The sequence below is a fragment of the Arachis ipaensis genome, chromosome B8 (genome assembly GCF_059453495.1).
Source record: "Arachis ipaensis isolate K30076 ecotype BB chromosome B8, ASM5945349v1, whole genome shotgun sequence".
NCBI classification, from domain to species: Eukaryota; Viridiplantae; Streptophyta; class Magnoliopsida; order Fabales; family Fabaceae; genus Arachis; species Arachis ipaensis.
The window spans coordinates 6,862,201-6,934,289 of record NC_142443.1 but is presented as its reverse complement, the minus strand read 5'-3'; the positions used below and the strand labels follow the sequence as shown (position 1 = coordinate 6,934,289).

At 34.2% G+C, this 72,089-nt stretch overlaps 6 protein-coding genes across 9 annotated transcripts in view; 3 read left to right on the top strand and 3 right to left on the bottom strand.

Moving 5' to 3' along the window:
- The window catches only part of LOC107612349 (E3 ubiquitin-protein ligase PUB23-like), a 10,612-nt gene extending 2,503 nt beyond the window's left edge, over nt 1–8,109 (bottom strand). The window contains exons 1-3 of one of the 4 annotated variants that reach the window (XM_088495244.1): nt 6,734–8,109; nt 5,449–5,837; nt 4,733–5,373 (exon numbers count right to left, since the gene is read on the bottom strand). In XM_088495244.1, coding sequence (XP_088351370.1) covers nt 4,903–5,373; nt 5,449–5,837; nt 6,734–6,746 — 873 coding nt within the window. In that variant the 5' untranslated portion in view covers nt 6,747–8,109 and the 3' untranslated portion in view covers nt 4,733–4,902. Of the gene's footprint in view, nt 1–4,732; nt 5,374–5,448; nt 5,838–5,918 lie in introns of those variants that run through there. The other 3 variants (XM_088495242.1, XM_088495243.1, XM_016314099.3) reach the window with 3 other exon arrangements.
- Nucleotides 8,110–25,051: 16,942 nt separating this feature from the next.
- LOC107613115 (uncharacterized) lies at nt 25,052–27,976 on the bottom strand. The gene is made up of 7 exons (XM_021108721.2): nt 27,883–27,976; nt 27,671–27,808; nt 26,601–26,665; nt 26,000–26,104; nt 25,645–25,725; nt 25,337–25,417; nt 25,052–25,252 (listed from the first exon to the last, which is right to left on the bottom strand). The coding sequence occupies exons 1-7, from the start codon at nt 27,974–27,976 to the stop codon at nt 25,052–25,054; spliced, it is 765 nt and encodes a 254-aa protein (XP_020964380.1).
- A 10,720-nt stretch (nt 27,977–38,696) lies between these two features.
- Nucleotides 38,697–42,248, top strand: LOC148547092 (uncharacterized). The gene is made up of 4 exons (XM_088495293.1): nt 38,697–40,900; nt 41,075–41,284; nt 41,375–41,483; nt 41,574–42,248. The coding sequence occupies exons 1-4, from the start codon at nt 38,697–38,699 to the stop codon at nt 42,246–42,248; spliced, it is 3,198 nt and encodes a 1,065-aa protein (XP_088351419.1).
- A 289-nt stretch (nt 42,249–42,537) lies between these two features.
- On the top strand, nt 42,538–44,307 carry LOC148547091 (uric acid degradation bifunctional protein TTL-like). The gene is made up of 4 exons (XM_088495292.1): nt 42,538–42,696; nt 42,795–42,896; nt 44,006–44,099; nt 44,198–44,307. Exons 1-4 carry the CDS (start codon nt 42,538–42,540, stop codon nt 44,305–44,307), a joined length of 465 nt encoding a protein of 154 aa, XP_088351418.1.
- A 4,095-nt stretch (nt 44,308–48,402) lies between these two features.
- LOC148547090 (uncharacterized) lies at nt 48,403–50,889 on the top strand. Its single transcript, XM_088495291.1, has 7 exons — nt 48,403–48,769; nt 48,885–49,123; nt 49,201–49,413; nt 50,068–50,160; nt 50,287–50,388; nt 50,497–50,595; nt 50,653–50,889. The coding sequence occupies exons 1-7, from the start codon at nt 48,403–48,405 to the stop codon at nt 50,887–50,889; spliced, it is 1,350 nt and encodes a 449-aa protein (XP_088351417.1).
- A 5,488-nt stretch (nt 50,890–56,377) lies between these two features.
- Nucleotides 56,378–60,726, bottom strand: LOC107613169 (BEL1-like homeodomain protein 1). Its single transcript, XM_088496205.1, has 6 exons — nt 60,399–60,726; nt 60,169–60,197; nt 59,155–60,068; nt 58,123–58,496; nt 57,983–58,043; nt 56,378–57,611 (listed from the first exon to the last, which is right to left on the bottom strand). Exons 3-6 carry the CDS (start codon nt 60,034–60,036, stop codon nt 56,727–56,729), a joined length of 2,202 nt encoding a protein of 733 aa, XP_088352331.1. The 5' UTR covers nt 60,037–60,068; nt 60,169–60,197; nt 60,399–60,726; the 3' UTR covers nt 56,378–56,726.
- Between the last annotated feature and the right edge of the window lie 11,363 nt (nt 60,727–72,089).

Sequence of the window (72,089 nt, the reverse complement as noted above, 5' to 3'; positions counted from 1 at the left end):
CGGCCTCCGCCCAGGAAAATTTCAAGAAGCTATTGCAGTATCCAAGCCAAAGACGTTAGCCGAGTTTCGAGAGAAGGCGAAGGGGCAAATCGATATTGAAGAACTTCGACAAGCTCGGAAGGCTGAAAGGTCGTCGGCTACTAAAGACGACGACAGACCTCGGGACAGTAAGAAGAACTTCAGACCCACCCCCCGCTATGAGACATATACTCAGTTTAATACGAAGAGGGACGATATTATTAAAGAGATTCTGAACTCCAAATTGATTAAACCCCCCCGTAAAGCTGGCAGTTACCCTGAACCGAAGAACATCGACAAAAGCAAGTACTGCACATTCCACCAGAAGTATGGTCACACAACCGACGATTGTGTGATCGCCAAAGACCTGTTAGAACGCTTAGCAAGACAGGGACACCTTGATAAATTCATCTCGGGTCATATGCAGAAGAGAGCTATTCCGACTTCAGATCCATCACCTGCACCACCATCATCATCATCATCGAAGGACAAAGAAAAGGCTCCTGCTCAACCTAGAGGCATAATCAATTGCATCTCAGGCGGTTATGCCGGAGGAGGACAAACAAGTTCGGCTAGAAAACGTACATACAGGGCCATGTTAGCACTTGGAGCTACCACGAGCAATCCTCAGCCAATGCCAGACGTGCCAGAGATGACCTTCTGCCAGAACGACTTTAGTTGCCAGGACACCAACTTGGATGACCCCGTTGTCATCTCTATCCAATTGGGCGACTTAATAGTTCGGAAAGTGCTGCTAGACCCAGGCAGCAGCGCCGATGTGTTATTCTTTACTACATTTGAAAAAATGAAGCTAAGTACTAACATTTTACAACCATCTGCAGGAGACTTGGTCGGATTTTCAGGAGAACGAGTTCCAGTTATGGGTTCAGTGTGGTTACAAACCACACTTGGTGAGCAGCCTTTATCTAAAACACATGATATCCAGTACCTTGTTGTTGACTGTTTTAGTCCCTACAACCTTATCTTAGGAAGACCTTTTTTAAACAGATTTGCTGCAATTGTATCCACTGTTCATCTGTGTGTCAAGTTCCCTGTGCAGGATAATATTGTCGCCACAATCCATGGAGACCTACAAGAAGCCCGATATTGTTATAATACAAGCCTAAAGCCTATCAAGAGAAGTTGCGAGCGGCGTGTAAACTCCATCAGTGCCGAACAGCCAACGCTGGCCGAGCTTGATCCCAGAGCCGATTTTCAAGATCGTCCATCACCAAACGAGGAGCTAACAAAGCTTATATTAACAGATGACCCGACAAAGTTTACTTTCATAGGATCCTCCATAAAAGACAAGGAAAGGGAAAAGCTCGTCCATTTTCTGCGGGAAAACACTGATCTATTTGCTTGGACATCAGGAGACATGCCAGGCATTGACCCATCTGTCATTACTCATAAATTGGCATTAAGCCCGGCCGCCCGACCAATATCCCAGAAAAAACGAAATCTTGGAAATGAGAAGAGGCTCGCATCTATGACCGAAGCCAAAAAGCTCATTGATGCAAATTTCATCCGAGAAATCAGGTTTACAACCTGGCTGGCCAACGTCGTCATGGTAAAGAAAAATAACGGTAAATGGCGCATGTGCGTCGACTTTACAGATCTTAATAAAGCATGTCCTAAGGACGCCTACCCTTTGCCGTCTATTGATACTTTAGTTGATAACTCTTGTGGTTATGGTACCTTGAGTTTCATGGATGCATACTCTGGTTATAACCAGATCTTTATGCATCCATCAGACCAAGAAAAAACAGCCTTCATTACTGAATATGGTAATTATTGCTATAATGTCATGCCTTTTGGCTTAAAGAATGCAGGTGCAACATACCAAAGACTGATGAACAAAGTCTTCGAACAACAAATAGGTCGGAACATTGAAGTATATGTGGACGACATGGTCGCCAAGACGAAGGTCGGCCACTCCCATATTGAAGACCTTGCTGAAATTTTTGGCCAAATCCGAGCTTATAACATGAGGCTCAATCCGGAGAAATGTGCCTTTGGTGTTCGAGGAGGAAAATTCCTCGGCTTCATCCTTACTAGCCGAGGAATTGAGGCTAATCCTGAGAAGTGTCAAGCAATCCTTGATATGAATAGTCCCACAAACATCAAGGAGGTTCAGCGATTAACAGGGCGGTTAGCAGCACTATCCAGATTCCTACCATGTTTAGCATCCAAGTCCTTCAGCTTTTTCCAATGTTTAAAGAAAAATACGACTTTCCAATGGGATGAAAACTGTGAAATGGCCTTTAACAGTCTAAAGCAATTTCTTTCTGAACCCCCTGTTTTACAGAAACCCAAGGTTGGCGAGCCGTTATATTTATATTTGTCAGTTACTGATATGGCAATTAGTTCCGTCCTTGTTGCAGAAACTAAGAGTGCTCAACGGCCGGTGTATTTCGTGAGTAAATCATTGCAGAATGCCGAGCTTCGCTATCCGAGATTAGAGAAGCTCGCCTATGCACTAGTTTTTTCGGCAAGACGACTACGCCCATATTTTCAGAGCCACACTATCAATGTTAGAACTTCTCAACCATTGCGACAAATACTCGCCAAGCCCGAGCTTGCAGGACGGTTGATAAAATGGTCCATTGAACTCTCCGAGTTTGACATCCATTATCAACCACGAGGATCTATCAAGTCACAGTACTTAGCAGATTTCGTGGCCGAATTCACAGGATCAAGCTCGGATACGAATATTGCAGACTGGACATTATTTGTTGATGGGGCTTCAAACCCTCATGGGTCTGGAGCAGGAATACTTTTGGAAAACACGGAAGGAGTTGTTATTGAACATTCTCTTCGATTCTCATTCAAGGCTAGCAACAATCAAGCCGAGTATGAAGCCCTAGTCGCCGGGCTCAGGTTAGCAATTGAACTACATATTGACAATTTGCAAGTTTATTGCGATTCTCTTTTAGTTGTTCAACAAGTAAAACAGAGTTTTCAAACTAAAGACCCAATTTTGTCAAAATATTTAGCAATTGTCAAAGACCTCATGCATCGTTTTTCAAAAGTTGAAATTAACCATATAGCGAGAGATCAAAATCACAGGGCCGACATATTATCCAAACTAGCTACCACTCAGTCACACACTGCCTCACTTTTACAATCCACCCTCCATGAGCCGAGCATAAATATACTTAATATCTATCATATAGACGATGAAGATAGTTGGCAAGACCCATATATTCAGTATCTTAGAAGTGGAGAGCTTCCAAAAGGCCTCCAGAACCTAAAAACGTTCAAAAGACAGGCATCTTTCTTTACATTACTGAATAACAAATTGTATAGGCGAGGCTATTCTCGACCATTGTTAAAATGCTTAGACAGGTCAGAGGCCGACCTGGCCTTAGCTGAGGTACATGAAGGTATTTGCGGAATGCATTCAGGAGCAAGGAGCCTAGCACAAAAAATTCTTCGTGCCGGTTTTTACTGGCCGACCATATGGAAGGACAGTCAGCAAAAGGTCCGAACGTGCGACCATTGCCAAAAACATGCCCCGATTATTAACATCCCTGCCGAGGATTTGCATCACTCAACGGTAAGCTGGCCATTTAATCAATGGGGGATGGATATTTTAGGACCTTTCCCTACAGCTCCAAGACAGGTAAAATATTTAATTGTTGCAATTGACTATTTTTCTAAATGGATTGAGGCTCAGCCACTTGCTAAAATTACATCGGCTCAAATGATATCATTTGTCTGGAAAAACATAATTTGCAGATTTGGTATACCTCGTCACATCTTAACTGATAATGGTCGCCAGTTTACCGACCATAATTTTAAGACTTTTTTACAGAATTTAAAGATAAAGCAGCATTTCTCCTCAGTAGAACATCCTCAATCCAATGGCCAGGCTGAAGCTGCAAACAAGGTCCTCCTTCAAGCTTTAAGGAAAAAGCTCGACGATGCTAAAGGACTATGGGCCGAGCTTGTCCCAGAGATTTTGTGGGGTTATAATACATCAACACACTCCGCAACTAAAGAAACACCATTTCGTTTGGTATACGGATCGGAAGCGATGATACCCATTGAGATATCACAGAGCTCCTTAAGGACACAAGCCGAGGATTATGACCATGCTCGACGAGCCGAGCTCGATTTACTAGAGGAAGTGCGAGCCGTAGCGGCTGTGCGCCATAAAGCCTTACAACAGCGAATAGGTCAGCGCCACAATAAAAGGGTGAAGCCAAGATCCTTCCACGTCGGAGACTTAGTATTGAGGAAAACCGAAGCAGCACGAAGGCCACCCACTCATGGAAAACTCGCAGCGACATGGGAAGGCCCCTACCGTGTTCACCAAGTGCTCGGAAAAGGAGCATATCGATTGGAACAATTAGATAGCACGGTACTACCTAACACTTGGAATATTCAATCCTTGAAACAATACTATAGTTAGCAATGCAGAATGCTGGCACTCTTTTTCCTACCTTGAGATTTTTCCTAAAAGTTAGGTTTTGCTCAAGGAGGTTTTAACGAGGCTAGCTTACCAAATTCAAGATGTAAAGGTACTGCGTCAGAACAATATTTATCTTCTTGTTACGACTTACTTTGTTTATGAAAATCTTATGTTACATACTTATCCATTCACAAACGGTATCTTATCAACACAAAAGTCGCATTAGACTCAAGTGCGCAAAATCAATAGCTGACAATCTTTCAGCACCTAATAATGATCAAACCCCATATGACGGTATCAGCTAAGCAAAATCTATGACAATAAACTATTCAAATATATTGTCAGCAAACAAAATAACAGTCACTAAAGGGGCCATACACACTTTAATCAAAGCACACAGTGTTCATGAGAGTATTAGCATCCCTCAACACATCACAAAATATAAAACTAATTACTTCAAACATTTCTTAATCGGCTAAATTATTATTACCCTCTTCCTCCACAACTTCTTCATCATCAACCAACTGACCATCCCGAACCACCTTGCTCGGATCCAAAGCGGTAAAATCCTCTTCAGGATGTAAGAACTTCGCTTGAATAACGGCACGTTCAAAACCCTCGGCAAAAGCATCAAGGATCTCAGCTTCATGATTAGACTCCATATGTTTCAATTTTGCTGTAACCTCAATAATCTGGTCGCTCATTGTAGACAGTTCATTTACCTTTTTTCCTAGAGACTCTACTGCCCTTTCATGATCCTCTTTCACAAGTTTCAGCTTTTCTTTTGACACTGACAGCTCCTCTTTAAGCTCGGTAAGAACAATTTCCTTTGACTTCAATTGCTCCTTCAGCTCAATTATCTCTAAACTATTACCCAGCATCATCTTATGCCTTTTTTCCTGACTTCGCCCGATGCTAACTAGTCGAAAACCTAGAACCTGCCCAATACCAGAAAATCAGTTAGAAGTTTTCAAAAAATATATACATATATCATTACATGAAACAAAACCGACCTGCATGAATTGATCTATCCCAACATCCCCAACTTCCTCAATGCGAGCAACGTCGGGAGCAGATTGAACAATCTCATCCGCCAAGACATTGAAAGGGAACTTTTTATCCCACACAGACGAGCCATCACCCTCTTCTTCGAAAGAATGCAGCTTTTCTTGTTTAACAGTAAAATTCGATAACTCACTCAACGGTACCGCTTTTTCCCCTTCCTCCAGATTAATCACCTCAGATTTTCTCTTCTTAAAAACAATACCCTTTTTCTTCTGTGCCGGTTGGTTAACCTCAACCTCACCCTCTACCTTCTCGGCGTTTGAAGAAGACCCTTCAAAATTTTTCATTTTAAACCGGGCCCTCATGCTCGAAGCCGAAACTCCAGGAAACCTCCCGCCTACAAAAGAAACACAACCTTATTGAGAACAATTAAACAATATAAGCAAACCCAACTTACGTAGCGCAAACAGTGCCTCACCAAGGTATTGCACAACAGATGCTTTATCCTCTTCCCAAGGAAGCAAATCCGACACCGATACTAAACCACCTCGGTCAACCATTTCCATCAAAAAACTTATAATACATTCATTCCGAGGTGTTATTAGTTCAGGCCCTAGGATATGATTGGGTTGACAACACCAGTACAGGGGAAACTTCTCCCCAAGATGTTCATCTAAATAGAATGGAAATTCTTCATCTACTGGCTTTACCTTGAAGAACATTTCCTTAAAATCTTTGAAAGAAGATTTATATAGTTTGAAAACAGAAAATCCAGGAGTACTATTCAAGTTAATCCAGAGACCTTTCCATACACCCTTTGCTTGAAACAGGGAGAAAAAAAGTTCCAAATCAGGTTTAATCTCCAAAAACTCCATTAGGATTTGAAAACATTTAATGAACGCCCATCCGTTAGGATGAACTTGAGAAGGTGCGCAATTCATTTGGGTTAACAAATTGCATTCAAACTTAGTAAAAGGAAGTTTTACAGATAATTCCTCAAGCACACAGCTATACATATAAAAGTTTTCAAAACCTTTACTTCTATGAAAAATTCGATCCGTACGGTTGCATGGCAACAACTCAATATGAAAACCAGGTCTGACCATCTTAGACATATTCAGACCCTCGAAACTCTCTCTGTCAAAGAACAGAGAAGCCCTTATCTTCACATCATCATCTACCCATTCATACAAATCATCATCCTCTACTTTAGGAAAAGCTTTCACCTTTTTGTCACTCATTTTTCTTTACAGAAATTAGGAAAGAAGCAAATAAGAAAATGCAGTTACTTACCTCTTCTACTCATTGTTTTTGAAGGAAGATGAAGTGTAAACAGCAAACTGTAAGCGGAACCTGAAAAGAAAATTTCCTTTTCCCATTCATTTAATGAAACCCTTTCAATTCCAAGCCGTAATCATGGCCATCAATCCAAGACCCACTTCCAACGGTTCCAAGCCTACTTAGGAACTTGAGCCTTGCATTGAAAACTGTTGACATTCATTTATACCATCATAGCAGTTACTTTTTTAACTAATATTAATTGACGTTACAAAGTAATGAGTCAAGTTGAACTGGGGGCTCCATCCCTGCGCCGAGCTATAATTCGGCCATTTAATTTCAAAAGCTCAACCTGCCTCATTTAAAACACAGGCTAAGCTTGGGGGCTGTGATACAACCGTTATACGTCGGTTACGAATTATAGCTCGGCGAATCCCTTTTTAATCGGCACATTAACTTTGCCGACTTTATGGCATTAAACCACTATGATCGGTTACACAGAAACGGTCAATAAACGGCCATCATCTCCGAGTTATAAAGGAAACAGCTGAAATTGAAAAGGTAGATCATCGTTCTAAGCTAAAATAACTCTTCAAATAATTCTCTTTAGCTGACTTGAGCGTCGGAGTGCTTTTTGCAGGTGCTCCCCCCCTTGTTTCACTTGGTGGTCGAGGCATATTGAAGTTCTCCAACAAGGTCGGACGTTCAACCCTCCAAGGAGACATATAGCTCGGCCACAACCAGGCAGGAACAACAGGTTATGGCTGTTTTTGGTTGATTTTCTTTGGTTATAAACATTTTCGATATTGGAATAAATGGTTTCATAGTACCTTGTTTGAAAGTGGTTGTGATGAATTGTACCATGGCCTTGGGTACTCGTTGTTGAGCCATGAAGTTGCGGTTCCTCTGGCTCTGAGTGGCTAGATCATGCATCTTGTTCAATGAGGTTTGAAAGGTGCGAGGAGCATCAAGATCTGTGAGGAGTTTGTGAAGTTGGGAGTTGTCGAGAGGGGACCTGGGGGTGGGAATCCGATCGACGCCGTTGGATTCGTTGGCTGAACACCAGGCTTGGATGAACCTCCGGAGGGTGTGGTTTGGAGTCAAGAAATGAGAGTCCGTCGGCAATGGTTGCTTTGTAACAGGACACATACAATCCTTCTTATTAGATTTCTGCTGCAGCCATTCTTCTATGCTTTCTCTGTCGTATGTTATCCCTGTTACGGTTGTCACCGGGTCCTTCATTATCTCAAGCGAGATGGGACACAGCAACAACTCAGGAACTTCGATTTCCGCCATTCTTGATTCAGATTATTAGGAACACACGTAAAGCATGACGAAGATATGTTTCTCGAATCAAGAGAAAAACAAAGAAAATATGTGTTTGCTTACTTGGGTAAGAGAAAGTGGCTATTATATATAAATATATCAATTAAGGTATTATTAAAAACGATTATGCTATGCGAATACTAAAATCAGAAATTAAAGTTAATTATTAGTATAAAATATATCTTAGAATATAAATATATATTAAAAATAAATTAAATTATATTGGTGATTGATTTTAATGAGTAATTTTGATATACGAATAATATTTTTATATTAAAAATATATATAATTTTATGTATCTATTATATAAAATAAAAATGTGAGTTTTAGTACTTTGATTTAATGGTAAAAAAGTTTTGGTGCATAAATATACTTCTTAAAATACTATTTAATTATCACGTATAATTATCAAAAGAATTAGATTTTTGCATTATCATATTAACCAAATAATTAAAATCTACTACTTAAATGAATAATTATGTAAATTATTTTATATTATTAGTATATTAAAATTAAATTTTTAATAAAAATATATTTTATTATTTATAAACTTAAATTCAAGGTTTCTTAATTAAAATTTTAAATACTTACCAATTAAATTAACTTTATATTATACACATTCAATATATATATCACAAGAGATAATTTACTTTTTATTTTAGAGAGGGTATGATAGAATTCACCAAAATATTATTTTTACATTAAAATTAACTATTAAAATCAGTCACCAATATATTTGTATATAAATATATGTGTGATTTAATTTATTTTTAATATATATTTATATTCTAATATGTATTTTATATTAATGACTAGCCTTAATGACTAATTTTAGTATATAACATAATCCTAAAAAATAATAATAAAGTCTACAAATATTTTAGATCTTCAGTCTTAGTGAATATTCTTTACCAAATAATAACACTGGCTAATCTTTGAGGAAAAGAAGAAAGAAATCTCAAATAAATTTTCATTATATAGAATGAATCTCTTTTATTAAGAAGAAAATTTATTTATTAATTTCAATAAAACAAAAAATTAAATAGAAATATATAATGGAAAGAAAATTGATTCACACTATAAAATAACAGGCCTTCTACATATATAAGTTTTTTTGGCTTATAAGTTATACAAGTTGTTCAAAGTCCAAGAAAAAAATACGCACACCACTCTTTTAGAATCAAGCGTCCAACGCACGCGCCTTAATCATCCTTCCACAATACGTTCACTCTTCTTCTTCTTCCTCAATCAAAATGCAAACCGTCAAGATTCAAGGGACATTCGAAACAAATTACAATTCTACAGAAACGTTCCAACTCCTCGCGAAGAGTAGAAGAAATCAAGAAGAAAAGATACAAATCTCCATCAAAAATCACCAGAAAAAAATGAAGAAACATTATTCAAGATACTGTTTTACTGTTCTTCTAGGTTTTTCTTCTAGATTGTCTCTGCCATGTGCCTCATCTATAACCAGCAAAACATTAAAAGATTTCAAGAAATATACTGTCTCCCTCAGTTTTGGGTGTATTTCTTAAATCATTTTGGTGTATTTCTGTAATTTTTTGAGTGTATTTCTGTAACCGTTTGGGTGTATTTCTGTAACCGTTTGAGTGTATTTCTGAAGTTCCATTATCTTCAAAACGATTTCAAAACTTGATTTCAGAAACCATGAAAATAAAAAAAAAAACGAAGCAAAGAGAGAACGCACTAAGGAGATCCAACAAATTTGGCAAGAAACTCGAAAAAACAAACGAAATCTTTTGAAAAATGAAAGTTATATATTTACGCGTTAATTGATTTGAATTTATTTAAGAGTCTGTTAAAGAGGCACTTAACATAAACAATAAATTTAGTAGATTTCATCTTCTTTAAACTTATAAAACTTGTAAACACATAACATTTGTATGTAAAGATTTTCTGATAAAATAAATAAGCATGTGATAAATATAATAAATCATGTAGTTATTACCACTTTACGAGTCATAAAGGCTCAAAGTTTGTCAACGGTGTGTTGTTTGGTCAAACATAACTACTACCGCAGTTTGAAGTGCGTATCTAGATGCATGAATTTCTAGATGCACACTGCACTCTCTGCCACATGTCATAATATTAGTGGTCACTTATCTAAGACGACGGCTGCTACCGCACCTGATGCATGTATTGCGTTGGATAGAATTATTTGCATATACTATAGTCCACAAATATATATTTAATACATGTTATTTTTGTTTTGGAGTATGGAGAGTATTGTTTTTTGACTTTGATTTTATCCTCGGTAGTCTAAAATTTTTTTCAGTCAAGCCTAACATACTTTAGTTATAAGTTTAATTACTCTGCAAGATTTTATAGTTTTATCGAATTTTTAATTAAATTTTTATATTTTTTTAATTGAGTCTGTATATATTTATTTTTTTTAATTTAGTCCTTGTTAACGTTAAACGTTAAAAAAATGTTAGTAAATTATGAAATTATTTGTATACCCCTAGGGACCTAATTGAAAAGAAAAAAAGTATAGGAACCTAATTAAAAATTCAGAAAAATTATAAATATTCAATAAAAGATATTCCTATAATCTCTTTTATTTTATCACTATCATTCTTTTTCTTATTTATATACAAATTGTACCAAAAATACCTTCTCTTTATTTTTTTAACTTTCAAAATATCTTATCTTAAGAATATAAAAAAAAATAAACGGAAATAGTAATAATAAGTATAATATAAAATTTAATTTCCATCACTCAAGTATTTATTATGACCAACATAATGAAAGAACTTGCATATGATATATAGTAACAAGAACCATTGATAGAATAATAACTAAAATTGTTCACAAAAACTGAGTTCTATATAATTCCTCAAACAAGAGAATCAATTTGACTAACAAAAACTCAAAAACAAGTATATTGAAGAAATGAATTTTCCTTATGGTAACAAGAACCATTAGAAAGAAATCCCTAAAGACTGCTTGCTCTAGCATAAATAGATATTCCATCTCCCTTGGATATGATCTTTGCCATTGCAACTGATGTCAAGTGACGCACAGGCCATCGAGCACCAAAAGTGAGCAGGGAATACAATGCATTCTCACAACGTCTTTGTCACAACAAAATATTTTCCTAGAAAATATGATAAATTGTAACATCAGAAAACACACTAAAAATTTTTTTGGAAACACAAATTAACAATAACAAATAATATCAAATGAATAGCACCAAACCTTAATTAAAAGCAAATTCTCAAAAGGTCTTTTGCTAATACAGTCACCGATTTTTCACATAAACTAAGACCATCAGCTATTCTAGAAAAGACATTTGCTACATTAGTTCTGGCTTTATTACCATATTTAACAGCTATTTCTTTTGCTTTATGAAGCTCCAAAACTAAACTCAATGCAAGAATAAAAAATTTTACATATTTGGTATTCTGTCTTTAGATTTAAAATATTAGCACCACTGCTTTGAAGAAACTGCAAAATATATGCAACAGATCCACTATTAAACTCATACTAGAGAATTGATGCAGGAATACCAGTCAGTGTAGCAATGAGTTTAAAATAATTATTATGGACTTAACAAAACTAATATATAACTCAAACTAAAATATGTTGCTTCCAATATTAAGAGTTCTTTTTTATTTGTCTTATTTATTTATTTACTTTTTATGAAAGAAGAATACATCAAATGAAGAATAATACAAGCAGTAACACACATTGTTCATTGCTACAAAAATTTTGCCTCTTTCCTACTCCACAAAACCAGCAAACATGGTTAAAAAAAACTAATTGAAATTTGCATAGCAGACCCAATAAAGGGATCAATGAGTAATCCACTAATCCTAGTTCAAATTGGGGGCGCAAAGCATCACATAACATGATATGAAATCAGATATTAAGGCATGAAGTAACAAAAAAGATTTATCATGAGAAGCTTCACGTCTTCAATGGTTAGCGTTACTTCAAGATTTGTCATAAACTTGCCACCATGATGTATGTCTATGGTGAAATATGAGTCCCCATCACTACAGGTATTAAAAACAGAAACATAATCCATTTAAAAAAAACATCATCACAGCCACAACAATCAACATTCAAGAATAAACACAATTTATCATTAGCAAAATTAATTTATATTTCAATTCCTCCTTTAACAAAATCTATGCACAGAGATATCCATATTGTAAACCCTAAATCAACCATTATCAAAACAATCCAAAAATCAATCCCAGAAATAGATATTCAACCAATGTCATTTTTATAAAAAAATAAAATAAAATTAGCATACACATCAACTTTTAAAACTAACAAAAGAAGCTTTTTTTTCCTGACCTGTTTTCAGAGAGAACGTTCGAGTACAGGGAGATGGAGCAGACGCACAATGCGGGGACGGGAGGCCAGGCGCTACGAAGCTCCGATCGATACGGCGCAACGACGGTGATGGGCTTCACCGCGATGGACGGCGACGGAAAACGCGCTGACCACCTTCGAACGGAACAGAGTAGAACAGAACGGTTCACAGGGAAGGTGGCAACGGACGGCAAACCACCAAGCGTTCCTTGCAGAAGGCCCCAGCGACGGATGTTGACGACGGTCCGAAACAGGGGAAGCAGAGGACGACTTAATCGCGTTCTTCACAGAGAATCTTAGGGTTTTTTTTTTTACTTATGATAAACTGTAAGGGGTGATTTGGGTATTTTGGAACAATGCATGTTTCTTCAGCTAGCCACTCTAACCAAATTTAAAGAATATTCGTTTTTTATAAAAAATATTCTGTTAACTTTAACGTTATACACACGGCAGGGATTTAATTGAAAAAAATTTTATGTATAGAGACCCAATTGAAAAGAAAAAAAAGTATAGAAACCTAATTAAAAATTCGGTAAAACTATACGGATCTGTAGAGTAATTAAACCTTATTTATAAATAAAAACAAATATCTATGGACATGTTTAAGATATGCATTAACTATATTATTTAAAATCATAATTTCTATATATCGCTTAATAAGCACTAGGATCGATATAGATTGTGAAGAGTTTGGCTACTGTGCAGAAGAACTTAAATTTAAGTTTCATTGTCAATTTGTCATCATGTAGGGAAAAAATCTATTTATTTAGATTATCTGTTAACTTTCGAAACACAAAAGAAACAGAGCAAGCAAAACAAACTAAGTTTCAAACTAAATGATGCTCAAGTAGCTATGAATACTCAATAATGAGTATTTTTTTTAAATGAAAAGGTTATTTGTAATAATTTATAATGGAGGAGACATATTCTTACACTAGTATAAGTCAAATTCAATAAGTTTTTATTAAAACTTTTTAACAAAATTAACTGTTAAATTGAAAGTTTATAATTAATATAATATAATTTTAATTTGTTGAATAAAAAATATCATATATATACATTAAAAATTAACCACTAAATTAGTCAAGGATAAAGCTAGAGCTTTTACTTAGAAGAGCCTTGCATGAAAAATATAATTTGAGACGAGAAAAAAATAAAATTAGGAAGCTAAACTATAAAATAAAAAAAATTTTATATAAAAATATTCAGTTTAGGAAGACCATTTCCCTCTTCCCATATATAACATGTTTTGTGTCTAAAATTAGTCATACATACATACATATATATATATATATATATATATATATATATATATATATATATATATATATATATTTTTAGATCCTTAACAACCTCCTTAAGACATTCCTCAGGAAAATCCTTAATTATGTGTTATTCCCATGCAATAGCAAAAATAACATTTGTAATTTGTAAATTCAAAAATTTTATATAACAACAATAATATATAATTGCAGCATATATACAGTAATATTACTATTGTAATGTAATCAAAATTGTCTCATTTCCCCCCTTTTATTATGTGTATTTTGGAATACATTTCTCTAATTAGATGTGTATTATGTAACTAAACTAATAGATCAGTGCAAAGAACAAACGGTAGTCGAGATTTAAAATTGGTGTGCAGAATTTTCAAAGATGTCTACTGTATGTGATGTTGATGAGTTTGAATTCAAACTTTGGATAGAAAAATAGGACATATTTTCTTTATCCATTCCCTAGATATGATAGTCAAAAAGAATTCTTGGACGCTAATATGATATTTGGTGAACTGTGTTAAATAAGGGAAAATTACTCTAAAGGACCGTTAGAAAGACTTAATTATTAAAAAGGACCTTTAATACTAAAATTATTAAAAAAAATCAATTTTTTTTATAATATTTAAAATGAAGAACTAAATCTTTTTATAAGAAGATAAATATATTCTTAACTATTTTTTTATTTATTTTGTATAATCTTTAATATATGCTATTTGATTTACAATGTTATATAGATATTTATGAGTATTCATTTGGAATTAATTAATTAATTAATTTAAAAAGAATTACTCTAACAGATTGTTAGGGAAATTTAATTATTAAAATATTGATTCTTAATTATTTTTTTTATTTTTTATATTTTTTATATTAAAATTTTTTTTTCTAAAATTTTGGTAATTTTTATTATTTATTTATTTATTACTTTTATGATCTTTATTTTGTCTTTTTTTCTCGTTAGGTAAAGATCATAAAAATAAATAAATAAATAAAAATAAATAATTAATTATTACTAAAATTTTAAGAGAAATAAAATTTATCAATATAAAAATTATAAAAATAAATAAAAAATAATTAAAGATATATTTATCTCTTTTTAAAAAGATTTGATTCGTTTTCTTAAATATTATAAAAAGATTTGATTTGTTATCTTAAATATTATAAAAAGATTTAGTCCTTCTTAATAATTTTAGTATTAAAGGTCTTTTTTAATAATTAAATCTTTCTAACGGTCCTTTAGAATAATTTTTCCTAAATTTAAACAACAGATAAATATTTAAGATTTACATATATATGATACGATATATATTTTATTTAAAAAAATATTCATGTAAGTATTGAATTGAGTATAATTCATTTAAATATATCATGATCATACAAAATTATTTTCTGCCATTAAAATTCCAAATTCGTAATTAATATATAAGCATACTGTTGACTTTTTTTTTTTCTTTTTGAGGGAAAAATTCTCTCGTTTTTTTTGTAGCATGGGATCCTAATTAATTAAATCTCACATCATATTTTTGCTTTTGGTTTTCACAAATCTCACATCATATTAATGATAACGAAGAGTAAGCAGTTATTGGGGTCTTTCTAATTGGGCTCAGTGGCTAAGAAAAGAATTAGAAGAAGGTATCATTTAAAAAAAAAAAAAAAGACTGAAAGTGGTTTAATTGAATGAATGATTATCCATATGATATGTAACATAGAAATGTTGTATGCAGATTCAGTAGTGTTATATGTCACATATTCACACTGATTTATTAGTTTCAATTTAATGGTTGTTACTTCTAGATACTATGCACTCTTGTAAATTCAACAAGCATGCATGCTTAAATCACAATCATTTTTCTCATACTTAAAAATCACAAGTGAGTAGTACATAGATAGATGATTTTTTTTTACATCGTAATAATCAACATCAGCAGAAACATATGCTCTAATAACACATTTATAGTCTTCTGCTATTCAGTGAAATGTTAATGCAAACCATTAAGGTTGTTGTCACACAGGGGACCCTCGGTTCCATTAAAATATTCTTCTACTAATTAGTGAAATGCAACAATATTGTATTATTAACAAAATAGAGAGATCACATTACCAAGCAAGTAAACCAGAGTTAGTTAACCAAAACAGAATTGGTTATAACAGGTGTAAAAAGTAGTTATAGAAGCAACTGATTTTCCCTCTCTTTTAGATAGCAAGGTATACCTTATTTACCTATATATATAAGAGAGACTTGTAAAATACATGATAACAAGATATTCAATACAAGATACACATTTCTGCAATCATTCTTTACTCTTAGCTTTCTGGTTTAGTGTGATCTTCATGCTTTTGTGTTCCATTCTATCAGATACCTTAAAGTCTCAGCATTCTTAATCTATATTGTTAGAAAGGGTAAGAGAGGGCAATATAGAAAAAGAAGTTGTGTGTATTCAAGTTGTATATAATGATATAATATAGAAATGTATTTATAGGTGTTAAGAGAATCAAAATAATAAAGACGTAATATCCCATAATAAATATTTAGATATGCTAAATAATTTTAACATCAACTTATTTAAAATAACGAAATAAAAAAAATGCATAAACTGATAGAACGATGCAGACGGAACTGCCGGAAGGAAGCACAGACGGAACTGTCGGAAGGAAGCACAGTCGAAATTGATGCAGGAGCATCTATTAGGTTAGTAGAAATATTAGTTAAAGTAGTAAAGTTTAGTTATGTTATTATAATATGCATATGAATTAGTCCCACATCGCGTAATACTCAAAGGCTCCCCCTCTCCTACTAGTATAAATATGCATATGTACCCCTTTTATTTAAGAGTTGAAGTTGATTTGAATATGAAATAAGTTGTGTGCTTATTTTCCTCTAAACTCTTTGAGAGTAAGAGGTGCATCCTTGGCTTAGCCAACCAAGGTGAGTTCTTAGCTACTTTCACCATAGTGGGGTTGTTAATCTCGCCAAGATTGGTGGTCTAAGTGACGTTCCGGCGTCAGTTTGGTATCAGAGCAAGGTCGGTGGCCTAAGCGACGTTTCGGCGTCAGTTTGGTATCAGAGCAAGGTCGGTCCTCCACTTGCTCCAATAAGGTTCTCTCGTTGTTGGTACGAGTCGTCATCAGTACGGATTATCTGTTGCGAAGTACGGATTATCTTCGTTCATTTCTATCATTATTATCATTGTGTATCCTCATCTCATTATCATTATTGTGTATCCTCATCATCATCACAACATCAACATCTAAGCACCAGTCTCATTGCATAGTAGTAAAAGATGGCTCCGAAGTATAGAACTATTCAAGAAATTGAAGTGGAGGAATTACGCCGTCAAGTTAAGGAGTTGCAAGAGCAACTTGCAAAATATGAAGCTGCTCAACATAATCATGGAAACTAGACTAAAGACAATCCTTCTAGTGAAGAGGATAATGCAAATCCATTTCATTATTCTTCTTCATCTGAAGATTTGTCCACACGAAGAGCACGGCACAATACGACTCATAAAGTTAAAGACTTAGGAATCAAAATTGATTTCATCGACTAGCTTTGCATAGTAAAAAGAGCATTTGAGTTAAAAGACATCCAAATGACAAGCATGTGAAGCTTGTGGTAATCAAGTTAAAGAAGCACGCATTAGTATGGTGGGAGAATCTCAAGCGTCGGCGAGAAAGAGAAGGACGGAGCAAGATCAAGACATGGGATAAAATGCACCGTGAACTAAGGAAAAAGTTCCTTCCAGAGTACTACAGGCAAGAAGTTTTCATCAAATTTCACAATTTGAAACAAAAATCATTGACCGTAGAGGAATACACTATGGAGTTTGAAGAGCTTCTTATGAAGTGTGACATTTAAGAGCCTGAAGAACAAACTGTTGCTCGCTACCTTGGAGGGCTTAATGAGGACATTGCAAACATTGTTCAACTACAACCATTATGGACGTTGGATGATGTTACAAGACTAGCGTTGAAGGTTGAAAGGCAAATAACACAGAAGAAGAACAATCGCTTCCCAAAAGAGAGGGGGTGGTTAATCTTCCAAAGCAGAAATGGACTCCTCAACAATCCTCTAAGGTAAGTCCTTTAAAAAGTCCACAAGCCAATAAGGAGCACAACTCTTCTCGCTCTACTGAATCCAACAGAAGGTGTTTCAAGTGCCAAGAATTTGGGCATATTACTGCTGATTATCCAAATCGAAGAGTTATCACTCTAATTGAAGAAGAAAACCATGAAGAGCCAAGTGAAGCGTTCGAAAAGCAGGATGATATTGACTATGATGCTGAAGAGAAGGTTCCAGCGGATTGTGGTGAAGCTTTGGTGGTTCGCCACATTTTGAACACTGCCATGCTAACGGAAGATGAAGGATGGCTCCGCCATAACATTTTTCACACAAGGTGCACTGCCTAAGGAAAGGTGTGCAAGGTTATCATTGACTACAGAAGTTGTGAGAATGTTGTTGCGACTTATATGGTGGAGAAGCTGAAGATTCCAACAGAGGAACATCCTCACCCTTATAAGTTGCAGTGGCTGAGAAAAGGGAATGAGGTCAAAGTGACAAGGTGATGTTACGTTCAATTCTCAATTGGGATTAAATATACAGACGAGGTATGGTGTGATGTCATCCCAATAGACGCATGTCACTTATTACTAGGACGTCTGTGGCAATAAGGTCAGACCTTAACAAAACTCATCGAAAGTTCAACGTCATGTGTTTTTTACTGATTTATGAAGAGAACAAGGAGACTTTGTCTGTGCATAAGGATGACAAGCCTTTGATTGAAGAATTTTCTGATGTGGTCCCTGAGGAGATCCCTAACGAGTTACCACCAATACTATATATTCAACATGCCATTAATTTTGTCCTTGGTTCGGTGATCCCAAACAAGCCAGCATATCATATGAGTCCTAAGGAGCATGACGAGTTGCAACGCCAAGTAAAACATCTCCTAGACAAAGGCCTAGTTAGAGAAAGTGCTAGTCCTTGCGCCGTTCCTACTCTGCTAGTTCCAAAGAAAGATGGTTCATGGCGTATGTGTATTGATAGTCGTGTTGTAAATAAGATCACCATCAAGTACAGGTTCCCTATTCTCCGACTTGATGATCTACTGGATCAATTACATGGTGCTGTTATCTTCTCTAAGATTGATTTAAGAAGTGGCTATCATCAAATCCGTATGAGGCCTGGTGATGAATGAAAGACAGCTTTCAAGACATGAGATGAATTGTACAAATGGACGGTTATGCCATTTGGCCTCTCTAATGCATCAAGCACCTTTATGCGCTTGATGAACCAAGTATTCCGATCCTTCATTGGGAAGTTTGTTGTTGTTTACTTTGATGACATCTTAATATATAGTAAGGATCATGATGAACATCTAGTCCACCTACATCAAGTATTTGTGGTACTTCGAGAGCGAAAACTATATGCTAATCTCAAGAAGTGTGACTTCTTGACGAATAGAGTCATATTTCTGGGATATATTGTGACAAGTCAAGGCATTGAGGTGGATCATAGCAAAATCGATGCTATTGTTAATTGGCCTACTCCAAAGACGTTGCATGATATAAGGAGCTTCCATGGATTAGCCTCGTTCTATCGGCGATTCATCAAGAATTTTAGCTCCATTGCTGCTCCACTTACTGAATGTCTTAAGCATGATACCTTTACATGGAACACTAAGGCGCAACAGAGTTTTGAGGCATTGAAGGAAAGGATTTCTACAAATACTGTACTTGCACTTCCAAACTTTGATTCCATGTTTGAGGTCGATTGTGACGCTTCAAATGTTGGCATTGATGCTGTACTTTCTCAAGAAGGATGACCAATTGCTTTCTTCAGTGAAAAGCTTAATGACGCTAAAATGAAGTATTCCATTTATGACAAGGAGTTTTATGCGATTGTACGAGCATTAAACTATTGGAGCCATTATCTATTGCCTAAGGAGTTCATCTTGTATATTGATCACAAGGCTCTTAAGCATATTAACTCCCAACAAAAGTTGAATCGACGTCATGCAACTTGGAGTGAGTTTCTACAATCTTTTCCATTTCTCCTTAAGCACAAATCTGGGACTCAAAATAAGGTTGCTGATGCCTTAAGCCGACGACACACTCTCCTTTCCACTCTACAAATTAATGTTGTTGGTTTTGAGGTTGTAAGGGAGTTATATGAGGGAGATCAATATTTTTGAGAAATTTGGACGTGCTGCTTACAACAACCCTATCGACAATTCTTCATTCAATAAGGTTATGTTTTCAAGGGCAATCAGTTGTGCATGCCCCGTTGTTCACTACACCAATCAATTATCTGGGAGACCCATAATGGAGGATTAGTAGGACACTTTGGAAGGGACAAAATGTTGGCTCTCCTAAAAGAGAAATTCTATTGGCCAAAACTTGAGCGGGATGTCATTCGACACATTTAGAGATACCACCACATTTGTCACAGTGCTAAAAGTGAGAATCAAAACACTGATTTGTACAAGCCGTTGCTTGTTCTGAAGGCCCCATGGGAAGATGTTAGCATGGACTTTGTTGTGGGATTACCTAGGACACAGAGGCAAAAGGATTCTATTATGGCAGTGGTTGACTGATTCTCGAAGATGGCTCATTTTGTACCTTGTCATAAGACAAATGATGCCTCCTACATATCAGATTTGTACTTTAAAGAGGTTGTGCACTTGCATGGTATCCCTCAAACAATCACTTCAGATCGAGACGTGAAGTTCATGAGTCACTTCTGGAGGACTTTAAGGAGAAAAATGAGAACTCACCTACAATTTAGTTCTGTTAGTCATCCGCAAATAGATGGTCAAACAGAAGTGGTCAACAAAAGCCTGGAAAATTTGCTACAAAGTTTTGTGAGCAAACACCCTCACCAGTGGGACCTTGTGTTGCCACAAGCTGAGTTCTCCTACAACAATTCCATTAGTCAAACAACAGGGAGGTGTCCATTCGAGGTGGTATATAGCAAGCAACCCCTGAGTCTTTAATTTTAGACCTTCCGACGTTACCAACTCCTCGAGAGTATAGTGCAAATGCTGATGAACGTGCTGAACAAATCAAGAAACTCTACGAAGATGTACGACAGAAGATATTGCGTCAGACTACTCGGTATGAGGCCCAAGCCAACAAACATAGGAGACCAAATATTTTCAATGTTGGAGATTTGGTATGGATTCATCTGAGAAAGGAACGATTTCCTAAGTCTCGTGGAAAATTATCTCCTCGAGCGGATGGACCATTCAGAGTCTTGGAGCGCATTAATGATAATGCTTACAAGATTGAGCTTCCAAGAGACACTACACCAAATTAGATGAATAACTACACTTATTTTATGACCCTTACTTAAACAGTCGTTATTAAATAAAATGGTGACACTTATTTATATAATTTTTTTAGCGTTACTAAAAATTTAAGTGTCCTAGTAATAAGAAACATAGCAATTTATTCTTTTGATTCTTTTTCTTCTTATTTTCTATTTTCCAAAACCCTAACTGATTCAATTGGTCATGTAGCAATTGGAGTTGAGATTAGACGAGAAGAGATGAGAAGGTAACAATGGTGTTCGTGCTCTTTGCGGTTCGTGTTCTTCGTGGTTCAGCTTTCTTCGTCGTTCAGTCCTACTACTGCAGAGATGAGATGAAAGATGGCGTTCGCAGATTTGAATCTGAATCTCTAGGAAGTTAGCATTTGTCATTCGCCACCTCTGAGCTAGTCTCCGATCTGCTCTCTTTTTCTCTTTTGTGCCTCTCTCCGCCATTGCTCTGTTTTTGCTTCAAATCTGCTCTCGCCGCCGCTGCTCTGCTCTCTGCTCCGATCCTCCAGTCTCCGTCACTGCCTCTGAACTCTCCTGCCTTCGATCAGTTCTCTCCACTGATATGCTCTCGTTTAGTTTCTGTACCTCTCTCAAGATCTTATTTTCTGATTAATCGATTATTGATGACTTGATGTGTTAACATATATGGATGTAAATTCTCTCCACTTTTACTAGATTAGCTTTGATATTGCCTCTTTATGAGATGTAAATTCAATGTGTGATTAAATTCAACAGGAGCTCTTTAATCTCTGGCCTCTTTTCGGTAACCATTTCTTCTCTTTCAACCATAATATTCAACATGTTCGATGAAATGCTTCAACCAAAGTTGTTTGATTTTTTTTTTCTTTGCCTTCTCTTATTTCTATTGCTATTACAGTACAAGTTTGACATTAAAAATGCTCTTATCATTAGGTTTTATTATAGTCTCCGCTTTGATGTTTTACTTTTGTTCATATTATATTGTGAATTAGCTCTTCAATTGAGTATTTAACAATGCTTTTAGTTGGCTCTGAGTTTATATTGTGGATTAGTCATAGGTAGAATTTGTGGTTTCAATCTAATCTTGTAACCAACTTCAGAGTTGCAGCTCTGGTTTTGTGCAATGCAAAATTTATCATAATATATGATGTTCTTCTTTGAGTTAGCTTTTGTGTGTGTTTCTTGTTTCAAGAACAAAGGCACAGCTTTTTCCATGTGTCTAATATATCTTTGGTCATTTCATATGATTTGTGATTGCACTACTTTTGCTTTTTATGATAAATTAAAACTCTCTCAACTGCATGCTATGTCTTATTTTATATATAAGTTGCCAACTCACATTTCTACTTAAGCAAAACTACATAGCTATTTAAGGCCAAATACTTGATGCCATTCTCTATTCTTTGAAGAAAGAATTCTACAGGGAATAAACCTTGTATCATCAAATTTCTGGAATGGTTTGTGCTTTAGCAACAGTTGCCTTAATGGCTTGCGAATCTCGGCAATGTGAAAGAAAGAACTTCATTTTTTGGCCAAATCTTCTCCTTGTGGTGCTTTCATTGATTTTATGTCTGCTTGCTTTGCTATGTTGTTCCTGATATTTCATTACGCTGCCTGTTTTCCCACTTGACTTCTTACTACTGCTACGAGTTGCTAGTAATGAGCCTAAAGAACTAGATTGATTTCTGATCAAAGACTGACTTGAAAATGCTTGTGGTCGAAGTTGACCATTGGAAATAAGAAAAACACCCTAGTTTCCTTCTCTAAACACATGCTGCAAGCAGTAAAGAGAGTGATTGCTCGAATTGAAATTGGAATTTAGCCATTCCACACTTTGCTTGAGCAGATTCATACCATCTTTCGTTTCAATTTGATTGCTTCTTTTTCCCCGGAAAACCCGTGAGCGTGTTCCGTTATTATTCCAGTTTGAAACCCCAATTTCTTTCTTTTACCATGGAACCTGGAAGATTTGATCCAACTTACTCCTCAGAGTTATTGAAGTACTTTCCCTTCAACCTGCGCCCTGCTTCTTTTTTTCTTCAATTTATTTTATTTTTTGGGAACCTAGTTTGATTCAGATTTTTATGTTGAAATAGGCATATGGATAAGCAGAATGAGATCCTTATGGAAGCCTACAGATCAATGCTCCATGAATCGCAAAAACTTCAGGTTCTTTGCTTGGCACTACCCCTGAATTTTCCTGTCTCTAATTTAATTTGTTTTTTTTACTATTTTAGCTATTCTCTTTGAAATAGAAATTACATTCTTTATTTAGATAGTCCTAGTTTGAGGTCCTAGTTTGATGCATTTTTCAATAACAAATAACAAATGTGATGTTTGTAAGAGAGAAAGTACTTTCTGGTTTATATTGGGACTGTGATATTGATTTCTGGTGGCATGTATCAATAAATTTTTGAATAATGATTTATTTTTCTGTGTGACATGTTTGTATTAATTCATCGACATTAATTCATCACTAAGTTATGGAGTTCTAATTAATATGTCGAAGAAGAAATGCTTATGCACAAGCTCTATGAAGTTATGTCAGCTCATGGTCTAACTAAAAAGGTATCTTGATCACTCATCTCATCTTGTTTACAGTTTAGGTCTAGGGTTTGATCATTTGAATCCCATAAGGACCTAACTTTGATTCTCACCACTTCCATAAAAACCATTTTGATAGATTATCTATAAGTACATAAAACACTTGTAGTTTGCTCTAATTCTGGTAGGATGATTGGTGTCATATCTATCTAAATGAGTGAATGTTTTCATTTTTTATTGTTCTGAATTAGTATCTTGTGTTGTGCACTTATGCTTGAAGAATGCAGGTTAGATCATCTTATTTTTCTTTTTGGTATTTTTGGGAGCTTTGATTTATTTTAAGTGCCAATAGACTTATATTTTTCATATTTTAAAATCTCAGTCACCTTAAAGATTAATATCAGGGAAGGTTAAGGAGTTCAGTGGAGAACATACTTTCTTTCTTGCTATTCTTCAAGTCCAGAACAAAAGTTTAGGTACTAAAAATTAGGTTATGAAAGTAAACAGAGACCTTATGGGATTCATTTATGGCAATGATCAATCATTTTAATTCTATATATGATCACATGACTTTAATGTGTAAAAATAATATGATATCTTGTTACAAGTCTTAACTTCTAACCGAAGAAGAAAACTATTATTGATGAGTATTAATTTGAATTATTTCTTAATATGTGAAGGAAAGAAGCTGTATCACATCACATGGGTTTTTCAGTTTTTAATCCTCCTTCTTGTAAACATGGGTACACTACAAAAAATTTTGGTAAAAAACGGCGGTTTTTTGGGTATTTACGGCAGTTTGAACCGCCATTATTACCAAGAATGGCGGTTTTGTAAAACGATGTAATTCTGGGCGCCATTCTGGTTATTACAGCGGTTTTTTAAAAACCGCCATAATTTCCTGGGTTAAAACAACGGTTTTTGAATAGGTTAAAACGGCGGTTCAAACCGCCGTTATTTTCAGGGATTAAAATGGCAGTTTTTAGATAGGTTAAAACGGCAGTTTTCAATAGGTTAAAACGGCGGTTTTTGATAGGTTAAAATGGCGGTTCAACCGCTGTTATTTCCAGGGTTAAAACGGCAGTTTTTCATAGGTTAAAATGGCAGTTTGAATCGCCATTATTACCTTGACAGAATAACATTTTGGTTGATTAAAACGGCATTTTTAAACCGCCATTTTTACCCTGACAGTGGCGTTTTAGTTAGTTAAAATGACATTTTGAACCGCCGTTTTACCCTGACAGTGACATTTTTTATCGTTTAAAAAACCAGTTTTTACCGACGTTTTTATCGCGTTAAATAAATAATTTTGTGATTAAAATTTTACAATAACAAAAAATCATAATCCATAAATGAAATATTATAACTCATAAACAAAATATTAATATAATATATAATTTTTTATTATTGAAAATCAAAAGTAATAACTCCTATACAAGAATTTGTCTTACTAAACTTACCAAAATACAAGCATTGCAATAAGCACTAATTAGTCAAATCTACCATCCAGTTCCCTAAACTATCTTAATATTTAATAATGTATTTAAACTATCTAATAAGTGCTGTTTTTACTACTTCAAATAAGACATTTATTACATGCATCTCTTGAAGGTGTGGCAGCTTGACAAGTTCTGGAGGGAGTTTTCCTTGAAGATTTTGTGCATTCAGGATTCTGTTGATCATTTTGTTTTTGGGCAACAAATTATTGGAAGATGATACACCTTTCCCTTCAAGGACTACTGATGAAATCTATGCATAACAAGAAAATGAAAGTTTTCAAACCTTTGCAATATATACTGAATTACATCTCTAAGTACTTTGTTTCTCATATACTTTATTTCCGGTGATGCCAAAGAAGCTTGCTATAGGCTTTCCAGCATCTTCATCGTCCATGTCCACATGAACAAAGACCAGCTGCAACAGATAATTGAACATTAGAAATACAAAGATTCTTTTCAAGGGAATGGCAGGTGAATAAATTTTGAGACTATCATGAGATTATATGAACAAAATGCATGATAAAAGAAAGAAAGATCAATTTTGGAAAAAACTCATCTGAATTTTTCTTAGTCACAAACAGCAACAACTACAACACATAATAGAGTTAGAAAATAGTCCTTTAAAAGAATATTGCTTCCTACTTTAACAAATATAAAAAGATGCAGACACAAATAATTATCCTCAAGTTTGGATGCAGCAGCTAGCTCCTCACTCTCAGAACCCTGCATGCATATAATAACAAACAAAATGATAAATCCATTGATTTGATTAGTAAATGCAGCGGAGTATTTTCATTTAACTATGATGGAAACATAGTCTGAGGAATGAGACTACAATTTCATCAAGTTATCTTGAAATGGACATAGAAATTGCAAAAACTAAACAAATTCTACTTCCATTTCCCAGCCCCTACTTTTAAACAAGGATAAAAAGGCAACCAACTTGCTATATGGTAAAACAGATATATGACCAAATATAAGAAATCCAAACACTTACAACTAGAGTGGTGAGGAAGGCCAAGACAACTTTATTCTCAGACGTCAATATGCGTTCTGCATCATCCGCCGTACTAATGTTGTACACCCCAGGCCCTATCTTCTTCTTTAAAATGGCAGTGCTTTAATAAATGGTAAGTGGCAGTGCTTTAAAGTGTGTAAACTAAACTATAGAGAGGAGTTACGATTATGATTATGATGATGATGATGGTGGTAGATTTTTTTTTTTGGGATCTAGAGACTAGAGAAGAAGAAAAAAAACTGATGATTATTGATTGGAGTCTGAAGAAAATTAAAATAAGGTTGAGGCTGCTGAGTTTAGTTGGGACTTTGCACTCTCTATATATACAATGCTAGTGACTAACTACATGGTTATTATCTCACTATAGTTGGGACTTTGCACTCTCTTATTATGCAGTGAGATAAGAGGAAATGAACAGAAAATAAGTAACTAAATAAGTACCACTAGCCATATTTCACTTGATCTCAAGTAACTAAATAAGTACCACATTGCACACTAATCATGAACAGAAAATAGCAAAGAGAAATAGTCTTGCAAAAATAGATATTTCAAGACTAATAATACTTGAAAAAAATCTTACCCTTCCTTTGGAAGAATTGGGTGAAATAAGAGGAATGAGTACAGCAAAGCCACGACTGCCAAATCCTGAATACAAGAAATATATCAGCTTTATCATACCCTCCTGAAAATACAAGAAATACGAGAAGCACTAAAAAATAAAAATAATAAAAAAATATATAAAAATAATGTGGGGAAAAATGAATCAGCTTTATCATACCCTCCTGGTATAAGAAAATTATAGTTGTCAATAAAGTTTTTAGTAACTTAAATATAGTTGTGTATATATAATTATAAAGGTTAGCTAATAACCTAAAGTTTTTAATTTTTTTCCTCACAAATTTGCTGTGTAGTTATCTATCATTTGACTAAAAAGTGAATTAAGAGTATTAGTAAAGGAAGTAAATTAAACAAGGAAAATTTAGTTTTCTCAATACATTAAATACATAAAAACTTACAAAATCAATGTTTACTTTATATTTATAATATTTTTTAACTAATACTTATCAATGTTTTAAACCTAAATATTAAATTTTAAATTAACTATAAATTCTAGTAGCATAAAAATAAAACATTGACTACAAAATCTCATCAAAGATAACTGGAATATTTCTACTCCAACACTCATTAACAAGTACTCGCTGAAACAATGGATCAACCATATGCATTCCTCCAGCACCTTGTATAACTAAAGAAAAGTTTAGGTCCAAATGAGATTATAGAAATTTAGGGAAGTAGGTACAACTATTTTAATTTAAAAATCTAAATAGACAATGGAACAACTAAAGAATGAAAACGTCTTAAGAAACCAAGACAGAAAAGCAAGAAACTTTTTCTTTTTGGAAGATCTAGAGAGTAGAGACCATATGCAATATTTTCCTTACATAGAAAATTGCATTACTGTGAGCATAGCTCTAATATATTATCACATTGATGTGTGTTAAGTGAGTAACCGATTCTTGTTCTGTTTTTCTCATTCATATTTATTCATTGGAGAAAGTAATATCAACAGATAAGATCATTAGAGGGAAAGGAGGAGAGTTTGGAATTAAAATGAGGACTTCAAATTATGCAAGCTCATAAAATTCTTGCCTGGTTCCATAATCAATGCTCCAATATTATTGGACCCTCTATATCTAGATAACAGTTTTGATATGTAAGATGAATAGACTACAACAAGCTCAGAAGTATCCCTGCCCTTGAGAAATATTTTGTCACGTGAAGCAAAGGCTGTGAAAATGTCAAAAAAGAATATGATGATATTCTAAACAAGAAAGGAATTAGTGTTGGAATTTGAAACTTACTAATGTTACCAAGTTTCAGATTTTCAATCTGAAACCCTTCAGGCAACAAAAGACTCCACATATTGTTGCTCATGAAGACAGAAGGAGGATCCATAAAAAGACCTCGTCCTGTATACCTATGAAATTAAGAATTGAAACTTATATTATTAGAAGGGTTTCAGAAGTATAAACTAGTTTAGAAAATAATAGTATAGGAGAGGAATCTCGAAAACAAGCTCCAAGCATTTATCAGCTTCCAACACCTTTAATACTGCAACATTGACCAAGAGCCCATGTTAACTGGATGCCAAAACTAAGGTATGAGCATATAAATGACAATCTTGTCAAGTTTCAAACATAGTAAAGCTTCCTTCAATTTTCTAGTGCTCAATCTTCAAGTTAGTGAATGAAGATGTTTCATTTCCTTCTTTTGTTTATTTTCTTTTCCTTTAAGTAACATGAGTTGGAACAACACTATATTGTTTCCTAGTTTCATCACTTCTAAAACAAATTTGTTGAAATCAAATGGGGTTATTCTTTATTGCAGAATTATGTTCAATCATTGCTGTCACTGACACAGTGGTAAAATAATAAACCGGTGGAAGTTAAATTGAATATAACTAATGGCTTTTCATTCAAGAAAATGAAGTAAATTTCTTACTTGGTTCACAAAGCTCACTAAACCTGCCAATCTTTCCATTGCAGTAGATTTTCCAAGGTTGCTTATGTCTGACCTTTGTTGCTCTGTCATGGTTTCAATCCTAAGGACCAGAATCTGCAATCAAAACAGTTTTTTTTAATTATTAATAATGCATCATATCACCATTTACATGCAAAGCTGGTGCTCTCATTCACAATAAGGAAGCTTTTTCTCAACATCTTTTACTTAACTAGATAGTAAGCATTACCTTTAGAATTTCTGAGGGCAAAAGCTTCCAATCCAGAAGAAAAATTGTTCAAACACCTTTATGATCTTTTATATACCTCTGCATCAGCAAGAAAATTAAAAATTGAAAGCCAAAATACACACTTACATCATTCAAACATTAACACAACATTCATGGAACAGATTAGGAGTGCTTTGTGTCTCTTCATTATTGCATTTAACCATCATTCAAACACTTACATCAGAAAATACACACACACGCCATGTTTTGTACTAATTTCGGACAAATGATGCAAATGAATCAGTTCAATAAAATAGATTAGGTCTCAAACTAAATAAAATCATAAGCAAAAAAACAAAAACACAATAGAAAATGCAGCAGTAACAAGCTAACAACAACAACATCACAAAAGATCAATGAAAGTTAAAAACACAATAATAAAAACAGAACCAGCATTCTTTGTTTCTTCCTACTAGAGCATGAAGTAGATCTAAAAGAACGAAGAGTTACCTATTAGAAGTGATAGAGATCGCGAAACCAAACTGTAGAAGCTTGCTGAAGGCAGCAACAACGGCATTGCTTGCCACGGCGAGGAGATGAGCCAGATTGAAAACGGTGTTGCTTGCGATGGCGCAGAGATGAATGACGGTGATGAGATGAGTGACAATCTTCATATCAAATCCAAATCATAGAAGCTTGCTAAAGGAGGAGAACGCGCCGCCAGAGGAGATCGTCGCTGGAGATAGCGTTTCAGTTCACAGCACACAATCTCGTCGGAGGAGAACACCGAGAAAATCGTTGCCGGAGCATTCGCTGGAGCAGATCATCGCCGGAGCAGATCGTCGCCGGAGCATTCGCTGGAGCAGATCGTTGCCGAAGAAGTCCCTGGTGCAGAACGTTGCCGGAGCAGAGCACAGATCGTCGTTTTTGGATTTGACAGTGGTGGCAACGCGTGTTAGGGTTTTCCTTGTTGGGGGAACACATTAGATTTAAGATATTTGGGTTTTTCTTGCTTTTCGATTTTCCTTCCTTTGGGCCTTATTTTTTTTAACATTGTGCTCTGATAATGGCGGTTTCAACCGCCAAAATTATCAAAAATTTCTATTTTATTCAAATTAATTATGGCAGCATTATAAAATGCCATAATATTTAAATATTATGGCAGTTTTAAAGAACCGCCATAATATAAATGCCATTTTAAACCTCATTTTTTGTAGTGGTATCATCATACTTGAAGGCAAGACACTTAAGGTAGCTAGTAACTACTAATATAACCTAATTTTAGCTGTAATTAATTTTAGAAAAAGTGATTGTTTAATTCAATGCAGAAAATAAAAAAATTGATACAAATCAAGAAGAGAGTAAACTACAAGAAAGTTACATATGTTTATTAGGATTGAAAGGAAAGGTCATCAATCAATGCAGAAAACTTTTTGAGGTATTTAAATTTCATTTTATTTATTAGTTAATATTACAAAGATAACAGAAGTCATTCATTGTCTTGTAAATCTAGTATTTATGTGCTAATCATACTTTGTCAAAGGTATTTTTCAGAGAAGAAGAACCATTGAAGCTGAAGTTGAATTTAAGAAGCTCTTGGGAAGACATTGGCATGACCTTTATATGTTAGTGCTTGGGAAAGCATCTCTTGAAGTTAAGAAGAGAAAAATGGAGGTAACGACATTGACATGATCTTTACATGTTGGCCTAACACATAATTATCTATAATAAGTTACTAAATATTTGTTCCTATTAACTAAGTCCCTGTTAATCCTAATTTCATGGCTCTTATTCCTTTTAGATTGTTCTTTACTATTTTATTCTATATTACTTCATTCCTTATAGTTGTCCTATGAATGTTTTCTACATACCATTGTATTATTCTAGTTCTCTGTCAAAACTGAACAAAGAGGTGAGATCTCTAATACATGTTTGCCTGGTTGTGTTTGGATTTTGTCTCTCTTAACACGATTTAGTCTATTTTTTATTGTAGAATTTGGCAAATAGGCAAAAACTTGAGTGTGGAAAAGAAACAGGTGTTGACTGATCACGAATAGCAACAACTGTTAGTGTTTTTCGAATAATGTCATGCAAAGGGATGGGTTATTCTTTGTTATTGGAGTACTATTAACTTTAACAAAGGAATTCTAGATATAAATATATACTGTTAGAAGCCCCTTTCTTAGTATTTTCTGCATGATATTGGCAGGGCATTTTCTGCAGTACATTCTGGCGTGGGATAGAGGTTGCAGTAAAAAAACTTGGGGAGGATGTAATTACTGATGAGGAGAGAGTGTGAGTTGCTAAAAAACCTTGCATTATATTTGCTGTACTTAATATATGTTAATGGTTTCTAAACTTGCATAAAAGTGCCAATGCTCAATAGCTTTTTCTGAATCATCGACCTCAATTATTTCATTAGGATGCGAAATCTGACCATGTGAAGCAACTTCTTAAAGAGACTGAGAAGTATCTCCAAAAGCTTTGTTCCAAGCTACAAGAAGCAAAGACTGCAGCAAGTCGCTTTGAACATGATATTGACGAAGCACAATGTGGCAGTTTTCTTGATAAGAGTGAATCTAGTGTTGAAAATGAGGATAAAAGTGATCAGGCCAAGGCAAGTTTCCTTTCTGAAATTGCACCTTTCTTTTTTAAGCTTGGCTATTAATAATTATATTGCTTATTTCTTCCAAAATTCTGTTTTACAGCATTATCTAGAAAGTAATGAGAAATATTATATGATGGCACAAAGTAAAATTTTGTACATGCAGTTTCTTACCAGGGTTTAATAGTTTTGAGTTTTGGTTTATTTATATTCCATTACAAAAATTTAAAAGGGATCTCTTCCTCAATTAGGGGTTGGAGAATAATGATAGATTTTCATTTTCTAAAGAGAAGCTGTTCTGAAATTTGTATCCATGTAGTTAAAAGCTGTTGGACCTGTTGCTATTTTAAGAGGTCTTCAAATTTCTATTCTTTCCAAGGTACGATGCTGAGTTTTATGTTATGGACTTCAAATTTCTATTCGTGAATGCATTCTAATCATTGCATTCTCTCATTTGCAAAGGACAAGAGTTGCTTGTGAAGCAATTGTTGAAGCTGGGTACTATTGAGGTTGAACGTGAAGCGAAGTTAAAGAGAAAAATTGAGGATTAGGTTACAAGTACAATTGTTAGCTTTATATGTTTGGATTAAGTTAGGATTTTTTGAATTTACATTTTATGGATTATGACTATGTAAAACTTGTAGAATTTAACTTTTGAAATATATTGTTTATATTTTTGTAAAACTTGTGAGATTTAGTTTAAATTTGTTGAAATATAATGCCATTTATTATGTTGTTGGTAAACACATAAATTATTATTTATAATAGAAATAATTTTTACAATAATTAATAAAAGAAAGCATTGATGTTAGAGAGATTATGAGGGTTTAAAACAGTCACTAAATACAGGAAAAAACTGTCACAGGAATTAGTAATTTAGCGACGATTTTAAATCAAAAAATCGTCACTAAAAATATTGTGACGCTTTAAAAAGTCATTAAATGTACCTAAAAGCGGTCATAAGAACTAGTAACTTAATGACGGTTTCAAATTGTAGCTAAAAATTTCATGACAGTTTAAAACAGTCACGAAATAGAAAAAAAACTATCGCTGGATTTAGTAATTTAATGACAGTTTGAAAATGTCACGAAATACAGTACAAAAAACACCTTGACAAGTGTTACAAATTAGTGACAGTTTTGTACTTCAAAAACCGTCACAAACAATTTAGCGACACTTCTTACCAACGGTGGTCCAAAACCATCACTATGTCAGCTGGCGACGCTCAAATCTGTGACGCTTTTTTTAACTGTCGCGAAAACATCTAGTAACGGTTAAAACTATCGCCAACCATTAAAAAAACCGTCGCCAAAATGTTGTTTTGTTGTAGTGAGACTATGGAGTATCTGCCACTTTTAACGTGGTTGATCTGTCACCTTACTATGAAGAAGATGCAGAATCAATAGAAGATAAGACCAAGCCTCTTTCAACCTAGGGAGAATGATGCAGGAGTATCTATTAGGTTAGTAGAAATATTAGTTAAAGTAGTAAAGGTTAGTTATGTTATTATAATATGCATATGAATTAGTACCACATCGCCTAATACTCAAAGGCTTCCCCTCCCCTACTAGTATAAATATGCGTATGTATCCCTTTTATTTATGAGTTGAATTGATTGAGTTATATATTTAAATCAGATGTGTGCTTATTTTCCTCTAGACTCTTTGAGAGTAAGAGGTGCATTCTTGGCTTAGCCAGCCAAGGTGGGTTCTTGGCTACTTTCACCATAGTAGGGTTGTTAACCTCGCCAAGATTGGTGACCCAAGCGACGTTTCGGCATCAGAAACGGTTACAAAGAAACGCAAACAGAACTGCCACGAAAAAAATGTAACGGAATTGCCACAAGGAAACCCAGACGGAACTGCCGTAAGGAAAGCGCAGACAGAACTGCCACAAGAGTGGCCAACTGCTGAAAAGTGACGAAGTGTGAAGAAATGGCAAACTATCGAAAGGTGACGAAAAACATATGATTTCTCCATGAGAATAAGTAAGTAGTGAATGAGCTAATCGATGAGGTGAAAAAGTATCAAATCATTGACAAAAGAAAAGAAAAAAAATGGCACGGAAAAAAAGTATGAAAAATACAGTACTTTCACCAGAAGAAAAATAACATATTCTCCTAAAAAAAGATACTATGACTCTTATACCATGTTAGAAAAGGTAAGAGAGAGCAATATAAAAAAATGATTTATGTCTATTCAAATTGTATAGAATGATACAATATAAAAATATATTTATAAATATTAAAAAATTAAAATAATAAAAACGTAATATCTTATAATAAATATTTAAATATACTAAATACACTACAGCAAATACGGAGCCTAGCGGCGGAGAAACAACGGCCCTAGCTAAAAACGCCGCTAGTTTACAAGATCCTGGCAGAGATCCACGGCGGTCTGGCAGGTACCGCTAAACCTCCCTGGATATCGGCCGTGCAATCCGAACCGCTTCGAATTTGGTGTATATATCTTCAACTAACCATGCTGATTTCACTTAGCCTCTTGGCGCGAACGAAAGCACGAGCAGAGGCGCGAAGAGCACCCAACCTCCCTCTGGCGCAACCTACCCGCGAGTACACCCAGAAACTCCGCCAGGTGAGTTTCAATTCCTTAATTCAATTCCCCATTCTACTTTACTGCTATTAATTGAAACCCCCTCCCCCCAAATTTGCAGAAACCCGTCACTTCATTTTGGTAGCGCGCCAAACACGAGCGGGAGCAGAGCCGCGTACCATCTGCTCCACTCGGCGCTTCCGTGTTCGCCGTCGAATCGCGCAGCGGCCAACTGTGGTTCCATCACCGGCGACGAAGTTGAGCATATCATCGGTAGTGCGTGAAACCCCGACACCGTCCTCCACCGTGCGCGAATCCTAGCTATCGCTGCCTCCCCCTTTCACCGGTTTGTTCTTCCACATTGAGCTTTTCTTCTGGTTTTCATTATTGGTTCAGAGTTCTGAACATGTATTTGTCTATATCTTCTATAAATTGTGGCTAATTGAAGCGGTTTCGAGTTAGGGATTTCATTCAGTGCGATTAATTTTTTATTGCTTCTGAAACATTATTGTAAAAAATTATATTTCTTCAAACAAATCTGTTCCCAACTCTAATTACTATAGGCATCGGTTTTAGAATTTTTTTCAGTTCAACTGGCTTGTCTGGTTTGTTTCCCAAAACAATGATCTCTTGTGAATAATAGGCCCTCATCAGATTGAGTATTAGTGAACTCGATCGAATTGTGCTAAAGGCTTATTGTTTCTGGACATAACTAAAGTAAGATAATATTAGAATGAACAAAAGTATAGCAAGTTGCTGCATGCAGCATGTGTTGCCAAGTCGTCTTTATTTAAAGTCAATTTGTCTTAACCAACCATTTCTAATCTCCACGTTAGAGACATGAATCGGTAAAAAAACAAAAAAAAAATGTTTAAAGAGGTGGCCACATGTATATAGGGTAGTCATTGACTTTTCTCTAGTTTTATTTGATTTTTAATTAGGTTTTACAGTTTAAAACCATGTTAATAAATTTTTACGCTAAACAAACCATTGGAACATGTAATTGTTGCCTCCCCTCCTCTTCCTCCTTTCTCAAATTATGGTATTTGAACTTGTAACACTAATATTTGATCTTTTAAGTTTGGATTTGTTTGATTATTTCATACTTTATTCAATTTGGTTAAACTATTGAAGATAGATGAAGACGGAAAGAAAGTGACCTCAGAGAATTAAGATGAAGAGGAGTAAACAATTTTGAATGTATAAACTATTGAATCCACTATGATAAATTTTATTTAGCAATATTGCATCCATTCATCTTTTGCATATGTGAGTAGTGGAATTGATCATTCTCCTAGTTAGGAAAGGGTTATAGTAAGAAGGATTTGATCCTGATGTAACCATAATATTGTCTATGTGTTATAACCAATACTTACCTGCATTGACAACGTCTCACCACTGCATCTTTTGCCTATTATTAGTAATATTAAATTCGAATAAGCAATATTATGTGAGTTTTGGAAAATGTTGGATAACTGATAATATAGTATATTTGATGACATTCTAATTTCCAAAAACTCTGACTAATGAATTAACTGTTGAGATCAAGAGGAGTTACTAAGTTATAATAAACATATAGATACATGAGTCTTTATTCCATTTTTAGTTGGACTGATTGGTACCTGTTATGTTCAACAGATTTCAACAGAATTATTAATACATTTATTCATTTATTATATATTTCTCTGCCTGTGCCTGGACAGAAGATTGAACGAGCTAAGTTTTATCTAGCTGTGGTCTATAGAAATTCTCCGTGTTATGTCAGTCGTTGATTCATATACTCAGACATAGTTGCTGGTTTCACCCTGCATGTTTTATGCTGTCTCATTTTGTCTGCTGTTATGCCATAATACAAGCTGCAAGGCCTAGTTTCTACTATATATTATTATAAAAGGAAACAGATCAGAGAGAGATAGAGAGGGGGCATTTAAATCAGAATATATATGACATGCTCTTTATGTTTACATGTCACTAGAAGAGAAGCAATTGTTAATCACATATTATTTCATATATGTCTCCTATGAATGGATGATTGACCATTCTTTTAGTTTATATATTAAATAAATTAAAACAGTATATAACTATGTATACATAACGATTAATCAACGAGGATAAAATGCACTTAGAGTTTTTAGGTAATAGTAATAATAGGAAGTGAAATTTGACTTAATAAATATCAATTAGAGATATAATTATTTATGTACTTATTTTAATTAGTTTAATTTTTTTCAAAAAATAATTAGAGGTTTCCTTTGTATTATTATTTATGTGAAACTTGAAATTAGTACTTAATTAGTTTCCTCAGTTAGCTAGCTTGGCTGGTTTAGATACTAATTATTGATAGAGAACTTGGTTTACATAAGATAGGATTTTGGTCAATCTTCCAAGTATGAAAAACAATGGAGATATTATATATGGACTCTGCGTGTTTACTTATAAAGTTTCATTTTTTTTAGAATTCTTAGTTACTAAGTTTAGCTTTTGTGCTTTGTTAATCACATTTTTGTTTCCTCTTGCTCTGTTTAAGACCTTAGCACACAAAAAAAGTGCTCTGTTCAAGACCTTACTGAGTTTCTCTTTACTGTTACTTCATTGACCGAGTTTGTTCCCTAAGATTGTGTTGGGATTCTAGCACTTATTATTTTTCAAATTGGTTCATGATTACTTTGATTTCTACTATTTGGTTCGCTTTAGTATTAATCTTTGTGTTGGTAATATAAAATGACTAGTATAGCTGTTTATGTAGTCTTAAAATAAGTTGATAGTGAGGAACTTTTGAGGGGTTGGTCTAAAAATAACATAGCAAGATGTATATAATATGACTAGTGGAGCTGTTTTGGGGTATACTAATCAAATTGTGTTCACTTTTATGACCAACTGTTGTCGTTTTTCTAATGGTAATAAATGAGGATAGTGCAGCGATATGCTACTTTCAATGAAATATTTAACATCAACTTTGGTTGATATTAATATATGCACCATGATATAATAAAGCTGCCGATTAGGCTTCTTACCATATTTTTCTTCACTTGATATGTTTCTTTATATTGTGATAGGACCTGAATTAATTCTTGTTGAACTGCATCTGAATTGTGTATTTACATCTTAGTTCTTAGCCAGTGATCATGGTCATTGATTTTCTTTATCCAGCTGATAAATGACAAATTTAAGGTGGAGTATTAGTTATACTCTTTTGGTAATAATATCAATAGTTAAGTGCTGAAAAGGCCATCTTCATTTTAGTGGACAATGTACTTCCTCCTACAGGAGCAATTATTTAAACCATATATGAATAGAAGGATGAAGATGGCTTTCTTTATGTAACATACAGTGGCTACAATTTCTTTTCGGATCTCACTTCCCACATGTATTAGCCATTTCCTTATATTGTTTACTATGATTAACGATTTGTATGATGAATTCGTTACATTTCTCAAATCAGGAACCTTGATTTATCTTACTGACATGTACCGTTAATGTATATATAAAAATGATCATAAATGAAAGATAAATAATGATGTATCACTGAAAATCTAATAAATAAGGATCAGGCAAAATGAAAAGGCAACTTGGAAGATGGGAAACAAGTGCTGGAAGTGTGGGAAGAGATGCTCACCAAAACATTTTTCAATTTATTTCACTCTCGACATGAACAGATTCAAAGACTTTCTTATTTTTTTGTGCACTGTGATCTGTTATTTATACTTTTGTGTTTTATATCGTTACACTCTAACTTTTTTTACTGCCCCCTTTTTTTTAGGTGATAAGGAAGCTCGTCTTTTCCATTTCATTTTTTGGCTTCGGAACCAGAAATTCTTTCTTTCAGTAATTTCTTAAAAGTGCAGAATTAGACCATGAGTAAGCAACTTTCCTAATACCATTTATATTCTATCTATTATCCCGGATACAAGTACCTTTATCTATGTTTCATTTTCGGGTTATTCTCCCGTTCTCTCTTTTGTATTACTTACTGAATTAATATCGAATATTACTCTCCCGTTATGAAGATTTAATTATTAAAAAGAATCTTTAATACTAAAATTATTAAAAAATACCAAATCTTTTTATAATATTTAAGAAGAATATTCAAATCTTATTATAAGGAAATAAATATATTCTTAACTATACTTTTATTTAATTTTTAAAATCTTTAATATATGTTGTTTGATTCTTAACGTTATACAGATATGCATGAAAATTCACTTGAGATTAATAAGTTAATTACTTTTAAAAAATTTAGTCTAAAAGATTGTCAGGGAGATTTGATTATTAAAATATTAATTTTAACTGTTTATTTATTTATTTTTATTATTTTTAAATTAATTATTTTTATATTTTTAAAATTTTTAGTAATTTTATTATTTACTTATTTATTTATTTATTTATTACTTTTATGATCTTTTGTCTTTTTTTTCGTTGGGTAAAGATCACAAAAATAAAAAATATTATAAAAGATTTGATTCTACATCTTAAACATTATAAAAAGATTTAGTCCTTCTTAATAATTTTGGTATTAAACGTCCTTTTTAATAATTAAATCTTCCTAATGGTTCTTAAGAAAAATTTTCCCTTTAATATATCCCGTTGGACAGTACGTCCGAATTTTTTTTTTTTTAATTATTTTCTATTTGTATTTCCTTATTAAAGTTTTATTCATTCGTTTATATGAACATCATAAAAATAGATATAGATAAGAGTTGGATCTCAAGGCCACGAGGTAGTATCGAATACAAAGCCGGGTTGAACAAATTTTTGGATTTCGCATTTGCAAATGCATCATCCGATGGGATGATACATTGTCCATGTCCTTCGTGTGGGTTCCGGCTATTCCAAACTAGAGAGGATGCTTACGATCACTTGCTGTTAAAACCGTTTCCTGCTAAGTATACTTTTTGGTTACATCATGGGGAGAGACGCGTAGGAGAGAGTTCTACTGAGACACAGGAAACTGACCCTGGTAGCGTCTATCGAGATCCAATGCGCGACATGGTTCGTGAGGCATTCAACTTTTCAGATTCTGTTGTCGATGAAGATGACTCGAGCAACAAAGATTTTGAGGGGGATGCCGAAGAGTTGCCTTATTTGTATAGCGAACCTAGTTCAGCGGCCCATCATTTTGATGAGCTGCTTGAGGATGGAGAGCAGGAATTGTATTCGGGTTGTGCGAAATTCTCGAAGTTGTCTTTCTTGGTCAGGCTATACCATATAAAGTGCATGTGCGGCGTGAGCGACAAGGCATTCGGAATGATACTAGAGTTACTGTGTGAGGCCTTTGAGCATGCAAAGATTCCGGCTTCACTGCACGATGCCAAGAGGATCATACGAAAGCTCGGTATTGCGTACAAGAAGATAGATGCATGTCCGAATGACTGCATGCTATATCAGGGCAGCGATCAAATACTGTCTAGGTGCAAGATATGTGGGACCTCGAGATGGAAGCAAAAGACTAGGAGGAATTCCATTATCCGGATCAATGTGGTTGTTAAGAAGAAAGGGAAGCCGCAGGCGGCGAAGGTTCTTCGGTACTTTCCCCTTGTTCCACGACTGCAGCGGATGTTCATGTCCAGTAAGACATCTGTTGACATGTTGTGGCACAAGAAAGGTCCTAACTCGGATGGTTTTTTGAGGCATCCACGAGACGGAGAGGCATGGAAGGCATTTGATAGAAGATATACTCACTTCAGTGGCGATCCACGCAGCGTTCGCTTAGCCTTAGCTAGCGATGGCTTTAATCCCTTCGGAAATCTCAGCTCAAGGTACTCGATCTGGCCCGTGATTCTCATCCCCTACAACCTGCCCCCATGGAGTTGTATGAGACCCAGCTCTTTCTTGTTGTCTATGATTATTCCTGGTCCCAAGATGCCTGGTAATGACATAGATGTCTACTTACAGCCGTTGATAGATGAGTTGAAGCAGCTGTGGCGTGGTGTTGATACGTACGACACTAGTGAGAAAAAAACATTCAAGCTGCATGCTGCGTTGATGTGGACAATCAGCGATTTTCCAGGGTTGGGCAACTTATCTGGGTGGAATACGTACGGTGGAAGAGCATGTCCTACGTGCAACCTGGATGCCGAGTCTAAGCGACTCACGTTTAGTCAGAAATGGTGTTTCATGGGTCATCGGCGCTTTCTGAAACAAAGCCACAGATTTCGGCAGGACCGGGTCAGATTTGATGGGAAGGTAGAGGTCAGAGGACCGCCTGTAACATTATCGGGTGGAGATATTTTGAGACAGTTGGATAATGTGCATGTCAAGCTTGGCAAGGTGCAAACGGAAGCCGGTAAAAGAGCGCGCGGACAACAGGCTGCATTACAAGACGAGCCTCCTTGGAAAAAAAGGAGTATATTCTTTGAACTCCCATATTGGGAGTATAATTTGTTGCGTCACAATCTGGACGTGATGCACATAGAGAAAAATGTGTGCGACAACATTATCTATACGATACTGAACGATAGTGGTAAATCCAAGGACAACCTCAAAGCTCGAAAAGACCTCCAGCTGATGGGAATTAGGCATGAACTCTGGCCACGAGAAGATGGAAAGTATCCCACTGCAATATTCTCCATGTCGAATTCACAGAAGGACGTTTTTCTTAGGAACTTAAAGAATGTCATCTTTCCAGATGGTCATTCAAGCAACATATCTCGCTGTATTGACCTACAACAGCGAAAAATATCCGGCTTGAAAAGTCACGACTCCCACATTCTCATGGAACATCTTCTCCCAATAGCTATCAGGAATGTATTGGAAGCCCCAGTGGCAGTCGTCCTGGCTGATTTGTCAACTTTCTTTAGACGACTATGCAGTAAATCTATAGACCCTGAACAACTTCCTCTCCTACAAGAACATGTGATCCTCACTCTTTGTCAAATGGAAATAATTTTTCCACCATCTTTCTTCACAGCCATGGTACACCTAACCGCGCATCTGGTCGAAGAGGTACGCCTAGGGGGCCCGGTCCATTATAGGTGGATGTATCCAATTGAAAGGTAACTATACGACTAATTTTACATTTGAGTTATTTCATAAGCTAACAACCTAACACATATCTCGCTCGTAAAGGTACCTAGGTCGTCTTAAGCAGTACGTGCGTAATAGGGCAGCACCGGAAGGATCAATTGCAGAGGGCTACTTTTCCGATGAGATTCTCACTTTTGTTCCAGATATCTAGATAACGTTGAAAGCAGGATCAATCAACCATTGCGTGTTGATGATCGACCGAGCGAAGGTGCGACTAATAACGCGACAAGCATGTTCCCACTGATTGGCAAAGTGGTAGGGGCTTCCGAGAGTTTGAATCTGTCACCAACCGAGAGACTTCAAGCACATCGTCACGTATTGGTCAATTGCGCAACTGTGGAGAATTTCTTAGAGTAAGTGCAGTTATTACACTTAGAATCGTATTGTACCCGACGGCAATATTTGTTTATACCTTTAACAGTAGATCCACATGGTATGCTCAGGGATTTTAGGGCTAGTACAAAAAGACAGCTACGAAGTATTGGCAAAAGAAACGAAGCCTACATTGACAGGGTTGTCCATAGAGAATTCGCCGAGTGGTTCAAGAATGAGGTGAATCTTCTGTATGGCTCTTCCATTTATATTTTCGTTAATATCTTGCCTTCTCCCACTCAACTCTGATAATCTTTAATTCATTGGTAGATACCACTGGGAAGTTCGATGCACCCGAGAGAACTACAGTGGCTCGCATGTGGCCCTAATATTCAGGCAAAGCACTTTAAGTCGTACAATGTCAACGGATTCAGGTTTAGAACCCTATCAAGAGAGGATGGAATGAGAACCCAGAATAGCGGGGTTTGTGTCACTTCTGACACTAGAAGTTATGCAAGCGCTCATGATAGTAACATGGCTGTTGGTGGCGTCTCCTATTATGGAAGATTAGTAGATATCATCGAGCTGAATTACAGTGGACAATTTTCTGTGGCCCTGTTTAGATGCATTTGGGCAGACACCACGTCCGGTAGAGGCATAAAGCAAGACATTTTGGGACACACCTGTGTTAACTTTAGCAATCCGATTCACACTGGTGATCGTGAAGATGACGAGCCGTACATTCTTGCTTCCGAGGCTCGCCTTGTATACTATGTGGACGATGAAGTCGATAAGGAATGGAGCGTAGTGGTCCATGTGAAGCTGAGAGATTTGTTTGACATGGGTGAATACAATGAACACTGTGAGGTCGAACTTTCCCTCCAACAAAATCTGACTGATTTGTCTAAGCGTGATGTTGAAGGTATATCGTTGACAAGGGATGGCAACTTAGAAGAACCCACGCCTGACGCAATCGAAACCGGTGAAGACGCTGCTGATTCCTAGATATATTTGGATAGCAATATATGACATGCACACTTGTACTTTTCCCCTTATTATACTCTTGAAATTTCATTTATAAGCAAATAGGATAATAATAAAAATCAGTCGTCTGGATCGACTTTGATCTTATTTAAACTTGCCTTTTTTAAGTGTATGTATCTTGAGATTTAATATGCAAGACCTGGATACTTAGAGTTCTCTTGCTCACCCTTTTATGTGTTGGGACTAAGCAGGGAAATTGGAAGAGAATGATCTCTTTATGTGTGCCACCAGCTTTTTTTTCGTCCGCTCGATGCAAGAGGCATCTCCGTTCTCTTCACTTGAGCACGCAATTTCATTCGCTCGAGATTTATGGTTCAACAATTCGCCTATTAGATCATGGTTGGATGCATTCTCCGCACACAGGCACATAGGTACAGCTATTAGTAGGGCGCCTACTGAACTAATTTTGGTACGTATCCAAACTGGCTGACCAATCAAGGGTTCTATAACCATACTCATAAGACAAAGCCAACTATCGGATGATTTATACAACTCTGCATGTTGTAGGATTTGAGTCAATTTGGAGCGAAGTATCGGAAGAAATTTGGCTTCGATTTCTTTACGACTACAGATCTTAAACATTCCCATAAAATATTGGAGGAGGTTAAGGTATAAAATCAACTAATTAAATGTTATTTTTATTATTGTTACTTATAATATTTTGGACATCACTTTAATAGTTTGCAAGATATTAAGGCTCAATGAATGTTAACATATATATTAAGGATTTTAAAAAAAGTAAAATCAAACTATATATATATAGAGTACAGTTGCATGCTTGGGAATTGATAACTGAAACAATAATTGGTTTGAATATATACATAAATAATTTCTTTTCATTCTATGTTAAATATACACACTCCCATAAGTTCCTATTTAGGTCTCAGTAAGTTATTAAAACTTTTTTTGATAAAATACTTATTTTTCTTGTGTTTAATAAATTTCAATAGTAAAAATAAAAATACTATTAAAAAATAAGAAAATATTTTTTTTAAAAGTTATAATTTATTATTTTAATTTTGTTACATAAAAATGTTTTTAACATAACATATGAACAAACAAATATTTTTATATTATTCTATCCAACATAATTGTTAAATAAAAAAGTATTTTTATACGAGATATTTAAATATGATTTTTTTCATTTAAAAATCACTTAAAATAATTATTATTTGGTAGAAGTTCACCCAATTAGATCCTAAGCAGCACTCAAAATCATATTACAAATAGAAAGTTGTCTTATATAACGTTTTTTTGGGTCATTGATTAATGCTAATAAACGTATCAACCTTTTTCTTTGAAAGATATTAATCGCTATATATAATGTTAAAATCACAAGAGACCACGAATAATAACACATGTACTTTATTAGTTTAATTACCGGTTTAATTTTTGTGATTCTTATATGGTTTTTCATCATTATGACAGATGCGGATCATCATTTTAGGCTATGTGCTGTGATTGCTATGAATGATCTTCTTTATAAAGCATCTATATTTCAAGCAAAATCTTTTTTTCTTGTCTCGTTCTTTATTGTATTCTTGAGAAAGCATTCCGTAATAAATATTATCAGGTTAAAAGATAAAACTTTGGGATGAATCTTGCTGAATTGAGTCAACAAATCCCCTCCCCATGGAGACTTTCAGATTACCCTATGTAATGTCTTCCTAGTTGTTGGAATGCCCAATTGTTCTGATGATATTTTTTATCTGATTTAGGCTCGATGCGAGAACAATATCTTGGTTGAACTGGATTTGGCGTCCCGAGAGCAATTCTACATCATAGAAGGAAGACTCACGAAACTCTGGGAACGTAAGTCTATCAAACCTTGTAGAATATGGCAGCCAGACCATGTCCCTTAATAATTTAGTAATGTTATTCAAATCGTTTTGATGCGATGTAATTTGCAGGATTATCCCAAGAGGAGCTTCAAGAGGAAACAGAAGATTTAGGGGAGGTAGTTCCAGACTCACTGGAAGAAGAACTCGTGCCCAGCAACAGTTCCGACGAGGTTGTTTAGACCGGTAACAAGGCTACCATGAGAAATTATGACCTCAATAAAACACCGGACGAGAACCAGATAGAATGATCCATCTCTACCCTGATTTCTTCTGCTGGTGTTTTTGTCGAGTAATGTGACTCATTATTTGCTTAGTTGAATCCTAGTTATGTTTTCGTTGTTATGTCTAGTTGTTTTCCTCACTTTTTGCACAGAATTCAATTTGGATTTATTTCAAACACAAAGATATTTAGCTAAGTTATTCAATAGTTTTTTGGTACTTTTTTATTACTTTTACTATGGTTAATTTTTTATTTCCTACTTGGTGCCAGCTACTCGAAGAATTTGTGCTGAAAATTGTCTTTCCAACAAATACAAAGTGTAGAATTACCATTATTGAATTCACTGCCAATATTCAATTAAATAAAGGTGAGGTGAATTTTATGGTGTAGAAATATATATTTTTCTACACATGAAACTAACGTGGTATAGGTTTAGGAGTGAGACCTATCTCTTACTATTAATACTTTGTTCATATGTGATAAGACAAATACATCAAACTTCAGATTTTGACTTTTTTAATTCAATATTAATACTAATGAAACTTTAATTATAAATATATTTTTGTTGTATTGGGCAAAAAAATAGGGCCAAAGAAAAACAATAATTTTTGAACTGTAATGGATTACTATTAGAGAAATATATTTTATTGTGTTTACTTTATCATTAAAATTAATTAGTTTTTATTAAATATTTAAGTATGCATAAATAATATTAAATACTATAAACAATAAATAGTAAAAAAATAAATATTTAAATTCAAATTTTAGTCTCTAAATTATTGTGTATAATACTAAATTTTTCTTACATTTTGTATAAGAAATTAACAAGTGTTATTTTTATTTTGTGAAAGTATCTTTAAAAAAATTGTCAATAATACTAAATTTTTTTTACATTTTGTATAAGAAATTAACAAGTGTTATTTTTTATTTTGTGAAAGTATCTTTAAAAAAATTGTCAATAATACTAAATTTTTCTTACATTTTGTATAAGAAATTAACAAGTGTTATTTTTTATTTTGTGAGAATACATTTTAAAAAAATTTGTCATTCAATTTATGAAATAGTTAATAAAAATTCTTTAGTCTGTGCCGTTTTGTTCTGACTACAATGTACTCTGTAGCTTTGCTCTAAATATTAGTATACTAATTTTCTAAATAATTAATTATTTAGAGAACTAGATTTGATAGTTAATTATGTAAAGTATTGTATTTGTCATATAGAGAATAATAGCAAGAGAGAATAGTGTTTGATATAGTAAGGGATAATAAAAATATAAATTAATAATTTTAAAAAATAATAAAATTGGAGATAATTTATAAAATTAATTATAGAGTTTAAAAAATAGAATATTCTTCAACAATTGAAATTATGTATGAAGATAGAGAGTGCTTTGAGTATAAATTTTTATTTCGACTTCAAATTAAATACTAATTAAAAATAAATAACTATACTTAATAACGTTTAAAATTAGTTAATTTGTAAATAATATTTTTAAATTTTATTTTGATTTTGTTACACATAATTTTTAATTGAATAAACTTCAAGGGTTTATATATTTATTTTGAATTTGGATCTGCGAAATTATAAATTTGTACTTTAGAGAGTATAGTGTGATCTTCTACCCTCGAATGATTTCTCTCTCATATTTATTCATGGTCCCACCTATAAAATAAATGGTGAGAGATCACACTTTACTCTCTAAAGTGAAATTCAAACTTTAGAGAATCCAAATCCATTTATTTTTATGGTAAGTAAATTTGGCCCTATTTTAAGACCAAAGAAATTATTGATAAGAAGATATATGATAAATTACGAAAGATTTTTTTTCGATACACAATTTTTATACTCTCCTATTTTGCTTATTAATTATTTTTATATTTTGATATTTAAAAACGAAAAATTTAGTATTCTACACCATAATTTAGAGACTAAATTTTGAATATAAATGTTTATTTTTTAATATTTATTGTTTGTAGTATTTAATATAATTTATGCATACTTAAATATTTGATAAAAACTAATTAATTTTATTGATAAATTTAACACAATAAAATATATTTCTTTGATAGTAATATATTACAGTCCAAAAATTATTATTTTTTGTTTCAATTTTTTTTGGTCCAATATAATAAAATTATATTTGTAAATAAAGTTTCATTAATATTAATATTTAATTATAAAAGACAAAATCTGAATTTTAATATATTTGTCTTGTCACATCTAAACAAAGCAATAATAGTAAAAAATAGGAGTGACTCCTAAACATAAGCCACATTAGTTTCCTCATGTATAAAAAAAAATTATTTCTACACCATAGAATTCACCTTAAATAAAACTAATACACAAGTTAAGTTAATATTTTGGTCTTTAATTTGAAATGTTTTGGTAGAATATATAGCATTGTAGTCTTATTGTTTTATGTATTGGGATTAGTGAACAAAATTAAACATTGATATATTATCTTTTTACAGTTATGAAAACGGTGAATTCGTGGTGTTTTTTTTTTTTTTTTTGGTCAAGTGGATTGGACAGCCCCCAATCCTAGGCATTACACCCATGTTTCACACACACACACACAACACACTCACACACACTACCATGGGTATTATGGGTTCTTAAACCAACAACTAGCCTCAGCTAGGATTTAAACCCGGGTGCAGCCTTGTATGAGGCGGACAGGTATGCCAATTGTGCTGGGCCTCAGCTGCTCGTGGTGTTTAATTTGAGGTTCCATTAGTCAGTTTATATAATTAGGAAAACAGGCTACATTAGTAATGGCCTAGTGGGTTTATAATATATCAAGGCCCACACCACTACCATCAAGCCTCGAAGCGGTTAAGGTAATAAAGTAAATTCCCAAATATTTCTCACATGAGCCCCAGTTGCGCGCACAATCCTCCCATAGTTGATCCCTTGTTTTCACTCTCCCCATGGTTGGTTTTGAGAAGCGTAGTCATCGTTGGTGCGCCCTTGCCTCTCTCGCGGTCATCAGTCACATCTTCTTCCACCCGGTCGTCGTGCTCGTTGAGGTAACAAGTTCTAGCTCTGTCATGCTCATAGTTATGTTGCTCATATTGGGTCAGTTATCTATGTTGTGAGCTGAGCATTTTTAGTTGAGTTCGTGCACTATGTATCAATGCAATTAGGAAGAAACCACATTGCCTGACATCCATTGGCCACAAGTACAAATTAAATGAGATGATGACCGATTCTAATTGCATGCAATCAATCTGTTTTTTTTTCCATTAACTTAACTTTAACTTGAATTCTATGTGGGTATGAACATTCACAGATGAAATATAAGTCGTTCGGGGGGTTGTATGTTCTATTCTTCAATGTAACTGTAAAAAAGGGTGCAAGAATATGGCCACTGATAGTTCCTTCTAATTTCTAAGTTAATTATATTAAGTAAAAAAATATTTTCTTGATTAAAAAAAAAATTGCGAATGGCACAACTGCTATGAATACGCACATTGATAACGGGAATGGTGAATCTAATGGAGTAGATATTGTTCATGCAAATTTGGGAATATTAACTTTATTCATATTTTCTTAATTAATTCTGTTAGGATTATTAATGATGGATGCTAATTTTAACTATGATTTCTTAATTTATTCTGGTAATGATTATTAATGATGGATGTTAATTTTAATCATCGTACGTTAATTAAAAATAACTGGACTTTAATACACCTGTGATAAATAAGAATATTAAAAATGGTAATTTTAATCATAGTACCTTAATTAATAATTCTGTATATAAGGTATCATTTCTGTACAGAAAATTCTATGGCTTTATTAGTGTCCTCGTCCATTAACAGCTTTTCCCACGAAATTTCATTAGATTCTTTTAATTTACATGTAGTTGGATCATTTGGAAAAAATAGATTCTATTTATATACTCACTATATGTACATATATAGATTGGTTTTTGATATGATGTTACATAGTTAAAGTGTGAGTAATGATATTTGTTGGTTAATTATACTATTCTTCCATGAGGAATTAATTTTTTTTTTTTGCATGATACATGTGTTTTTACTAGGACTGTAAGATGCCCAGGAAAGCTCGCTTCAAGAAAGGCACAAGAGTGGAGCCACCGTGTCAGCAGCCTCCAGCTGCACCTCCTGTGTCTTCACCATCCGATGACGATGACTGGCTCATCCCTCCGCCCCCCAGTAATGGTGGTGTCTCCGCAACGGCTATTCTACAATCCTTTCGTCCGCCCAGGAGCGAAACAAGACCTGAGCCACAGGCCGCTAACGGTTTACGAGTGACGGAACCGTGCAATGAAGCCATTGACCCTGAGGCGAACGAGGCAGATTCGTTTGAGGAACACACTGACAGGATGTTTGCTGCTTCTGATGCTACAAAGCGCAAACGACGAAAGACTACTGAGTTTTGGGATGTTGATCTCATTGGTAACAAGTGTTGAACTTAAAATTTTTTTAATTGATCAGCTTATGATTTTGTTATGCTCCTTACATGTGGGGCACATTGAGCACATAAATTACATTTTTTCTTCTTTATTGTTAGATTCTGAAGGAATAATCAAGCAAGCTAAAATGAGTGTGAGAGAGGCTATGGAGCGATCTCTTAATGGTAGCAAGATCATCCTGAGGTTCAATGAGGAACTGCAGGCAGTGGGAGATGGAGCTGGCCTGTTGAGTGGCATTCTAGGAGCGCTGGGTTCGGATTACAGTAAATTTCCTATATGTGAAAAGAGTTGGGCAAAGGTGCGGGGCAAAGACAGGGTTTATGACGATTGTATAAAGGTAATTCATTTTCTTATTGTTTAATCATATCAAACAAATAACTTGCAATTACTTACAGCTAGACATTGTCGTCGCAGGAGATGTTCCACTTCCAGGATAGCAGTGGTTTAATCAAGAAATCATTTTTGAAACAAATGGGGAAGTCTTGGAAGGACACAAGGGGGAGGCTGTTTGACTCGCATTACAAACCAACAAGGACACTTGAGCAGAATCTTGAGCAGTGCCCGGAGGGAATTTCTAGAGAGCATTGGAAGTGGTTCATTGAGTATCGTAATGATCCTGCAACAAAGGTACCCCATTCATTTAATACATATAATTTTTAAAAAAATGAATTTCCTTGAAATCAAAAAATGTAATCCGTTTGTTTTGTTGATATGATTTGGTATAAATAAATAGATTTTATTCCGATTGAGCTGAATTTGAACCATGTTGATTAGTATACATGATTAATTCACTTTAATATATCAATTCCCAGCACAGGCTATTTGACTAAGATCTTAATATATACATGCATGATGCTGAGATTGGTTAACACCATTCTTACTTATTAGAACCTTATTTGTTGTAGGTTACCATATAAGACAATTAATTTAATTTGAGTACCCCTATTATTATAATTTATGCTATATGATTGTTATTGGACTATCTCACATGGGCTACTAAATGTTTTTTCCGTTAGTTGTGGTATGAGTTATGGGTGGCATTTGCATATTAGAAATAAAATAATATTGTTAACTTCTTATATGTAAATAGGGACTGCATCCGTGTAATTATTCTTTTTGTTAAAGCAACACTTAAATTTAGAATACGCACAGTTTACTCAAATTCCACACTAGTATACTTAATCCCCCAATATTTTGAGTCTCTTGCAACGTAGGATATATGTATACTATACTAAGTTTTAGTACTTCATTGAATTCAAGCTTATTGTTGATTTTTAATAGGCGAAGTGCAAGCAGAACGCGCTGAATCGAAAGAAGCAACTTTACACGCACACTGGCGGATCTAAAAGCTTGGCAAGGGCTAGAGAAGAAGAGGTAATATAAACTTGTAATAGAGAATAAGTGGCTTTTAGTGTTGATTTATTCATACAGTAAACAATGTTAGAAGTATTGAAAAAATTTATAGAAGTGAAATTCATGGGATAAATTTAATTCTCACAGTCACAACTACAAGGAAGGACTGTTGGTAGGGGAGAACTATGGATCCTAAAGCACAAAAGATCTGATGGCAGCTATATACATGAAGAAGCTCGGAGGATTGGTGTAAGTACACTTAGTCATATATGTTGTAACATGTTGGGTTTAGCAATTGAAATGTCTTGAGTATACTATTAGCCTGGTGTGATTGTGTAATTATGTTTATGCCTGCAGGAAAAAATATCTGAGCTTGAGCAACTGGATGAATCTACAAGAATATTGTCAGAGAATGATTCCCTTGCCCAAGCTCTGGGCAAAGAGCACCCGGGTAGAGTGCGTGGGATGGGACACGGGCCGACACGAAGTTAACTCTTCCGTTCGAGTTCGCAGCCGCCAGTGGATAGAGCTCAAGTAGAAGAGACCCAAAGGATGCTGTGTGAACTACAAGCGGAGATGACGACCGAAAAATTGAAGACGAAAGCAATTGAGGATGAATTAGCAGCAGAGAAGACAAAGAGGCAGGAAATAGATAGTGTGCTGAGTTATCTGGTCCAACAGCAATGTGGGGAGCTGCCTCCAGACATTGCTGCACGGATGAATTCTTTGGACAGACATGGAGGAACATAGATATTAGGATTTAGGTGATACTTAGATTTTCAGTACATGTTTTGATTCTTTTAAATATGGGGCATTTAGTATTAGCCAAGTACTTTACCTTTTTGGATGACTATTGAAATACGTTATTGACATTATTAAAATAGACATGTTAGATTGCTTTGCAGTTAAATATAATTAGAGTTTTTTTTTCCATAGTGCAGACTTTTATAAAAAAAAAGTTTAATATTCTTTAATTAAGAAAGATGGGAAAAAATATATAAAATATAAAAAATAACAAAAATTAAGTAACGTTAAGAATCTTTAAATTAAAATTAGTTTAGAAAAAAAGGGCCAGGTTTGTAAAATTACGAAAAAAAAAAGTCGGAATTGCGGCGGTTTCAACCCGCCGGGAATAAAATATTAAAAAAACGAAGCCTCAAATAGCGTCGGTTCTAAAACCGCCGCAAATCAATTTCATTAAATACTCGACTCCCACAGGAGCGAAGGAGGATTTGTCAAGGCCATCCTTTGCTAGTTCATTCATTCCCTGCTGTCTCTTAAATATATATAAGATGTAAACTCTTCTTTCAACTCGGAGTAAAGCCCTTCTCTTTCTTTAGGAGCATAAGAAGATGAATCCGAAAAGAAGAAGCTATTTCGGAATAAGATCTTAGCCAACCGTTGACCGGCTTACGAAAAGCACTTTAGAGACACTGATCCCAGGGAAGACATAGGGCCCTCCTCGGTAAGGCAGCGAGTGGATTCGGCGAACGCTGCCGGAGCAGGGGAGCTGCGGCGGTTATAAACCGCTACTAAGGTGTTTGACGCGAAACCGCTGATTTGCGGCGGTTGCTAGTAACCGCCGCAAAATGTAACTCCCGCGCCCTTATGCACTGCGGATGATGCTCCGCTGGCAATCTGTTTAGCGGCGGTTCAAAACCGCCACAATTCGGCAGATAAACCGCCGCCATTCACCGCTTGTCCTGTAGTGATAATTATAATAAAAATTGATTGATTTTAATATATTGTAGCATATATAAATGGTTCTATTTAGATCATAGTTACCATATTATATATGACCCTGACTATATATATAATAGGTTTAATTGGGCAATTCTATGGTCTTTTGGACAGAGGAATAATGCAATTGTTCTTGGTTGGTTTTTCAGATTTACTATATCTATCTCAATGATGATGATGATATAGCATATAGCAAATTTGAGTTGGGAGTGAGATCCACAAAGGAAAAAAAATGTTGTAACTTTGCTTCTTAATGGTAATTGACCTAAGTTGTGATTGGTATCAGTCTCTTTGTGGATATATAAAACGTGTTTATGACATGATAAATGATTGCCCTGTTGATAAAGTTATAGCTTTGGAAATTCGATAGACATGAATATTTTAATCAAGCATGTGTTATTATACATTTATACCTCGAGAATTTGTTATATATTATTTCCAAGATTCAAGACTCTGTTAATTAAGCATTTAGCACATATATACCTTTAATGTCTCAACACTCAAGGGGCAATATTGGTTTTGTCAGAAAATTTTATTTCCTTAGTTTATTTTATGGGATATACAAGTATAATTATATTAACTATTTTGTATTTTAATTTATATAAGTTTAAAGTAATCTCATTATTGGTATAAATAATAAAAAAAAGTTAAAATTACTTATCCGTTTAAATTTTAATGAGAATAATACAAATATTATTCTATTTTATTTGACTTTCAGAGTTTAACAAAAACTAATAGACAAGTATAAATAAAATTTTATATTTTGGTCATCAATATACCAAAAATCACTTTATAATTCTTTTCTTGTCAAAAAATTATTATTGAGTCTAACATAAAAATTAATAAATTTTAATTGAGAAAAATTTAAAAATTATATATTAAAATTAGAAATAATAAATTAAGATAACGATAAAAAACTGAGTCTAAATAAAAAATAAAAAATATATATTTTAATGATTTAATATGAATATTTTAGAATTAAAGAATCCGAAAATTTCACTAAATTTTGCCTATCAAAGTATACAATATGTATAGTATCTCAGTGTACACTATTTTAAAGAGCAATGATCGCCTTTTTTGGTAAAGATTGTTTTTATTTCTTCTTAATTAAAATACCATATCATTTGTTCATTACCACTATATTATAAAAAATGAAATATAATAAAGAAAAAGGGGGAAGGCAAAGCACGAAAATGAAAGTATCTGTGACTTTAATAATAAAGAGTGATGCTAATGAAGAATGATTATGGAGCAGAACATAGTCCAACAAAAGCGGATCTTGATATATGGGATAAGGATATACACAAAATAATTTAGCTTCAAGAGAGATATGCTGTTGCAACACCCACTACACAATCATTGCATCATTTGCTAATTCTTTATTATACATACTACTCTCATCTCTCGCCGACACTGCTATTGCCACAAACTTCCCCCATGCATGTTCCATTTACCCTAATTAAAATAACCTACATTTTCTACTACTATTTTACCCTTGGCCATTTCACAAAGATTAGGGATGACCTGGTCATGCCCTAGCTAGGTAAAAAGCAAACACATGCATCCGGTTTAAAATTGAGTTTGGTATTTTTTTTTAAAAAAAAAATATTAATTGACTCATTATTTATATGATTTTGTCCAATTAGTATGTTGGCTTTAATATAAGAATAAAAGAATATAGAGAATTAATTTTTAGTTAGTTAATATTAGCTAATTTTTTTTAAGATTTATAATTTAAGATATAGAGTGACATTTATAATTTAAGATTTAGAATTTAAAATAATTTTAAAAATATTAGTTGATGCTGACTAAAAATGTTAGTTCCAAGGGGTGAAGCTCGAACCCCCTTTTGAGAGGGGGCTAACATGCAAAATACAATTAAATAGAGAACAAAAAATAAAATTAGAAAGGAGCCAAATTATAAATTTAGAAGACTTTATAAATAAAATTTATTTATTTGGGAGGGGCCATTGCCCCCTTCATATATACTAAGCTTCACCCCTGGTTAGTTCTCTAAAATTGTTCATATATAAATGCCACATTGTTAGTATTTATGTTTTAATTAATTAATATTAGTTAATTTTTAATCATAAAATTATTTTATTAACTTTTATTTAAAAAATTTAGGATTTAAGACTTATAATTTAAATTTTAACATGTAGTGTTAAAATAGTGATATTAGCCAAAAGAAAAAAAAAAGCATTTCGACTCTAAATATTGATGTACATCAATTACTGTTCTAGATTGATGTTTCTGAGTTGCTTTCATCTTGAGTCAAATATATAATACTCGCATGCATATGTAGAAGGAAGATAGGTGCACACACATGACACATGCATAGTTAGATAAGATTTTGATGATTATTACTATTGTCCACTAACAATAATTAAGAATGATCTAATACAATCCGTGACTAATAATGAGAAACTTACCAAATCCATGATTTAGCTATGAATTAAGCATCACAATGAAGAAGCGTTGTGTTGTACGTGTTGATGAATTTCATGGGACCCGCACGAAGGGCACTAATTAATATTCTATGGACGGAGCTTTGTTTTTAGTCGTGCGTCTTGTTATTATTCTCTCTCTCTCTCTCTTTTTTTTTTCCTTTTGGTCCCAGCATAATTAAGCAGATAGGGATGCCCACACAGCTCATTTTATATTTCATGTTCCGATAAGTTAGATGCCATCTTCTCACGCCACACACACATATATGTATATGTAGTAGTTTGTAACGTGACCTAGAAGCCTTTTAATTTAGAGAGAGAACTACAACAAATAACGGATCTTCTAACTCTACGTAGGTGCTGTGTGTGGACCTTGACACTCAGAATTCATTTGGGAGAATCATATTTTTTAGCATTCAATTCTTAGGTTTTATTCTTCTTATTGTCTCTGCTTATCTATATATTCATTTTCTAGGTTTTGAGACTAGTTTGAGTTACTTTAGATTTAGAAGAAGATTCATCTAAGTCTAGATTTATAATTATACTTCAATTATTCGTATAAAATATATATTAAAAAATGAATTAAATTATGTATATATTTATATATAAATACATGCATGATAACTGATTTTAGTAATTAATTGTAGTGTGCAAATAATATTTTTACTAAATTTATAGCCAATTTCTTAGGGTCATTACGAATTATGGTTAGGATATTGTTTACTAATATAAAATTTAGATATTTTTTTTTTTATCAAAGATAGAAAACTCGAATTCATAACTTTTAATTGAGTATGGGGAGATTATGTCATTTGAATTATTACTCGTCGACTAAAATTTAGATATTATTGAACCTAATTTCATCACGACAATATATAATATACATGAACCAATCCCAATGTCTTAATTATATAGATATTTATTAGTTCGTATTAGTCATTAAAATTTAGTGAATGAGGAAATTTATTAAGCTAATTAGGGAGAAATGTTGCGTCACAACTAACTATGATGTAGGTTTGTTAGTTGTTCCCATTTTGATTTGGTAATTATGCATGGGATTCTGTAGTCATTCAAAAACAGAAATTGATCGGAATGTTTACCGCTTCAATATTAATATAAATAGTCATCATCCGGTATTATTTTCTTTCTCCTTTTTATATTAAGAATAAATTAAGCTGAATCAGCTATATATATAGAACAACTTCATTTCTACATACATATATACATTTGCATGCATGCATAGTAGTTTAGTAAATTAAAGTATTCAAACCGTCATTTAATTTCATCGTATAAAAGAATGTTATAATGTATATCATAAAAAACAATAACAACAACTACGACAATAATAAAACTTACCTCGTAGAGGGATAATCAAATGATAGTTATTGAATTCTATTATTTATTATGTCTACAAAAAAATTGTTTATATGTAGATTTTATTTGACCATATTATGAATAATTTTCTTAGATCTTCTTCTACTTTTCATTTATTGTCCATCTTCTATCTTACTCATCGTCCCGACTAGATGTTTTGTCAGTCTTCTTCTCATATGTCCAAACTACTTGAGACACGATTCTACCATCTTTTTCAAAATAGATGCTACTCCAACTCTTTCTTATATCTTCGTTCCTTATTATATCCAATCGCGTACGACCACTCATCCATCTCAACATCTTCATCTCTGCCACACTTAACTTATGTTCGTCCTCTCCTTTAGCCGCCCAATACTTTGTACCATAAAGCGCCAGTCGTGCGATAGAATTTATCTTTAAGTTTTAAAGGTACTTTTTATCACATATAAAACCACACTCCACTATTTTGACCAACCTGCTTGGATCTTATCATTTACATCCTGTTTAATCTCTTCATTATCCTATATGATGCGCCCAAGATACTTAAAACTTTTAACTTTTCATACAATATTTTCTCCAATCTTCACCTCTGATTTATAAAAAAATATATTACTTGATGTGTTCCGCGATTCCAACCCTAGGTAGACATGAATGTATAGAATAATAGACAATAAGCAAGCAACAAATCAAAAGTAACATGTTAGAATACTGAATTCATGGATCTATATATAACATATATGGCTTGTATCAAAAGAAATCATTGAAATCATCAAATCCTTTCTACACACCTTCCTAGCTACCTACATATCCAATATAATATACCCTATACAAATATACCCTCCCCCAACTTTATGAACCCTATATATATATATATATATATATATATAAAGCTAAGCTTGCCCCTTCTCTACCACAGGCAAATCAATATACCAGAAAAAAGAATACAGGAATATATAAAGTTTCATCATGGCAATCCAAGTGAGTGTATAATATGTAAACCATTGTGCCTTTTCCTTGCGGTATCCATAACTATGTATGAGTTTGTGATCAAGCCACAAAATCATGCAATAACTGTGCAGCAAACCTCTTTCTGTTCTGAATGTCAATGCTTTCATAGGTAGGTCCAGGGTGAGAAGAACTTGGATTGTTGATCACACAAAACTCATTGCCATTGTTTCCAATCTCAAGTCTCCTTCCCAAACTATGCATATTCTGTGGAAGAAATCCATGTTGAGTTGCGGAGATAGGAACAGTGTTGTCGTTGTGTGGAAGCCCCAGGGTGAGAGACACACCATTGTTGCCTTGGAACCTTGAAGAACCTAATTGATGATGATGATGATGATGATGATGATCAGTGACATTACTGAACCTGGTTCCAATGTCTTCCATTGAGAAAGCTCCATAACCAGTGATACTATTGGGTTCTCTATGATGATCCCCATTGATGTGCTTCATTTCCATGTCCACTGAGAGGATACTACTTGGGGAGTTATGCATAATTTCGGAAGCGTTTCTAGCCTTGTTTGGGCTCCTAATTTGCATGTCAGAGGAACCTGCAAGATGGAAACCGCTGTGGGATTGAAGGGATCCTACTCCTCCACCCATGGGAGAAGTGGACAACGAAGAATTCACCGAGATCTCGCCGGCCCCCGTTGGAGAGCTGTTGTTGTTGAAGCATTCTTGTTTTGATTGATGAAGAACTTTTATGGGATCAAGAACTGGATTATTATTATTGTTATTATTATCTGGAGCTCCATTATTAGTAGTAGCATTTGAAGCTGAACCTAACTCCTTGCTTGATTCCTTTGATCTCTCTGAACCGTTGTTGTTGTTGTTGTTATTGATTTCTTGCTCCTTCACTTCTTCCATGTACATTTCCTCAACCATTGGTTTCCATAGCCGAACCCGGGCATTGATGAACCAGTTAGACACCTGCATCCACATTCATTATATTGCTGTTATTATCTTGTAAGAATAAATGACTATTTGTACGTATAAAAGATAAAAATGCTGACATATGTACCCACACTAGATCGAAACTAAACTTGTACCTATGTAAGATGTCTTCTGTATGACAAAAGTACCATACGTGGTACTCCAATCCTCTAAAGACAAGATAATTTTATCACACAGAAAACATCTTGCGTGGGTACAAGTTTAGTTTTAATTTAATGTGGATACATATATCAGCGTTTTCATCTTTTATAAATACAAATGATCATTTATTCTATCTTGTAATGTAAGTAAACAAAAGAGTCAACATTTATTTCATGTTGAAATCTCTTGATGAAACGTATGCATACCTGGCTCCTAGTAAGTCCAGTTTGCTTTGCTAGCATAACTTTATCAGAGTCCTTAGGATAACTGCAAGGTGAAAATTGAAATGAAAACTGTGATGATTAAGTTGATGGATGGCAATGATGATGTAAAGGAGATAACTTACGGGTGAAGGAAATGCTCAAAAAGCCATGCACGAAGAATTGAAACAGCGCGTTCAGGTAAGCCTCTTTGTGGCCTCCAAGCATTGGGTTGAATCATTCCAAGTTGCTGCAGTGCCCTTTGTTGGCGAAGATGGTGATCCACATACCTAAGCCTCGAACCTTCTACCTTAGCTCCTAAGCAATCATCCTCTCCCAATGTCTTGCTTGTTGCTCTTATCTGTGAAGATATCGCATCCTTAAGGCACCGGAATTGCTTCGAGATTGTCTTTAGGGCTAGCGACGTGTACGATTTCGCCGCCCCGAAACCCGCCGCTTGCTCAAACGATGATATCACAACTTGCATTTGGTGGTGGTATTGCCGGTACCTTTGTTCCACCTGCATATATTTTATTTAATAATGTTCCTTAAAGATGAACCATGAAAGGACAATGACAGAAATTAAAGGTAAGAAAATTGGACCCATATTTGTGTAGTAGTATTACTTTAACTCTCTCATAGATGTCCATCCAATATCACAATCAGTAATATATATGGGTTTTTGGATTTTCCAGATGGGTCCAAAACACAAAAATTATTATATTCTCTGACACACTATCTACTACTCATCAACACATTACTTTCCTTTTCCTCTCTACTACCTATATTTATTTTTAGGACAAGTTAGAACTGAAAACGAGTGTGTGTGTGTTAGTTAGTTCCTGTCAGTTTCACTACCACTGTCACATTCTTGATTATTCCTCCAAAAGCTGATCGATGAATCACGCATACATTACTTGCTCACATTGAATGATGACAACAAAAACCAAAAACCAATTATTATTACCCAATATACTACTAATTAATTAAGTAGTACACTGTTAGTACTTACCATATACATATACAAGATCCAACACATGACTAATTATTAAATAAACAGAAAGAGCAAAATGGAACAAGAAAGGAAAGAAGATATGCATGTTTTTCAGTAAAAACTAGAAGACAATAATAAATAATTGAGAAGATGAAATAATGTTATAGATATTTATTATTACTACCTCATCGAGCATGCAGACAAGCTTGGATTTCTTCATCTGAAGCTCTTGTCTCTGAGCAGTCGTGAGTTCAGCAACATGCTTCCCGGCGTCACTGTTCTCTCCGCCGCAGACGCCGCCGCCACTGGATCCTTCACCGACGCCAGAATTTGATTCCCTATTGGGCTTCACCTTCTCTGCGAACTCCTCCTTTGAAATTCCCTTATTGCCCACGTTCATCACCTCGTCAAGAAGCTCCTGTGCGGCTTTCAGGTACTTTGATCCCAACAGAACACCCTGCACGCCCGAGATCCCGTTCGACGCCGATGACGGCGAGTTACCGACACCTCCGGCAACGGCAACTTCAACCTCGCCGGAGAGAGACCTATAGGTACCTGTTTGTTGCTGTTGCTGCTGCTGCTGCTGCTGTGAGGAGAGGCTGAGCGACAAGCCCTGCTGAGTAGGCCGCCGGAAACCCATGTCGGCGCCTCCGGAGCTGCTGGACGGCGACGGTTGAGGCTGGTCGACCACAGAGCCCCACAGATTGTACTGCACGCGCGGCGCAGAGAAGCCGTGGAAAGTGGGCGGGGCGGTAGCCGTGGCGATGTCGTGGTGTCCGAAGAGAGAGGCCCGGGAGTTGTCGTCGGAGTTGGGAAGTCGATGAATGAGTAGTTGGTGGTGTGGTGGAGGGGGCGCGTGGGATAAGTTGGCGAGGTTGAGCGCGTGGGCTTGGTGGTTAGGATTAAGAAGAAGCATGTTTTGCGTCGGCGCGTCAGAATAGGGCACGTGGTGGTAGTTTGGGTTCATAAGGTAAAGTGTCTGCAAGCCACCATCTGCACCAGAAGCGGAAGCTGAAGGCGAAGAAGATTGCATTTCAGAATTGCTTCCATGAAAGTACGTTGCCATCTCTGATCTCAAATTCTTATTCTCTCTCCCCACTGTACGGACAAACATTTAAACTTTCTATTATTACTTCTCTGCACCACAATCATTATTTATAAAAGCATATTATAATATATTAATTAATTGATCCAGTACCAATAATATTGGGTTGGGCTTCACAGATCCTGAAAACAAAAAGGCAAAGATGAAATATTATTAGAATATAATTTTTTAAGGGGATCTGAATTGAAATTTGATGGTGAAAAGAGAAACAAAAGGAAATAAACAATAGAGAAATAATGGAAACAGATCCATCAAGATATAGATAGATATATGTATGTGCAGAAGAAATAATATAAAGAGTTTGGAGTGTGTTGTTTTCATACCATAAAATAAATAATAATGATTGATGATCTTTAATCTTCAAGGTAGAAAGCTGCTATCTAAGCTTAGACAAACTAACTATGTTTCCATCATCATCATCATCATCGCCCAAAAGAAAATTAAAGCTTCACCTTTTGCTTTCACAGTAGTAAGGATTGGATTTCGGATTATTCACTCGCCATAGTTTTCAACTTCTTCTCTTGCTTCAATTCCTTCCTCTAAACTCTACTCTCTCTTTCTCTCTCTGTGCAACACCAAGGGAAATTTTCTAAAGTGATTTATATAATAATATATTTTTTAAAAAAAGACAAGTGAGTGATTATTATTAGTGATGACTGGTGACTTTAGTGGCCCGTTTTTAATTAAAAATCTAATTAATATAATATGGAATTGACCTCTATGTATTTATCAACAATAATAGACAGCTCGAAAGTAATTTTCTTGTATTGTTGTACACATTCAGCTACAGCGTTCGCTATGTGCGTCTTATCCTCCACACTTTTTTCTTTTTCTTTTTTTTTTTAAATTTAATTTTTTGGGTGCGTGTCTGTTTGGTATGCATAAAAAAATTAGAAAAACCTCATTCATAGCTAGACATGAATCCACTCTACTCTTAGCTAGATTGTTTCATTATCATAAAAACCCTAATCAGCCCTCCAAATCCGCACTTAACTTATTCAAATTCAATACATGATTTATCACTTCTACGATATACATAATAGAATAATTTAATTAACAACTAACCATGTTAAATAATAAATATATTAAAATCAGATACTAAAATTAATAATCAGTATAATATATATTAAAAATAAATTAAATTATATATAATGATTGATTTTGGTGTGTTTAACAAAATAAAATGTTTATGATTAGAGCATATTGCCACTAATTAACAAAACTCATCATCTTCACACAATACGTTATACACGTACGGATGATACACTAATAAGAAAATAAACATGCACCACATAAAATTAATTAGCTAATAAATAAATAAATATTCTAGCTAGCAATGCAACATATGAGCTACAAAATCGTCCCCACAAAATGTATGTGTTACAGCATGAGAGGTCGCACCCACCAATGAATTATTATCTATGTTTGGAAAGGTAAAATAAAAAGCAGGTTTCAGATTAATTGCATTGTCGGTCCCTAAAATATCCTGCTATCTACAACTTGTAATTTCGTCATTTACAACATTTGCCTCGCAATATCTATTTCAGCCATAATAAAATGCACAAGATATACTATTTTTTTATCGGTAATAATAAGAGACAAAAAAAAAATAGTCACAATTTATTTTATTTAATATTTATGTATTATTATAATAATTATTAAATATTATATAAGATAAATTTTATCTATTTTTTATTAATTTATTTTGGTTATTAAATATTTTAGTTATTTTATTTACATAAAAATACATAATGTTGTATCGAAAATATTTAGTAACCAAAATAAATTAACTAAAAATAGGTAGAATTTATTTTATTTAACATTCATTAATTATTGTAATAATTAATAAATATTAAATAAAGTAAATTCTGAAATTTTTTATCTTCTTAATATTATCAATGCCGTATTTAGAAAAATATCAATCTATTCATCACTATATTTAGGTGAAAACTCAGTTGCAGTCGACTTCATGTGAAGTTGATACTTGAGAGTCGTTAAATAATTTGACCGATTTGACTAAATTTTCATCTAACAGCTCTCAGATATCAACTTCACGTAAAGTCGACTTCACTGGAGTTCTTACCTTATATTTATAAGTGAGTAAGGTAACTAAGTTGGTTACGTTAGTTATAAAGTTTGTTAAAACTAGAATTTAGTCAAATATGTTTTTTCAGTTGTATTTGAATTGCATTGATCTCAATTACAGTGAGCTATATATGATACTAGTATATTATGTGAAGATAGAACACAATTATACTTTCTCTATTTCACTCTTTCTTGTATTACAAGTTTATGCGGTTCTTTCTCTCTGTTACATTTTTCTGCTATGCTTGTAGCTCTTTGAAGTTGAATTCCTGTCATTGAATATAATTCATATCTTGTTTATTATTATGGTATAAAGGTGTGACATAGCACTCTTATTAAAACTTTTGAGTTCTCATTCCTTCTTTTTTTTCATACTATTTCTAAAGAATTATTATGACGCATCGAGAGGAGAATCCAATGGAGAAGAGCCCAGAGAAAAAAAATTACTCCTGTGAACCTAAAAATTGAAGATTATTGGTGCATTAGATTTGTGGAGTTCTAAAAGCTTCAAATGAAGGATGGAGTATGGGACAAGAATGAGAATTTCTTTGATAAAATTTAGTCTATGGCGGCGTATTCTATTTGTTTTAGTTATTTTTCATTAGATATTTAACTAATGAAAATATTTGGTAACCAAAGAAAATTAACCAAAAACAGCCATAATTTGCCTTATTTAATATTTATTAATTGTTGCGACAATTAATGAATGTTAAATAAGGTAAGATCTGACTGTTTGTTTTGTCTCCCTAACATTATCACTAACTAAATACTAAGAACTAAGACTCATAATATTTTGTTTCTATTTAACGCGTCTTTTTATTTTTAATAACAGTTATATAGTTTTGATAAGACACCTTAAATACTCTTTTTTACCTTGCATAATACTAAAATGAGATTTCTTCTCAATATATATATAACACCCTAACCAAAGGTTTTAAGACTTAGTTTGAGGTGTTATAGCTCAAGCTTTAGTTGCTTCAATCTCAGCTCCGTATAATTTGACTCAAAATGTTCCAAAATAATGTCAAACAAGCACTGCAATGTTTTCATCGAAAGAGAGCTATGAATGCTGAATTTCAGGCCCTTTTAAGATGCAAAACATGGAATTTGGTGGGTCCTCCATCAAATAAAATTGTGATAGGATCAAAATGAATTTTTACAATTAAAAGAGATTCTTTAGGCAACATATGCTAGTGTTAGTTAGGCAAATAAATATTCTTAAAATTAGCAAGTTGTTAATCTATTATGATAGCTCAGTAAATTAGTTAGTTTATTGCTCTCTTTTTCTAATTAACTACAACCATACCTCTCACATCCCTTTTCTTTGTATAAATTGTAACTTTGCAAAATCCTAAAGTAATATTTTTCTTCATTTTTAAATCAATAGCAAAAATCCATTCACTCTTAATTTTCTCCCAATTCTCTCTTTTAATTCTGCTTTTAATTTCAGTTCTCTCACATCGTATGAGAGCTTCGGTTCTAATCTATGGAGGGTTTCACATCTTCCGCCAACTAACACTCCTTTGTTCAAGCTTCACACCTTCAGTCAACAACAATAACAATGGCTTCAATTGCCAATTTTCCAGCAACAATAAAGCTGGATCAAGACAACTTGAAGACATGAAAATTCCAAGCACCAGCGTGCATCAAGGCAAATAGGTTGTTGAATTACATTGCCACAAGACCGTCAATTCCAAAAAAGTTCAACTCTAATCAAGATCAAATAGAAAACAGAATCTCTCCAGAATTTGAAAAATGAGAACAACGAGATGAGTGCCTGGTAGCATAGATACTCTCTGCTATGACTAAAATTTTTGTTAATAAAGTAGTAGAATATGACTGCATTTGAGATCTGGAATGCTCTAGAAAATTACTTTACAGCGAGACTAAAGTCAAGGATAAGATCACTAAAAGTGCAGCTAAAGGCAATCAAGAAGCATGGATCCACAGTTTCTGAATACATTAGCAAGATGAATAAGGTAATTAACTCACTTTCAGCTCTTGGAGCTCCTCTCTAAAAAGAAGAATACTTTAAATGTGCTTTTGGAGGATTGGATGAAGAATACAGTGTGTTATCACAACTCCTAGCACAAGAGGAAGTGAATGATAGGTTTAGAAAAGTAGATCTAACCATGGCTCATGCGAACCTGGTGCACAAATAATCAGATTCCTATGAAAACTATACAAGAGACTCATACAGAGGCCAAAGTAGCAGAAGGAGTAGAGGCAGAAGCTTTAGCGGAGGCAGATCATAGTGGCAAGGGAACAGAGCTTAATGTCAGCTTTGTGGAAGAATGGCTCATACTATCTAGCAATGTTACCATAGATTCAACTAAAGTTACCAAAATCCACAACTTCAACATTCTAATCAGGTGCCTCTGCCACCAAATGGTGCTTTCCATCAACAAAACAACCAAACACAATCCTACTACCAATGCATTCAACAACCAAACCACCCTAACCAAGCTCCTCAAGCTTTGCTAACAGTTCCAGCAAGCAGCAGTGACACAGAATGGTATCCTAACTCTAGAGCATTTCACTACATCACTTTTGATCAAATGAACCTGATCAACAATTCAGAATATGAGAGACCTGAGCAAGTGTTTAGAGGTAATGGAAAGATATGAATATTGTTAACATTGGAAGGACTATCATGCATGCATCTATGTCAAACAAGTTTTTTAAACTCTAGAATTTGCTTTATGTCCTATAAATTTCAAATAATTTAGTGTATGTCTCCAAATTTGCACTTGACAATTTGAGTATTTTTTGAATTCTGACCTTACTTGTATGCTGTAAATAAAATACCAAAAATTCAAAAAAATTCTACTACAAGGCAGGCTTAGAAATATATTATATCATTTTGATAACATTCAGATACAAAGGCCAATATAAAAAATTGATAAAGTTCAAGATTTTTCTGCTGAAAAGAAAAAGAAAATTTGTGCTAATATTGCTGATAGTGTGGTACTTGCTAATAGTCTGAAAAAAGAAAGAAAAGAGGAAAAGAAAAAGAATAGCAACAGCTCAACAAGAGAAAAAGAAGAAGTGATTAATAACTGCATCAGTAGTAGCAACAGTACTAGCAGTTTTAATAATAATGGTCAAGTTAGTAGTACAGTTCACAAAGCAAAAAATAGTCACAGCTTAATAAAAGAAAAAGAAGAAGAATTTAGCAGTTGTAATAGCGATAGACAGCACACTAGTAGTTATAACAGTAGTAGTCAAGATAGCAGTGCAAACAATAATGTTCAAATTCATCATCATGTCATTCCCAATATAAATAAAGTTGCGGCCAATATTGTTTCTTCTGACTCTACTATCACTGCTAATACTGTCGATTCTAATGATGCTATTATAACTAACATACCTGAAATTAACAGCAAGCCCTTAATTAGGCAATCAAGAACCGAATTCCAAATCCAATAACACTAGCACATTTGACCTTTAGCATCGTAGACTAGGCCACCCCTTACACAATATTACCAAAACTGTTCTCATCACCAAGAATCAAATCCCATTTTGCCAAGAGCACAGCAGCTCCAACACACACTGTGAACAATGCCTCATCAATAAAATACATCAACTCCATTTCTCAAAGTCACAAACCAAATACAACACACCTTTAGAACTAGTGTATTCTGATCTTTGGGGGCTTCCACCAACCATTAGCAGATCAAGCTTCAAGTATTATGTTTGCTTCATCGATGCCTTCAGCAGATACACCTTCACCTATCTCCTCCAAACAAAATCACAAACATTCATAGCTTTCTGTCAGTTTAAAACTATGATAGAGTCCAAAACAAACCATAAAATTAAAGCACTTCAAACAGATAACGGTGAAGAATACATATCCAAAGTGTTCACTCAATACCTTAGAGAACAGGAAATTCAGCATAAGCTTACCTGTCCTCACACACACCAACAGAATGGCTGTGTAGAAAGGAAACACAGACACTTAACAGAGACCTCACTAACATTATTGTCCCAAGCCAACCTTCCCATATCTTTTTGGGATGAATCAATATTGACCTTCACTTACCTCATAAACAAACTGCCCACCCCAGTTCTTAACCCCAAAATACCACTAGAAACTCTCTTCCATACCTCACCTGATTACAGTACTTTAAAGCCCTTTGGCTGCACCTTTTATCCCTAGCTAAGACCATATAACAGACACAATTTGGATCATAGGTCCATCAAGTGTATCTTTATTGGTTATAGCTAAACTATAGAGGCTACAAGTGCCTATCTCCATCAGGCAGAGTGTGTATTACCTTCCATGTCCTATTTTGTGAACACAAATTCCCTTTTTTCTCTCTTCTTTAGTGACTATCACACCACCCTCAATCTTGAAAAACCAAAACCATACCACCCTTCACCTATACAATTCAACTAACATGCATAGGCATTCATGATCCTCCTTCTAATTTTACTAATTTTATATCTAATTCATTGCCAACAACATCTGTTCATGTAACTAATGTTACATCTGTTAATAATTCTGCTAATGTAATTGTTGAAAATGCAAAATCATCTATAACTATGCCTTTACAGGTTATTATTGGACCCAACATTTAGGTTGATCCACCCAATGGTGCCTCTCTTACTGCTCAAAACACCCATGCTATGCAAACTCGAAGCAAGAGTGAAATTTTTAAACCCAGAGTGTTTGCTACCACTCTAGTTGTCGAAGAAGACACCAACAATAACCTTCCACACTCAATTGCTCAGGCACTTGCAATTCCTATAGAGTTAAGAGCATAATTAACTTAAATGATGATAACAAATATTGATTTATTGGGTTAAACACCCAATTAGTTTAGATTGTTTTTTATAAGTATTGCAGGCCAAAATTAAAGTAGCAGCAGCCTAAAGAGATGGAAACAAGAAACAAAAAATTATTGATGGGTTCTCTAACTCTCAAAGCCCAAAGAAATGAAACAAAGAAATCAATTGGGTTGAGTAGAAAGCCAATCCAAGTCTAAGTTAATCCATCTAAGTTGAAGCCAACGTCCACAAAGTTCTCTTCAGTTAGACTCATGAAGAAAGAGAGAAAGCTTCTTCCTGGTTCATCTACCAGAGAAGAAAGAAAAAGAAAGGTAAATCACAAAAGTAAATGTCTAATCGCTCTAATCAAAGCAAGCTAAGCTAAGTCAGAGGATAAAGGTGATTTATTTCCATTTGCATGCAAATTATTTTCTTTAGTCTTTCTTCAAAATTCTACAATGCCAATTTGGAATATATGGAGAAAGTGATTTCTGATAATCACTGCTATGAATCAAATGTTCAAATTGTTTCTTGGGAATAAAGCACTATCTCAAGGGTTTGAATTTGGGTTTACCACTGAACAACTTTTTTGTTGCTCTGAGGTCTTCGGTCAAACAAAAAGAACCAGCTTTAAAATACCTAATTTGGGGGTTAATTGAAGAAAGAGAGATGACAAGCTAAGGAAGCTCAGAGTTCAAAGAGTTGACTTAAGAAAAACCTAAACTGTGACTCTGTACAATGTACAAAAAGAAAAAGGTTTTCTTTTTTGAAGCAAGGAGAGAGAACTAGAATCTGATTTTGTTTGAGAGTTTCCCTGTGAAGAGCTCAACGTTTTGGACAGTGTTTCTAAGCTAAAGAAACATTCTGCTTAATCTGATTCAACTTATTAGCAACAAAGGCTGTTATTCATCATCTCCTTCATATTTTCCTATTTTGTATTTCTTCTTCAATTTATATCTTTCTGTATTGTCTTTGAGAGGTAAAGGGCTAAGAGAGAGACATTGATAAAAAGCCTAAGAGTGAAAAAGGCTGAGTGAAACACTTGAGAAAAAAAGCCAAGAGTGATTTCAGATTTCCTTTGGTTGTAATTTTCTGTCTTGTATCTCGTACCAGTGAGGTGTCCCTTGCTAAGTTGGGTAAGCACTTAGTGTAAAGAGTTAGGTATTAGCATAACCAAGTCAAATTTGGGAAGAAACTTATGTGTTCATATAGGATTGTGTGAATCTTGGGAACTGGTGTATGTAATACTTTGACTATAATGAAAATTCCACCACTGTTATGGTAGAAACTGGATGTAGGTTGCATTACGCAAGGCAACTGAACCAAAATATATGATTGTGTCAACTTCTTCTTTCTCTTATTGTTCTGTTTTCTGAAATTTATGAGACAAATTTAAATTGTCTCTTAATTTTTTTGCTGCACAGTTCAAACAAAAATCAAGATTGAAGTTGGACATAAAGACATAATCTAATCAAAGTAAAAGAATGCCATAGATTCAACCCTCCCCCTTCTCTAAGCCTTCTGTAACATTCAATCCCATACTGGAAGGAAACAATGAATGAGGAATACTCAGCCCTCATGAAGAACCAAACCTAGAAGCTGGTTGATCCACCTGCTTATTCGGAGCCAATAGGCTGTCGATAGATTTTAGAGTAACGAGGAACCCTGATGGAACTATTCAGAAGTATAAAGCGAGGCTTGTGGCCAAATGCTTTCATCAGAGACAATGAGTCAACTACGACTAGATTTTTAGCCTTGTAGTCAGACCTGCAACAATAGGAGTAGGACTTAACAGTTACCTGCAGCAACTGTGGCCAATATATATGGACACAATAGGAGGCATTGTCCTAATCCAAACATAACAGGTCTCTGGTTTCAAATCTTGGCTTGTTCCTTTTGGTTTTAAACTATATTTCTTATGTTATACTATGTGATCTTATTTTCAGGAAACAATCCTGGATCTAGAAGTTCACCTCAAGCAAGTGCTGCTCTTTAGGGTAGTACTCCTGCTCCTCAAGGCAGTGCTTCTGCTTCTCAAGGCAGTGCTCCTGCTCCTGCTCCTGCTCCTGTTGAAACTTTCACTGCTCCTTCTGCTACTGTAAGCCAAAGAGGAATGAGAAGGGGGTGCGGTAGAGGATTAAGATCTGAAAATGCTAGGTCTGCTATACCTATTGTTGCTGTTTTTCAACCAACTCCACCACTACCTATACCAGCTCCAACAAGTTTCACAGCTCCACCACTATCTGCACTAGCTCCAACAAGTTTCACAGCTCCACTACTACCTCAACCAGCTCCACCATTACCTTTACCAGCTCTAACAAGTGTCATAGCTGCACTCCACCACTATCTGCACCAGCACCAACAAGTTTCATAGCTCCACCAGTGCCTCCACCAGCTCCAACAAGTTTCACAGCTCCATCACTATCTAAGACAAGAATTTTTAGTGTAAAGAGCAGTAGAAGACTTAAGATAGGTGTGAGAAAGGTAAAAGCTGGACCAAATAAAACGATTGACCTCACAGCATATTAGTTTTTTTAGGTATTTAGGGTTTAGTAGTATTAGTTTCTGGTTGTGAACTTTATTAAATTCTATGTCCATGTGCTTTTAGTGGTATTGGACTACTTTTATTGAACCCTATTTGGGATGCTTGTTTTGTTTGTGTTATTGTTGTCATATGGTCGATCTCTTTTTATTACTTTTGTTCTGTTTGGCATGTGGCTTGCTGTTGTAGAGAGACCACTTTAACTACACTTTAATGAATGTTAACTACTTTATTATGTATTTTGTCTAATAGACCTTTGTGAAAAAGAATGATATGAATGTTAACTATTTTTTATTATTACTTGTTACTGGTAAAAAAAAAAAAAAGATGATTACATTTAACACTAAACACTACACAAATACACTGCAGATATTCTTTTGTTCTAATTCATGAAACTTAATTAAACCAATACACTGTAAATATTAGCACTACCATACAAGTTAATATCATATTCTGCAATTTTTTTTGCTTCTTCATATCACTCTCCATTCTTCTAATTTGTTGTTGGAGGAATGTAAAATTAAAATACAATTTTCTAACATTTGCTTCCATCCATGTATCCTATCTTTATATTTAATCTATCTATTTTTCTTTCTTTTGCCTCTATTAGTGTAGAATTATTAGTTTCATCCAACCTTTCAAATTCTCTAGCATGTTTTGAGCTCTTTAGAGTCTTATTTCTTTGTTAGGTGCATTTAGATCGAGATCTAGCCTTATCTTCTTCATCAATCCATTCAAACAACTTGCATCTTCTACTGGGACAGGAGATAAATCTTCTATTTGTATTCATCACAGTATTGGAGGTTCGAAGTGTCAGTAGATCTCCACAAAAACAATGAGTCATTCTCTCCTTATCCTTCACATCTTCTTCGTCAATCCACTCAAAGAAATTACACTTTGGTAACTTACAACAAGCCACAAATCTCCTATCTGGACTGTTTATGGACGACGAGGAGAGCACCACCACCTCTTTCCACAGAAGTATCGATGTCTTCTCTTATTCATACTCCTAGATGTTGATTTTCCTTCAGATAACTGGTTTGGATCCATTCAAACTTAAAGAAATTCTTGAAACCTAATAAAGATACTGAAGATATGTTGTGAGAGATCATCATCTTCTCATTCAAAATAAATGAGTCCTTAAAACATTACTTCGTAAGGATATTATGGTAAAATAACAACATTTAACATTTTTTTGTGCTAAACGTTGGTGGGGACTAATTACAAATTTTAATTTTTTTTAGAGACCTAATTACAAATTTTTAAAATGTAGGAACCAATTTATAATTTCACTGAAAGTGTAGAAACTAATCGTGTAATTTAACCATTGATTTTCACTATCTTAGAGACATGATTAACAATAAAAAAAACTCTATGTTGTCTACCTTTCTTCATCTAATCAAATAGGAGATATTTTTACAAAAATCTTTTTCTGTACCTCTCTTTCACAAATTTAGAGATAAACTTAGAGTGATTACCACAACCACAGCTAAGTTTGAGGAAGATATAAGTGAATAAGGTAGTTAAGTTAGTTATGTTAGTTATATAGTTTGTTAGGACTAGAATAGTCTTAATCAAATATGTTTTGCCAGTTGTAATTAGATTGCATTGAGCTCAATTACAACGACCATTATTCGCGTACGCGCGTATGTGAGGATAAAATACACTCATACTTTCTCTATTTCACTCTCTTTCTTGCAATACAAACTTCACGCGGTTCTTTCTCTCTTACATTTTTACATTTTTCTGCTGCTTGCAACTCTTTGAAGCTGAATTCATGCCAGTCAATATAGTTCATATCTTGTTTGTTATCATAATATTAATACATATAGTTTAAATTGATTTTAAGTTAATTCTTGTCATGCCTGCATGCATATATACTACTTTAATCGAATTATCTAAACATGAGCTTAGATTAGATTAAGTTTTTTAGCTCAACATGGATACTTATAGTTGTGGATAACCTAGTTCTAGCAATAAATAAAACAAAAAAAAATCAAGTAGGTGAGTCGTCAAACAAGAGCATGCAATAAAACCTCATTAAAAGATTAATTAATTAGCAAAAGTTTATTTATGTATCACCCCATACTTAATTTATTAATTAACACGTGTTTGTTAATATACAAATGCATTTATAACCACATGTGTAATATCAAAGAACTTTCTTATTAGCTAATAATAATACAATATAACTAATTACATTTAAGAGGAGTGCTAGGGACACCAGTTTTGTAATTTGTAGCCATCAATTAGTTATTATTAATATTTTTAATGATGTGAGATTATATTTAATAGTGTAGAATTACTTTTAAAAAAAAAAAGATAAACAGGTCCCTAACCTTTTTTTTCGAAAATATTTTCGTTTTTGAAAAATGAAAAATACATTTATGTCGTCCCTAACCCTTATAAAATATGTACAAATTAACTCTTCTGTTGAATTTATTCCGTTGGATTCAACAGAAAACTCTAACATGACAAATATAGAATTGACCTGTCCATAACAAGATGACATATGACTTTGAGCTTTTAAAAACAGGACATTATTTGCTGATTAAGTGTTGGTCAAATTTTAATAAAAATATTGGTGCTAGACTTTCTCAATTAAACGTAGAATCTA

Excerpts from the sequence above, each read along its gene's own strand:
- LOC107613115 (XM_021108721.2), bottom strand. The coding sequence starts at position 27,976 with ATGGATCCTCCTTCTGTCTTCATGAGCAACAATATGTGGAGTCTTTTG. Across the intron at positions 26,666-27,670 it reads AGCATTGATTATGGAACCAG|GATTTGGCAGTCGTGGCTTT; the intron begins GCAAGAATTTTA and ends TCTTGTATTCAG. Across the intron at positions 25,253-25,336 it reads TTGGCATCACCGGAAATAAA|ATTTCATCAGTAGTCCTTGA; the intron begins GTATATGAGAAA and ends TGTTATGCATAG.
- LOC148547091 (XM_088495292.1), top strand. The coding sequence starts at position 42,538 with ATGCAAGAGGCATCTCCGTTCTCTTCACTTGAGCACGCAATTTCATTC. Across the intron at positions 42,897-44,005 it reads AAATATTGGAGGAGGTTAAG|GCTCGATGCGAGAACAATAT; the intron begins GTATAAAATCAA and ends TATCTGATTTAG. Across the intron at positions 44,100-44,197 it reads ACTCACGAAACTCTGGGAAC|GATTATCCCAAGAGGAGCTT; the intron begins GTAAGTCTATCA and ends TGTAATTTGCAG.
- LOC148547090 (XM_088495291.1), top strand. The coding sequence starts at position 48,403 with ATGCCCAGGAAAGCTCGCTTCAAGAAAGGCACAAGAGTGGAGCCACCG. Across the intron at positions 49,124-49,200 it reads TTTATGACGATTGTATAAAG|GAGATGTTCCACTTCCAGGA; the intron begins GTAATTCATTTT and ends TTGTCGTCGCAG. Across the intron at positions 50,161-50,286 it reads CAAGGGCTAGAGAAGAAGAG|TCACAACTACAAGGAAGGAC; the intron begins GTAATATAAACT and ends TAATTCTCACAG.
- LOC148547092 (XM_088495293.1), top strand. The coding sequence starts at position 38,697 with ATGATACATTGTCCATGTCCTTCGTGTGGGTTCCGGCTATTCCAAACT. Across the intron at positions 40,901-41,074 it reads TGGATGTATCCAATTGAAAG|ATATCTAGATAACGTTGAAA; the intron begins GTAACTATACGA and ends CTTTTGTTCCAG. Across the intron at positions 41,484-41,573 it reads CCGAGTGGTTCAAGAATGAG|ATACCACTGGGAAGTTCGAT; the intron begins GTGAATCTTCTG and ends ATTCATTGGTAG.
- LOC107613169 (XM_088496205.1), bottom strand. The coding sequence starts at position 60,036 with ATGGCAACGTACTTTCATGGAAGCAATTCTGAAATGCAATCTTCTTCG. Across the intron at positions 58,497-59,154 it reads TTGTCTGCATGCTCGATGAG|GTGGAACAAAGGTACCGGCA; the intron begins GTAGTAATAATA and ends AAATATATGCAG. Across the intron at positions 57,612-57,982 it reads CTGGACTTACTAGGAGCCAG|GTGTCTAACTGGTTCATCAA; the intron begins GTATGCATACGT and ends ATGTGGATGCAG.